Below are 72,089 nucleotides of genomic sequence, written 5' to 3'. Positions count from 1 at the left end.
CTGAAATAGGATAAAAAGACTATATAATATGTACGTATCACACTGGAGTCTCATATTTGGATCCGACATGGTTAGTTCGTGTCCCTGGTTTGGAATTCAAGGCTTACATCTTTCCGGAGAGATTGATGAGGCAAGTGGGCCTTAGGCAAAAAATTAAGAAGTTGGATACCGTTCCTCAAACTGCCTTGGCACATACTTCAGAGTCTTGTTGAGAGTGGATAATTCGGTGGGCCTAGAGGATTATGTGGTTCATACCAGTTCCTATTGGCTCCTTATGGGTATCTGACTCATATTTGTAGTGGAGGAAGGCTGGTACTCCTGAAGAACGTGAGAAGCTGAGGAAGCATGAGCCGGTGGATTATAAAATCCGCGAAGTAGCAAAGGAGAACCAAAAGTACTTGAATGGGGAGGAAGAAGAGGCCGGATTCCGAGTCGCTCATCCGTCGAAGAAACCGAAAACCGCTTCTGCCGTGGAGATGGTGATGGACCGAAATGGTAAGGCTAGACTGAGAGAACAACCATGGGTGATTAGGTCGTACACAACGCAAGAGCGCCCGACTCGGGGTCGAGATAAGAAATATGACAAAGGTGACAAAGGCAAAGGGAAAATGGAAGAATAGCCTTAGTCATTTATTATAGTATTGTTATTATTATTAATTTGAGTTGTAATAAATGGCGGGGTTTTTAGAATCCTAGCCTAGCATTTATTTTTCTGTATGATTATTTTATATGTATTTGGCATATTATTATTATTTATGGAACAATGAATAAAAGATTTATTAGTTAAGAAACTCTTGTGATTTTCTTTTATTATTCTTGTCGAATTTCAAATGCAAATACAAATGTCCTTCTATTTACATTTAAAAATAATGGGTTGTATCCTGTGAAGGATGGCCTACGTATTCATTAGAAAAAATAAAATCAAACCCTGTGCGTAGTTCGAGTAAATGTAAAAGAATAATTGTTCGAAGCAAGAGCTTATAATGAACTTTTTAGAAAAATAAGCATGTGCTTTACTTACTCTTAAGGGAAGTACAATTCAATTTATTTGATGATATGTGGATGTCAAGATGTCAAAATACAAGAGCATAGTGACATAAGCTTTCTTTCAGCGGACCAAGGGCAATTTTTATTTCGTGTCGCATGAGCGGCATGTGGGTTACGCGAGTCGCGTTTTCTTATCCTATGCTAAGGGTAGTATCGTTCAGCTGGTCTAGGTTAGTAGGATTATAAAATTCATTCCCATCTAGGTCTGTAATCCTAACCGCACCCCCCGAGAGTATGGACTTGACTAAGAAAGGTCTGGCCCAGTTAGGTTTAAACTTTCCTCATGGATCGACAGGTAGGAGAGCTCTGACTGATTTGAGCACTAAATCTCCTTCTTTGATGTTCCTGGGCTTAACCCGTTTGTTAAAGGCTCGTTTGATACGTGCCTGATATGTCTGCACATTATGTAATGCGCGCAACCTTCGTTCATCCAAGAGGATGAGTGCCTCATATCAATCCCTATTCCATTCAGCTTCTGAGATTTGACTTTTGAGCAAATTGCGTAGGGATGGAATTTCTAATTCAACTGGTTGTACAGCTTCCATACCGTAAGTCAGAAAGAAAAGAGTAGCCTCAGTGGGCATCCTAACTGATGTGCAATACCCCCATAGTGCAAAAGGTATCTTGCTAGGCCAATCTCGATAATTATCGATCCTTTTCTTGAGGATTATGACGACATTTTTGTTAGCTGGCTCCATCGCACCGTTAGTCTGAGGTCTAGAAGGTGAGGAATGGTGGTGCTTGATTTTGTATTTGGCTAGCAATTGTGCATCTTCGGCCTGGAAATTCGACCCATTGTCACTGATGATCTCATGTGGGCAACCGTATCGACAAATGATATCGGTTTTTATGAACTTGGCCACATGTTTAGCTGTAAGAGTAGTGTAGAATGCTGCCTCGACACGTTTGGTAAAATAGTCGATAGCTACCAAAATGAAATAGTGACCTTCTATTCCAGCTGGAGTGATTTTCCCAATGATGTCGATTCCCCAACCAGAAAATGGCCAGGGAGATGTCATGGTGTAAAGCATTGAGGGAGGGACGTGTTGTACATTCCCGAAGATCTGGCAATTATGGCAATGTCTGACGTATTTAATACAATCTAATTCCATTGTCGTCCAGTAATACCCTAGACGCGTTATTATCTTTGCCATCATGGGTCCACTCATGTGAGTACCGCACTCTCCATCGTGAACTTCTTCCATCACTTTTTGTGCCTGTGAGTGATCAAGGCAACGCAAGACGACAGTAAGAGGTGTTCTTTTGTACAACTCTCCTTGCATGAGGAGGTATTGAGAGGCTAGTAGGCGTATTGCGTGTTGTCCCCTCTTATCTATATCTGGTGGGTATGTACCATTTAGTTTGAAGTTTAGAATGGCTTGGAACCAAGGTTCCTATGGGCTTTCTTCTTCATCTGTAAGGAGGTGTACATAGGCTGGTTGTGACCGTCGTTCGATGTATAAAGGCATTTCAATCATGTTGTCTGGCATATTAATCAAAGATGCAAGTTTCGTAAGAGCGTCTACAAATTGATTCTCTTCATGTGGTAGGTGTAGATAAGTGACCTGATCGAAGAATTGGGCGACTTGATCTATCCTAGCCTGATAGGGCTATACTTTCACTTCGAATTTTCCAAGATCCTTTAACTTGGTTAATGATCAAGGATGAGTCTCCATGAACTCGAAGATTCTTAATGCTTAAGCTCACTGCTGCTTGTAGACCAATAAGGCAAGCTTCATATTCTGCAGCGTTATTTGTCACCTCGAAGTCGAGTTTGATAGAAAGTGGTGTATGCTCGCCTTCATGAGAAATGAGCAACACTCATATTCCAAATCCTCTTAAATTGGAAGCCCCATTAAAATAAAGATCCCAAGAGTCTGCACTGGTCTGTAGGATGTCCTCGTCTGGAAATGATCACATGTCTATTGCTTGGTTATCGTTGATAGGATTATCTGTGAAGAATTCGGCAACGGCGCGCCCTTTTATGACTTTCAGAGGTACGTATTTGAGATCGAAATCCGAGAGCATTAAGGTCACCTTACCAGACGTCCGTTGAGAATGGGTTTCTCGAAGAGGTATTTGACGGGATCCATTTTAGAATACAACTTGACCGAGTAGTTAAGCATGTAGTGGCGTAGCTTCTTTGTCGCCCACACAAGAGCGAGGCATGTCTTTCGAGAGGTGTGTACTTACACTCGTATTCTAAGAACTTCTTACTAAGATAGTAGATAACTCTTTCTTATTTTCCAACAGTCTGTGCGAGCATAGCCCCCATGGCTATTTCGGTGACTGTGAGATATAAACCAAGAGGTTGATCTCGTTGGGGAGGCATTAGTACTGGTGGCATAGCCAGTATCTCTTTAATCCTGTCAAACGCCTTTTGAAAGTTGTCGTCCCATATGGTATGATCTGTTTTCTTGAGATTTTTGAAAATAAGTTCGCAGATCATAGTGAGCTTTGATATGAATCGGCTTATATACTGTACTTTGCCTAGAAATCCTCTAACCTCCTTCTCTGTTTGGGGTTGTGGCATTTCAATTAACGCTTTGATCTTAGATGGATCAATTTCTATTCCTCTCTGGCTGACGACATATCCCAGAAGCTTCCCTGACGTTACTCTGAATGCACATTTCTGAGGATTGAGCCTCATGTTGTACTTGTGCAGTCTTAGGAAGAATTTGCGAAGGTTATCGATATGCCACTTACTATCTTTGGATTTGACAATCATATCATCCACGTACACTTCTACTTATTTATGGATCATGTCATGTAGCAATGTGGTCGCAGTGCGTTGATATGTAGCTCCCGCATTGATTAGTCCGAATAGCATAACTGTATAAAAATATGTTCCCCACTGAGTGACGAAGGTTGTTTTATGCATATCTTCTATGTCCATTTTGATCTGATTATACCCTGCATACCCGTCCATGAAGGATAACAACGCGTGATCTGCTGTATTATCTACCAATATGTCGATGTGTGGTAGATGGAAGTCGTCTTTGGGACTTGCTTTGTTCAAGTCTCTGAAATCAACACAAACCCGGATTCGCCCATCCTTTTTGGGTATAGGGACTATGTTAGCCACCCAGTTTGAATACTCGGAAACATTGATGAACCCGGATTTGAATTGCTTATCGACTTCTTCTTTGATCTTAAGAGCCCACTCGATCCTCATCCGATGAAGCTTCTGTTTTACGGGTTTGAAACCTGGTTTGATTGGAATGTGATGTTATGCAATATCTCTGTCGATCCCTGGCATGTCCTTGTAATACCAAGCAAAAACGTCCTTGAACTCGTGTAGGAGGTCGATGAAATTGGCCCTTTCAGTTGGGTTCAGGGTCATCCCTATCCTAAGTTCTTGGGGTTCTAATTCGGTTTCTACATTGATGGGTTCAGTGTTCTCTATAACTGGTGCCCCTTCCCCCTCTTGTAGTATCTCTTTAACTATATAGGGAGGTAATTCGACTGATTCTGGGTTAGGGTCATCCTCATTATCATCATAAATAGAATTGCAATCAGAAAAACACAAGGAGTAAGCAGAATCTGATTTATTCATATTAAATTTTGAAAAGAGCTGAAACAAAGAAGCCATATGTTCAGTAGTCAGTGGCGGTAAAGGGACAGCTGCTGGGACATTTCACAAGCTGTTGTTACTATGCGATGCTATGCTAGGAAGAACAAAGGGATGAGGAGTGACGATAGATGAAGACTCTCTAGCGACTTCTCTAGACTCGGACTCTGATTCCGACTCCGACTCCAACTCTGACTCGAATTCATTGTCTTCGGGTTCTCCTTTGAACATCTCCCTTCTCCAGTAGTGAATTTGAAGAGCTTTCCTTGGTTGTTAGTCCATTTAATCGACTTTCTCCATCCTTTCTGCTGATTCGAACTGATGTCGGTAATTAGCGTTGTTGGGTTGAAATGGTCATCTTGAAGTATCATGGTAATGATCTCATCCTGCACTCCCCTGAAAAATCGGTCTTCTCCAAACAGAAGGCTAACGACTTGTTCGTCTAAACAAGGTGTTTGACGAGTTTTGACGGTAGGAACCATTTCTGAAGGGATGAAGTAGCAATCGTGAAAGACCTCGATTCCAACTAGTCGTGTACCCTTATAATGCCAAGGTTCAGGAAACCCGTGAAAGTATTCATGACTCTCTTCTTTAACAAAGTATCCATTTAGGGTAGGGAGATAGGATCGCATCTGGATCCCTTTGTCTTTACGGTTTTGACACTGAGTAAGCATTTCTAAGGCTTCTGCTTTTGTGGGCTAGTATCCCAAACCTAATGGTATCCTTTGAGAATTTCCTTCCTTATAAGGTGCGAAGGTGTTCTTCTTAGCAGGGTTTAATGGCATTCCTGGGAAGTATCCCTGAAACTTGAGTATGTGGTTGACCATTAAATTGGAGTATGCGTTGAAGTATAGAGGCGCCAGTTCGCTCTCTACAAGATTTATGCTCTGAAACCCCCCAAGCTCATATACTGGGTTTGTGACTACTTGGTTGCTTGACATTTTCTCTATCACAGCCTTGATAGGTAACGAAGTGATCGTCACTACTTTGCTATCTAGAGGAATCTTGATCTTCTGGTGCAAGGTGGATGTTACCGCTTTGGAAGCGTGAATCCAAGGTCTTCCCAGAAGTATATTGAAGGATGCCTCGATGTCCACTATCTGAAAATTAACCTTTCGCTCGATTGGTCATGTGGCTATAGTAAGGTTAATTAGCCCTACTACTTTACGTCGTGTTCCATCGTATGCTCGAACACCTTGGTTGGTAAGAGTCCAATCTGATTCTTTCATGCCCAACTTATATGCTGTCTTTAGTGGTATGACGTTGAATGCGGAGCCATCATCCACCAAAATCATTGGTACGTTCTTCTTTAAGCATGTGACTGTAATGTATAGAGCGAGGTTATGACTGGCGCCGAAAGGAGGTAAATCCTCATCTGAAAAAGTAACTGGGTTACTTAGTTTAACTAAGTCTTGGAAGACTAGGTTGACTACATCATCAGGCGTAGAGTTTTACGCTACGTTCAACTTGGTCAATGCTTGCAGTAAAGCTTGACGATGGGGAAATGAACTCGCAACTAATTGCCAGACTAAAAGATCAGCCTTTGTCTTCTGTAGTTGTTTTAATAAATGGTCAGTAGATGTATCTTCGCCATCATTTGGGGTGATGACATTGGTGTTAGTAACCGGACCATTAACAGTAGGACCATTTTGAGAGACATTTTGGAATGGACGTCGTGAGCGAGTAAGGTGGTCTATATCTTGATCTTTGCTAGCTTCGATATATCCTCACTGACCATGACTAGATAGTGTTCTGTGAGTTATTCGTCTTCATCATCGTCTGCCCATATTCCGTTGATGGTACTGAGCCCTCTCAACCTGGTGATTTCAGCTTCTAGACTGACTATTTATTCGACTAGATTGTCAACTACTGCAACTACCTCTTGCATTGTAGATTCTTGAGATAGAATTGGAGCCAGTGGCACGTCTCCCATAGGTGTGGTGCCTTGATTGCGTAGGGACACCACTATTGCTTCCAGCTCTGAAACTTGCCTACTCACACTTTTTCCCATGCGATAAAATCGGCAATGGTAGGAGAAATGGTGGAATAACTCCCTTTATCTTCTAGTGCATGAATCTCATCCTCGACTGGAGAAATGAGGTGTGAACAATCCAAGGTGGATTCTTCATCTGTGATATCAGAACTTCAAGAGGATTCTGAGTATTGTTAGGCTTGCTTGTGGGAGGTATGGGTAGACGACCATCTTCAATCATATCTTGGATGACATGTTTCAATTTGAAGCACTTCTCTGTATCGTGTCCCTTGCCTCTATGATATTTGCAGTATGCATTCTCATCCCAGAATTTAGACTTCTTTTCTGGGTCAGGTGTAGGTCATATGGGTTGGAGCTTACCTTCTTTCATGAGCCTTTTCAGAGCAGTGGAATATGATTCACCAACATAGGTAAATTTTCTATGTGGTTTATTCTTCTTAGCAGATGATTCTACAAGGTTAACCTCATCGGTTTTGCTAGTGGAGCCATAAGAACGACTCGTTGAACCTTGATATTCGCGACCTACCGTTTTGGACAAGAGCCCCTTGCGGATGTCGTTTTCAATTCTCGTTCCCAGCACCGTGAAGTCTTTTAAAGACTTTATGTTTTGGTACCTCAAATGGTTTGCATAAATAGGTCTCAAATTATCCACGAACTTTTCCACAAGAGTGGCTTCGTTTGGGCGTTCAACAAGTTGTGTGCTAGTCTTTCTCCACCTACTTAGGAAGTCAGTGAAGCCTTCTTTCTTGTTTTGGGTAAGAACCTCTAGAGTGCGTATATTGACTTGAATTTCAGCGTTATCTGCGTACTGTTTGGTGTACTCAATTGCAGCATCATCCCAAGTGGTAATTTTCTTGTGCTCCAAAGAGTAAAACCATTACTTAGGAATAGTATCGAGAGATGAAGGAAAGATCCTTAGGAACATCTCGGGTTTGATGGCTTTGATAGACATATAATATTTGAAGGCACGAATATGGTTTAAAGGGTTTTCGTGCCCCTTGAACTTCGGGATGTCAGTCATGTTGAAGTTGGTGGGTAATTGAGCATTTACCGCCTCATACTTGCGATTTTTCTCCCTGTAGATGTCATCTCCCTTAAGGTACATTAGTTTCTCCTCCAAGTATTGGAGTCACTTTTCAGCTTCAGTAGGACCTAGTGGGGGGTTGAATTCTGGTTGTCCAACAAAGGGTGGAAGGTTATCATGCACGCTCATGTCGGGAACATCATTCTCTGCAGGAGGAAGTCTAGTTTCTACAGCAACAATTCGGCCTTCAATAGCATTGAGGCGAGCATAAGCTTGGTCTTGTCTTGTTTGGAGACGGACAAGCGCACCTAGGATTAGATCATTACCATTTTCGGGTTGTCCATTAACGCTTGCGTGACTAGTTCCAGGCATCTTGGAAACTAGGGATAAAAGATCGACGACGAATCAAAACACGATCGACCATTTTAGCACACTTACTCAAAAAGAAGAGTTGACTCGTGAAATGGGCGTGTGCCATTGCGTCAAGTGAGGTCCGAAAATGACAAGTTTCAAAATGTCTATCCCAGGCAACTGTAGTGTAGTTGTAGGAGTGCTGACTCGAAGTGAGGTTTTAAAATGGGTTTTTGAGGCCCGAATTTTGACTGGACATTTGGACAGAGTTTCGACTCATTTTGTGCTATTTTTAGGTCACTTTTGAAAATATTTACATTTTGAAAAGGATTTTATTTTACAAATTTTAATCATGGTTTTGTTTACAAAATGGTGATCACGTATATGATACAAACATTCATACAGGCATTATAACGGTATGCTGAGTGCATTTAAAGGGTTTTGGCTTAAAAGGTGGGTTGCCACACCAAGCAATCAAACCCTGGTCTGTGGAGAGGTCTGTGCCAAACATGAGTAAGGTCGGTTCCTAGTCCATTTCCTCGAGTAGTGAAAGCCCTTGATACAAACAAGAGTATGTACCACGGTATGGTTGACGTCAATTGCTATCTATCCTTAGGCCCAGATAAGAATTTGGACCCTCCAGACGGGGTGATTGGTTGAATGGGTTGGGTTGAGCCTAGGAATGCCGAATAAAATGACCTAAGAAGGTCGAGTAATGAAAACCGACAACTGTCTCATATAAACTATTCCCTAACCTTGTTCAAGTTTCACCCTGGGTAACACGTAAGTGTATCATCCCCAGCGGAGTCGCCATACTGTGGACATGAGCCACCCGCGCGTTGTGAATGTTTAAGGCGGCGGTACTTCTCCCACGGAACCTTGGATAGCCAAAGCACGTCATGGGCCGTTACCGATTTGTGAGGCAATTGAAACCGGTGAAAGGTTGAATAAGCCTGCATTTGTGGAGTCGCCACCAATTTTTATGGAAAATTGGAACCGTTCGAATACCTCGTGCCATGTCAAGACACAAAGTAGTGACATGAACACTAAGAACTCGTTACCCTTAGCAATCTATGTCTAGAATGACTCTCGTGGATGCCAATGAACACAGATGTTCACAGTGATCTGGAGTAAGGGGTGAGGGTACGTATTAGGAAGTCCTTTTACTGAACACCTAATCCCGCCCGCCTCGATAGCGGCCTCTACTAATGATTAGGGAAATTATTCATATTTGATATGTCGTCGATTATATGCATGCAATGCAACATCCACAGATTAATCCTAGCATATGAATTAAACTATATCGGTGAATAAATAATTTAGCAATTAATGACGTCTGAGATTTAGAATTGATTACATGTGAATACGAGTGAATAAACCATACAACAATAAAAACAATAAATAAACAACGATAATTAGAATTACAAATGAATTACAAAGGTTAATTGATTTACGTCAAGAGTACACTTATGACGGAATTTTGAAGATAAAAAGGAGAAAATAAAAGGGTTGAAAATTAAAGTAATAAAATAGGTCAGCTTAAGGGTGATATTATGATTATTAGTTAATTAAACACGTAATTAAAGGCTAGGTCAAAGCGAGAACGAAAGTTCAGGAAGATAAATCATCTCAGAACAGGCGCAGCATCTGCTGCGTCCCTTGGAAGAGGCGCAGCTATTCCTGCATCTGTTCTTGAGTTGAGCTCTGGCTGTGAAGTCAGAACCGCGGTCTGTTAATATTCATTGGTAATTTTAAGATCGATTATTGATATACGACTCAAGTGGAAGTGATTTAGCATATTAATAACATCTGGAACCGTCATAAAAACGATAAAAACGGATTAAAACGAGTTAGAACGAGTTAGATTTATTTACAATGTCGAAATTACAAAAAGGAATGAACTTGAAAGTCGGACAAAACTTGATAAACTGAAATCGAACAAGGAAATATGTATCAAAGAACGAATCCCAGAAACTTGATATGAACGAATCGAGTTTCTAAAATCCGGGTTTGATTTAATGACGAAAACCCGCAAATATCGAGTTATAAGGGATTTAAGTCGAGATAAAACGTTATAATTAAAAGGAATTATTAAAACATGGTTTATGTACTGAAGAAAGAAAGAAAGTAAGAAAATAAGACAAAAAGGAACGAAACAACAGAAACCCGAGGAAGAAGAAGAAGAGCAGGAGCAGCGGCAGCCTCTGGAAGAGGCGCAGCTTCTGGTGCGTTTCTTCTCGGCGTCTGGTTTCCACTGTTACGTAAAACAATTTTATAAAAGGGTTTTTCCAGTCGGTTTTAAATATACTTTTGACGTAAACCTTACAATAATTGGTACAAAAATCAAATACAATAAATTAAGAGATGGGATTTACACCCTCAGACTTACATGTTTGACGAAACGAGATTGACTAAGTTAACGTTAGTGATTGCTCGACTCGAATGTATGTTGAAAGTGCCCTCGTTGGAGGATTTTAGATTAATTGATTGATGTGTAGTAGTCAAATTAGTCAGTCATGCAACATGACCGGTACTCAGAATGATCTGAGCTTACGTGGTCGATTGATCAAGCATGTAGGCATCGAAAAGCTTAGAGCAAGGTCTAGAATGCAAAGGGAGAAGAGAAGGGCGGACACTCGCGTGAAAAATATGGAGACCGTAAAATATGATATATGGAAGATATTTTACCAAAAGATATAAAATTTAATTCAGGAATAAATATCTAGAACACTCTAGAACATTCTGACTCGGCATATTAAACGATTTCTTAGAAAATGAAGGGGTTTTTGACTCGGACTCCAAATGAACTCTAATTACTGTCAAAACGACCGTATCGGCGCGTAGATGACGACCAAGGGTTAGACATAAGTGTTTGAGCTATCAGTTGACGATAAACTTACGGACTGTCATAAATCGTTCCGCATACCAAACATGCGGCCCAATCATCACTGGGTGGTTGGCGGAAGGTGTAGAAATGAGGTATCTACAATTTGTCTTCTATTTCCTATATAAGCAAATGTCTTATTCTAAGGTAATCATCCATGAATATTGATTAAAATAAAATCTATTGTCATCACCTTCTTCCTTAATCAACTCTATTTCCTTTGTTATTTCCTATAATCCTAAGTGGTTTTCTCCACCCAACCCACCGCGGGTTACAGTCCGTCTTGCTTGTGACGGAGATACCCGTCGCAAGCTTGCGACGGGTCGGATAGTGTTGTTTTAATGTTTAGTGGGTCGACAATTTGTACTGTTCGTAAATAGTGTAGGCTGACTATTTACTGTGTGTGCATTTATTGTTGTACATTAAACAAATAATAAACCCCCCCTTCCCAATGTACCTAAATGACCACATAATTTATGTAAAACCTCATTACATCGTCCAGAATTCATTCTCACTTTCTTTTCATATTCTCTTTCTCTCTTATCTCAACTTTCCAGATTCTTCAACTACATACAAACTAACCTTAAACCCAAACATTAACATAAAAATTGGTAACATGGCAAAGAAAACAACACAAAAAAGGCACCACTTAAGAGGAATACTAGAGGGAAAAATGCAAGCAACAATGTCGGATGAGGTATTCTCATTTCCATAAATTTATATATTTTTCAGTTTATGTGATGATTGTTGATTTATATTTCTTTTTAGTTTGTGTTTTGTTGTTTTTGTTGTTGTTTTTAACTTGGTTTATTCATTATTTTGGATTTTTTGTTTTCAAATTGATTTATATTGTTCTTGGTTTATTTGATTTCATTATTTTGGATTTTTGGTTTTATTATTCTTGGTTTTTGTTTTTTTTTTAGAGTTTGTTGTTATTTATTTGATATGGTTTTTAAAATTTATGTTGCATGTTTTGAATCTATTTTATGTTTGGTTTTTTAAAATTTAAAATTGGTGTTTGATTTATATGTTTATTTATTTTTTAGGGTGTTGATTTTCGCAGTACGTATTTTACTCAATACAGTACACTTTTTCCCCTTTTACCCTTTGCATTTCCCCCACAATCCCACGTAATGTGACTCCAATTGAAAGGGAAAAGAAGAAAACTTCCACCACTTCACCACCAACCTACCACCTTTCCATCGGCAACCACAACCACCGCCACTCTGCCACCTGACTTCACCACCTTTTCCCCTCCTGGAGAACGACAGCCGTCGCCGGCAGCAAGCTTGTCCCTCTCCCCGACGAAACTACCCCTTTCTTTCTCCCCTCACAAGAGAACCCACGACCACCGCTTTCCGCCGGCCAATCCTCACATCACCTTACCCAGCGGCGCCTCCGCCTGTCGTACCCTAAGCCGCCTGTGCACCACCACCGCTGCCACCAATCTTCCTATAACAATAGCTCAACAAAAACTAACCCCAAATTCAACTATTTTTTTAAAAGAAAAAAGGTCAATTTGATTCATAAGTATGCAATTAACAAATTAAATGTATGATTTATATTCAAATTATTGTTAGTGGTTGAAGAATTTGATTATTTGAAAGGTTATTCAGTAAAACATCGAGAGGACTAGGTTTAGTCATAATTTTAGGTAGGGGCATGCAAATGGAAAGAATCGTGCAAAATGTACTGAAATGAGTAAAATTTGTACTGCGAAAATAAATTACGATTTTTTATTATATTGTTCTATATTTATCTTCATCTTCTCATCTCACATCGTCTTGTCTAATTTTGTGAAACATTTACCGATTTTCAAACATGTTTTAAAATGGCAACATTTTATCAATAATATGGTACCATATGTCTGCCTAATATTATAATATATGTGAACAAAATTGTAACATGATAATATGTTTATACAATGACAACATAGCAGGATACAAATGGTGACATTTCTGCAACATGCTACGAAATCATAATATATAATTGTCAAATGTGAGTTTGTGTATATAATGTTATCATCTTAGTTAGGATTGTATCTGTTTTAGTCAATATGTGTGTGGGTATTTGACCCCGGTGGAACTGATTGTCAGTTGGTTATTTTGACTTGGCTTATGAGGATGTCCATGAAACACTGATGTCGATCTCGCATAAGGCTACTCTTCTAAGCTCAGCTGAATCTCATTCGCATGTATTGATGACTGACGAGTTTGCTCTCATCCTTGAGGACAAGGATGATTTCAAGGAGTCGGAAATGATACACTCCGTTTTTAATAGGAAGTGTAGTTTAGTAGCTTTCTCTAATTATTGTATTTGTCTTTCATTTCCTATATAAGCAAATGTCTTATTCTAAGGTAATCATCCAAGAATATTGATTAAAATGAAATCTATTGTCATCACCTTCTTCCTTAATCAACTCTATTTCCTTTGTTATTTCCTATAATCCCAAGTGGTATTCTACTATTCTCCACCCAACCCAATGCAGGTTATACTCCCTCCATACCACACCAATGGTAACATTGATTTTTTCATACTTGTCGAGACACGTTTTGCAACTTGAATATCTTTAGTTACACATTATTAAAAATTATAAAAATTTGATATTCTTAACTATATTTTGTCTTATAGATTAAGAATAATTTTGAAGATTCCCTATGACCATAAATAGTGCCAAGATTCTCAATATTACCATTGATGTGGTATGGACTATGGAGGGAGTAGTATTTACGATCTATCGATTCCGAAAATCGAACAGTTGTAAGACTGATTTCATGCGATTGAAAGTCAACTCTCTATTTGATTCTCTCACTTCACACGCAGTATCGAGAGAAAAAAATGCAGAGCCAAATGGCATTTGCATACGAGATTTCTATCTCCTAAAACTGTCACATTTGTAATTTTATGTTTTTCCGTTTTTTAATATTTTTAACCAATAGATTTATTTATTTGTTAGCTTAAAAAGTCCAATATTGAATACTGTATGAAACAACTCTTGTATCATCTAAAAATTAGTATTTCAATCACGCAAATCTTTTCAGTTTTCCCATTATAATTTCACTAATCGGTGATGCTACGGAAGGTGGTGAACCGTGTACCATTTAGTTGCTAGAGTAATGGAGGGAGATCTTCTAACAGTAGGATTGACTGCAGAACCATAAAAGATTGGATTGGCTTGTATTTAGGATGGATTCAAGATGACGATATTGTGTTTCATGGAGGTACTGATTAGTAACAAGCTTGCAGCAGGATCTTGTTAGTGTTGTAGTTAAAGTGGAAGTCCTTACTGTTCCATTTTGTTTTCAAAGATTGAGGAATACCATATTTTACTTGTGGATGGGGATCGTTTTGACCTTTTTTGTGTTCCGAGGGCTATCATGTAACATGTTAGATGATCCTTTTTTAACCGTTTTTAATGGGTCGTTCTTATGTATCGCAAAGTTGGTAGCAGTGTTTACGGTTTTAAAGGATGATTCATGTCAGCCGACCCCAAATCATTTTGGGATTAAGGCTCTGATGTTGTTGTTGTTGTTGTTGCTGCTGTTGTTTGCGTCTTTCATTTCATTGTTTCATGTAAATCGGTGTGTATAATCAAATTACCCTCTTAATACTAGAAGCATTGTTGTGGTCATTTGATCTTCTTCTTGTTATTCAATGTGCATACTACTAACCGTGATCAAGAGTAGAGATTTGGAATCACAGTCCCTTGACCCTTCTGAGTTCGCTTGTTTATAATGAGGAATCCCTCACTATCATCAGTAGGGAAATAGTGCTCTTCACTCAAAGAAACGATTGTGACGAGCGACATCCTTAAATTTATGTAACGATGTCACTTTCTCTTCGCATGAATCTCCCCCACTATTTCCTGCTCTTTGTGAAGATCACCAGAGCGAAAAAGATCTTACATCGTTTGTACTCTAATATGATCTTACCTTCTTCATCCTCTGTCACCTGCTTTATCTTCTATGTTCCCGAATGATGTTTTTGAAAATAAAGGGTTCTCATTTTTCGTGATTCGATCCTGTGGTAAGCTTATTTGGGTAAAGAGCATTTGGAGCATTTCTTTTTTTTATGCTCGTGTATTATTTGTGTTTGATGTCTGCGTAATAGTGTGTGTTTACTGTTATACGATGTAATTCCCTTCCCGGATTAAGGTTTCTCATTATTTACATATTATTAACATAATACAACGTATCAAATATTCGGTGAATATTTGACTAACATTTACTGATTTGGTTTTCTAATTTGTTGTTCCTTGAAGATACATCTTGTTGTTCGTAAATTCTGTAGCAGCAAAGAATTACAAAAGGAATAAAAAATGCAGTGACGAAATAAATGCCAAAGATCAGAAATACCGACGGAGGAAAGGTAGTGACACGGTACGGAACCGCTGCCTTAAAAACTATTTCTCCGGTACGACCGTGGTGGCGATCAAGACGACCGGTAGTCCCAAGGTTTACACTACTGCCGCCTTACAAACTCGCCCACTCAAGAATGTAAGGCCTGGAACGACATTAATACTGAACCCAGAAATTGTTTTGAGATAGACGAGAGAGAAAGAAGAGAGTATTGTTTTTGTTGTGTTTTATTGTAGCAGTGGAGGCAGCTATTTATAATAGCAGAGGAGCCAGAAACCGACTCCAGCAAAACAGGAGTCAAGGCTGGTAGTGGGGAGAAAATATCTCACCCACTAACAGTCATTGACTGACTGATTCAACAGACAAATCTGGACAGAAACTGCACAAAACCAAAAACAAACTCACCCGGATCCAAAAAGATAGGCCAAGCCCGCCGCAGGCGATTCCCAATTCCCAAATCCCAAATCCCGAATCCGGGCACGGGCACGGGCACGCGCGCGCGCGCGTGTGCGAGCTGAATTAAGCACCTCGCAAAGTCTCTACAAAAGACTCCCCATGACCACTAGTGATAAGGTAAGGGAAGGGGTGTTATATAAACCCATAAAACACCCACTTCCTCACCAATGTGGGACAAATGGAAACTAAGAAAATGGTTCTCAAAGCCTCTATTTCCAATGATGCGGTCGTTTCTACACCAAAAATAAAATACCTAGATTACTACTAACAGAAGTCAGCGGTAAGTAGGGTCGATCTCCACAGGGAGGCTAAGTTGCTATCTATCTGTTTAATTCGGTCTGTCAGGGTGTCACAGTGTGGGGGTTTTGAATTGATATTCTAAACTAAAGACTAAAGCGAGGGAAATAAATAAGAGAAATTAACAAAGAAGAGAGAAGGGAGTATGCTAGAGTCGGTCCACCGTGGCGCCTATCGATCTTATACTATCGGGAATACTAAGGCGATTAGACTATTGATAAGAAGAGCTATGGTCGTCACCTTTCGGTCCTTAAACCGCCATAGAGCGTAAAATGACTTAACTTTCGCCCTCACCGCAATACCCTATTGTAATTAAGCAAGCCTTCCCTTCCAATCTTTCGATCTAGGTCGGGTTAACTAAATTTATGGTCTCCTGCATGCATTCATTCGACCGGATAATTAAATTGCCTAATACAATTCCTATCGCAAGGCTAATCTATTTAATACAATTAAAGCATTGCTACCACGGCTTCCTTAATCCTAACATACTAAGGGGAATTTAGCTAGACATGGAATTAATAAGAATAATAAATAAAGAGGGAGAGGGAATAATAACCATTAAATAAAAAGAGAGAAAGGAAGAAAGAATTATTGAATTAAAGAGATCCAGGAAATGAACAGAATAAAAGTAACAAAGTGTATAGAGAAAAGGGGAAGAGCAACGTGATCCTTGGATGATTACAAATGACAACCTTTACTCCTATTTATAAGAAAATAGGAATAGGATTAAACCTAATGACGGAATTAGAGCTTAAAAGCCAACCCGTCAAGATAGCCCACTCGATCGAGTAAAGAAATCACTCGATCGAGTAAACTCACCAAAAAAAATTTCGATGATCGGAAGGTAAAGTGCTCGATCGAGTGAGTGCATAAGAGAAACTGGTCGATCGACTACTAAGTCTTACTCGATCGACTGATTATTGACTCCTAAACCACTCGATCGACTAATAAATCACTCGATCGAGTGGGTCTTGACTTCAGCAGGGCTCATCATTCTCGTTAGTTGACTTTGATTTGTCCTTTTAGCTCCCGAAACACCTTCACGCATCCCAAAACAGCTATATTTCCGCTCCAAATCTACTCTTCCTCCAAATGCATGCAGAACGGACGGTAAATGACTTGATTTCGCTACTTTCGGTTCATTCTCGCAAATAAGACAAAATAACCCAAAGTAGCATATTCGGGGCATTTCGTAGCATAAAACCACGATAAAGGCATAGAAATACGTGCATAAAATAGGCTAAAAAGACTATATAAAATGCACGTATCAAATCTCCCAAACCAAACCTTTACTCGTCCTCGAGTAAACTAAAATGCAACTAATGGAACGGAAAAGATAACTCGTGAGCCAGCCTACAAATGCCCACTTAAGCCAATTTAATGCGAGCAAACTAACACTTATAGCTAAACAGTCAAATGCAAACGAGTTATAAGATGTTCATAATAAAGCTGAACCGTCGACCTTGCAAGACCTTTAACAATGGACTCTCACGGGTCACTCTTCTCTCATGAAGCAAAGGGTAAGCATATATATGTAAGAGAGAAAGAAAAATAGTCGCTCACCTAAACTACGACCCACATAAACATGCATGCAGCTAATATGATAGACAATTCTAACTACCAAACATACATTCCAACCAAACAAGGTCCTGTCACAGCCGAGGGCTTACAAAAATATGGTAAAGTGAGGCAATGGGTAAGAAAAGGCAAAACATTTATGGGAATGTGGAGGTATAGGTGATCAAGCTAGTACCTAAACAAAACCATATGAAACATATCCATTTCCAACTCAATTATGAATTTAAGCACATGCCCTTCATTTGGCACAAAACTCACCAAACCAAACTAGAAATACTCCTCAAATGATATAAGATAGAACATAAGAGTGAAACCGTCTCATCAAACATCAATCTTTTTCAAATCTTTTTCCTTTCTTTTTCTATTTTTTCTTTCTTTCGGTTTCTTCTTTTCTTTTTTTTCGATTTTTCTTTTTTTTTTTCAATTCTTTTTCACTTCTTTTTCACTTCTTTTTCACTTCTTTTTCTCATCAACCTCCTTTTCTTCATAAATTACCAACTCCAAATCAATATGATATGAGCCAAGATTTGATACAATAGACAATATACCGCAGAACAATCTAAACTAGCTTGACAAGGCTAAAGCAACTGGATGTAGTTAAGGGTCAACAGGCAAATTTGACTAATGTGGAGTTTATGGGTAAAAATGAAAGAAAAGGGAATTCGTAAGCACCTCCCTGCATGTGACACCAACCACTAACCCGAATGTATGACGGCAAAAAGTAATTGAATTTCATATACGTGCAAATTGATGATACATGTTATGCAAGGAGTAACTACTCACAATCCTACATGAAACTGGTCATAAATGACACCAGTTTATAAGGCTCTAATTCCTTAGAAATTATAAGTAGGTTGCCAAAATTTCAGGTCAAGTCTATTCGTTCAACTAAATTTTAACATTAACTCGTAGACATGCAATAAGACAAAGTTAGAAGATAACATTTTAATGCAAGGCTTAAGCAAAAAGACAATTGTAGTGCAATTTCATCATTGAAATCTACCGTTCCGACTCAACCTATATGCTAAAATAAACATGAAAATTTTTGAATTTTTAACAATTTTTCAAATTTTTATTGAATTTTTGAATTTTTTAACAAAAATAAACAACAATGCAAACATAAATTAAACGTGATAACTGAAATGCGGTAAAAACAAAATGCGAGACACGAGATATGGATGCATAACCTCCCCCAAACCAAACCGTACAATGCCCTCATTGTACCAAAACATGGAAAGGAAATGCAAATGAAAGAGGAAGAGAAAGTAAGTGCGGAAAAACTCACAAAATAGCGCGAATAAGGGGACCTCCCCAAACCGACCATGAAATGGGAGGTTGCTAAGGCCCGGAAAACCGTCTCGGGAAGCTAATCCAAGTCAATAACACTCGATCAAGAGGGATAGTAGCCGATCGAGTAACATGGGCGTCTAAAAGCGCTCGATCGATGGAATAGTGGTCGATCGAGTGGTTCTCTAATCTGCAGGTGGTCGATCGAGTAACATCTTCACTCGATCGAGTGGATTCATCGAAAAGGTGCTCGATCGAGTAGAGAAACTACTCGATCGAGTGGATCTCAGCGTGTACCGCAAAAAACACAATGGAAAACAGCCCGTAAACTAACTAGACAAGCAAACGATAAAGTCTCTATGGTGTAGAAACCATTTATTACAACTGAAATAAAATAAAGAATGCAAAATAAAGACGTCGGGTTGCCTCCCGGTTAGCGCTAGCTTGATCAGTCAGCTCGACCTTCTTTTCTTCGAGCCACTCAAACTAATCACAATCAAAACAGCTCAAAGCGCGCGCAAAGAACTTTGTCAAATAGGCTGCGCATGTGCTACACAACAAAGCATAAGTAGCACCAAAGTGGAATCAAGAAATAGGAAATGAAATTAAACAACCGTTTGAGTCTAACAAATTTCCTATGTGAGCTCCTAAATTTATCCACATAATAAAGGAGCGGAGCAATCACAATATATAAGGGTCCCGATTCAGATTAGCAAACTTGAAATGATAAGGAAGGTGAAAATTCGTTAAATTATGCGTCCACATATGAGAGGGTGTAGCATTAAAAGAAGGAGCACAAATTAAACGAGGCAATATACTGTTAAAATAAACAATAATGAAATTATCGCTTACTACCTCGGGTTGGTCGCTCTCAACGACGGAATCACTGACAAAGGAATGCATTACCTCATCCGTGCTAGGAGCAATTACCGTCTCAGCTGCTTCTTCATCAACCTCCTCAGTGGAATCCATCCCGTAAATCGCAGCTTCAAGTGTATCCGACTCGGCTGTGAATAAGGGAGGTTCACCGTAACCTTCATCATCGTCAAACTCGTCGTCCAATATGAACCCAAGTGACGAATTAAAGCTCCCAATGGCCAATTCAGTCGATCGAGCAGAATAATCACTCGATCGACCACTTTCCTCCCGCATCTCACTCGATCGAGTAACAAAATCGCTCGATCGAGCACTTTCCTCATGAATGTCACTCGATCGAGAAGAGATATTACTCGATCGAGGACTTTCTTCCTGTACAGCGCTGATATCCTTGCATACGTTCTGGAAATACGATAGAAAGTCGTCATCCGAAATATAGAAATCATTTTCAGCATTGGGCAACGCGGGTTCTTCATGGGAAAAACCGCTCTTGGTCAAGCACACCTCTTCTGGTTGCCGAGCATCCGACTCAGCTGTTAGCTGAGCTATTCCAGACCTTATCTCATCTACGCCCGCAAAAAATCGTCTATCATATTCTTGCATTAAAGATTTCAGCTCCGCAATTTCTTTTTGTATATCAGGAGGATCTTGTTGCGGTGGCCATTGATAGGGTGGATGTGGCGGCACAACTACAGCTGCATTGTGCTCAGCAGCACCACATCCCCAAGATTTCTTCCTTTCCCAACTAGCAGGTTTCTCAGCTTGGGCTTCAAACTGAGCAATTAGTCGGGAGACAGATGTCATCTTGGCAAGAGGGATCGAAGGTACTCAAGCCTTCCCTTCGGCAATCTCCCTCAGTAGCCTGTCTAATAAACCTATAAGCCTATCAAAACAGCACTAAAGAAAAAGATAAGAATGACCTCAAGGTACTTAGTCTTCCCTTGAGGCGAAATGACAAACAAAATAAAACAGATAAAAGCGTCCGCCTCCCCGCAACAACGGCGCCAAAATTTGATGCGGTCGTTTTACACCAAAAATAAAATACCTAGATTACTACTAACAGAAGTCAGCGGTAAGTAGGGTCGATCTCCACAGGGAGGCTAAGTTGCTATCTATCCGTTTAATTCGGTCTGTCAGGGGTGTCACGGTGTGGGGGTTTTGAATTGATATTCTAAACTAAAGACTAAAGCGAGGGAAATAAATAAGAGAAATTAACGGTAAGAAGAGAGAAGGGAGTATGCTAGAGTCGGTCCACCGTGGCAGCTATCGATCTTATACTATCGGGAATACTAAGGCGATTAGACTATTGATAAGAAGAGCTATGGTCGTCACCTTTCGGTCCTTAAACCGCCCTAGAGCGTAAACGGCTTAACTTTCGCCCTCACCGCAATACCCTATTGTAATTAAGCAAGCCTTCCCTTCCAATCTTTCGATCTAGGTCGGGGTTAACTAAATTTATGGTCTCCTGCATGCATTCATTCGACCGGATAACGATTAAATTGCCTAATACAATTCCTATCGCAAGGCTAATCTATTTAATACAATTAAAGCATTGCTACCACGGCTTCCTTAATTCTAACATACTAAGGGGAATTTAGCTAGACATGGAATTAATAAGAATAATAAATAAAGAGGGAGAGGGAATAATAACCATTAAATAAAAAGAGAGAAAGGAAGAAAGAATTATTGAATTAAAGAGATCAGGAAATGAACGGGAATAAAAGTAACAGTGTATAGAGAAAAGGGGAAGAGCAACGTGATCCTTGGATGATTACAAATGACAACCTTTACTCCTATTTATAAGAAAATAGGAATAGGATTAAACCTAATGACGGAATTAGAGCTTAAAAGCCCAACCCGTCAAGATAGCCCACTCGATCGAGTAAAGAAATCACTCGATCGAGTAAACTTAAAAAACAAATTTCGATCGGAAGGTAAAGTGCTCGATCGAGTGAGTGCATAAGAGAAACTGGTCGATCGACTACTAAGTCTTACTCGATCGACTGATTATTGACTCCTAAACCACTCGATCGACTAATAAATCACTCGATCGAGTGGGTCTTGACTTCAGCAGCTCATCATTCTCGTTAGTTGACTTTGATTTGTCCTTTTAGCTCCCGAAACACCTTCACGCATCCCAAAACAGCTATATTTCCGCTCCAAATCTACTCTTCCTCCAAATGCATGCAGAACGGACGGTAAATGACTTGATTTCGCTACTTTCTGGTTCATTCCTGCAAATAAGACAAAATAACCCAAAGTAGCATATTCGGGGCATTTCGTAGCATAAAACCACGATAAAGGCATAGAAATACGTGCATAAAATAGGCTAAAAAGACTATATAAAATGCACGTATCATCCAACAATCCCCCACTAGAGGCGCCAGAGCCAGAGAAAGAAGAATTCCTGGGTAAAGGAAGGGTGGATACTTAGGTATCAATATCTTTCGATTTGAATTGACACTTTAGTGAAATGAGGAAACAACTTACTTACAACTAGAGAATATCTTGCGATTTGAATTCCTAGCTGAACTTCGGTCGATAACCCCCACTACACATATCATACCTTCAAATTAAGATCGTCCCGCGATTTCAGAGTGCAACGCGCTCTTTTAGAGTTTATGCGTTACCTTGGTACTGATAGGTGTGACCACAAGACTTCTCATAGTCTTAGGATCATTACACCTACGTAGGTGGCTCAAGTGCTTCTCATCAGCACTTCTCACACGAGCCATTAAGGACATAAGTCCAACCTAGAGTATAATTCATCAAGTGCGTCTCAAAAGCACCACCATAAAGGCTATGAATCATACTACGCCATAGGAATGGAAACTTTGGACCTAGTCAATCTCAACCTTGACTCAAGGACCTAAGCTCCATTCCCCTCGACGTATTAACGACTAATCTCTTAGTCAACCCTTAGTAAAGGGATCAGCAAGATTACTTTCGGACTTCACATAGTCCACAGTAATCACTCAATTCTCAAGGAGTTGTTTAACTGCAGCGTGCCTTATTCGCATGTGTCTCTTTTTCGAATTGTAGACACTATTCTTTGCAACGCCAATAGCGACTTTCGAGTCACACAAAGATGGAGACCGGTGTCACCATCCTCCCCATCGGTACATCACCCAATAGGTTTTTCACCCAATCAGCTTCTTGTCCTGCCAACTCAAGAGTTATGAACTCCGACTCCATGGTAGAGCGTGCAATACAAGTCTGTTTAGAAGACTTCCACGATATCGCACCTCCACCCATGGTGAAGACATAACCACTAGTAGAACAAATATCATCGTTACCTGCAACCCAATTTGCATCACAATATCCTTCTAACACAGCAGGAAATTTACCATAATGCAAACACAGATCAACTGTTCCTCTTAGGTATTTTAGCAAACGACGAAGAGCATTCCAATGTTCATTACTAAGGTTATGTGTATAACGACTCAGTCTACTAACCGCATATGCAATATCTGGTCGAGTACAGTTCATAAGAAACATCACACTCCCTAGGATTTTAGCATACTCTTCCTGGGAAACACTGTTACCCAAGTTTTTACTCAAATGTATACTAGAATCATAGGGTGTTCTAGCAGGCACAACATCAAAGCAGTTAAACTTTTTCAACACCTTTTCAACATAATGAGATTGACTCAAAGAAATTCCATTGGAGTTTCGGATAACCTTAACCCCTAGGATAACATCAGCTTCTCCTAAGTCCTTCATCTCAAAATGTGATGACAAAAATTCTTTGGTTCTAATTATCACCTCTAAATAATTACCAAGTATTAACATGTCATCAACATAAAGGCATATAAGTACACAATCAGATTCTATTACTTTTGAATAAACACATGAATCAGAATTGTTAACCACATAGCCATTACTTATCAAAGTGTTGTTAAATTTCTCATACCACTGTTTAGGTGCTTGTTTCAGTCCATAAAGAGACTTGTTCAGTTTACACACTTTACTCTCTTGACCCTCAATCACAAAACCTTCAGGTTGAGACATATAGATCTCTTCCCTTAGTTCACCATTCAAAAAGGCAGTTTTAACATCCATCTGATGTATAATAAGGTTATGAATAGCAGCTAAGGCGACAAGAGTCCTAATAGTCGAAATTTTGGTCACAGGAGAGTAAGTATCAAAATAATCAATACCCTTCTTTTGTGTAAAGCCTCTAACTACAAGTCTAGCTTTGAACCTCTCTATTGTACCGTCAGGTCTCATTTTCTTTTTAAAGATCCATTTACTCGTAATGGGTTTACTACCTTTAGGTAAATCAGTCAACTCCCAAGTCTGATTAGAAACAATAGAATCAAGTTCACTTTTAATAGCATCTTTCCAAAAATTAGCATCAATGGATTTCATTGCCTCACTATAGGTTTTTGGGTCATCCTCTATTAAAAAAGCTGAAACAAACTCATCACTTGCACAAACAGAGTATCCATATTCAGATAAATGTGTTGTAACATAATCACTATAATCCTTTGGACATCTAGGTCTTTTACTCCTCCTAGGTTCAACAGCATGATCAATAGGAGTGCTACTACAACTAGCATGTGAAGACATATCAGTAGATGCAACAGGTAATGAAGTAGATGAAACAACTTTTTTCTGAAAAGGAAAAACATGCTCAAAAAATTCGGCATCTCTAGCCTCAGATATAAAACGGTCACTAAAAGACATAAATCTATAAGCAGAGCTATTTTGAGCATAACCTATAAAAACACAGTCATAGGTCTTAGGTCCAACGGTAGGTCTCCTAAAGTCAGGTAAACCCACTTTAGCCAAACACCCCCACACTCTAAGATAACTCAGGTTAGAAGGATAGCCCTTCCAAATATCGTAGGGTGTCTTGTCAATTTTCTTATGAGGTACACGGTTAAGAATGTGACAAGCAGAAAGTATTGCTTCCCCCCACATATCGTCAGACAGGCCAGAACTTAAAAGCATAGCATTCATCATCTCTTTTAAAGTTCTATTTTTACGTTCAGCTACACCATTGGATTGGGGTAAGTAAGGTGGACTAGTCTCATGTATTAAACCGTTTGCAGCACAAAAGTCCGCTAAATAACTGGATTTATACTCACCACCTCTATCAGACCTTACCCTTTTAATCTTCCTGTCGAGTTGATTTTCGACCTCATTTTTAAAGTTTATAAACGATTGTTCTGCTTCATCTTTAGTCTTAAGCAAATAAACTCGGGTGTACCTCGAACAGTCGTCTATAAAAGTCACATAATAATTCTTGCCACCTCTACTTGCAACATTTTTAAAGTCAGCTAGGTCGGTGTGAATTAACTCAAGAAGACTCGTAGTCCTAGTTGTCACAGGTTTACTAGGTTTCTTTGTGAATTTAGCCTCAACATGACTACCACATTTAGAGAATTCTTGACTCGACAAACTTGGAATTAAACTCATGGTTCTAAGTTTTTTAATGTAGTCGATATTCACATGACCTAATCTACCATGCCAAACATCAATAGACTCAGCGATATAAGCAGAAGTAGATGCAATATTATTAAAAGCAGAATCAGTGTTCAATACAAAGAGACCCCCAGAAAGATAACCCTTGCCCACAAATTCCCCATTACGCGACATTACAACCTTGTCGGCCTCAAAAACAAATTTCAAACCACTTTGTTCAATAAGGCACAGACACGAGGTTTCGACGCAATGTGGGTACAAATAAAACATTATTGAGAGCAAGTGTTTTCTCCGAGGTGAGTTTGAGAAAGATCTTGCCTTTGCTCGTGATCTTTGCGGTGAAGAATTACCCATGTAGACGCATTCCCCATCAACTATCTCCTCGAACTCAAGCAAATAACCCTTTATCGACAGAGGTGTCTGGAAGCGCCAGTATTCAAGACCCATTCAGAAGATTACCCACAGATTAGCTTCAACGACCACAAGAAGCAATGACATCATCGTCCACAAAGATTGGCTTCACTTCAGCAGTCTTCTTATCATTGCACCTTTGGTAGGCTTTGTGACCCGGTTTCCCACAAACATAGCAAACCAAAGGACCCTTAGCTTCTGAATCTTTGCAACCGGCTTGGTGTACTTCCCTGGGTCAGTCTTCTTTCCTTTACCCTTACCCTGACCAACCTTGGCCTTACCCTTACCCTTGAACTTTTCAGCAGCATTTGACGGACCACGGACTCAACCAAATTAGCTTTGACAACAAAGAACAGATGCATTCACAGATCGGTAAAAATAGGGGTTGTCTTTGAGGCGATTTGCCTCTTCGGTCCTCATATGACTGATAAGTTCCATAAGGGACATGTCTTTCTTTTTGTGTTTTAGCTGATTTCTATACTCAGACCAGGAGGGAGGGAATTTTTCCAACAGCACATTAGCAACAAAAAGGTCGTCTAATTTCATGCCCTCACTAACAATATCAGCACACAAATTTTCATAGACATGGACCTGTTCCATAATAGACTTCTCATCCACTATCTTAAATTGCAGCCACTTACCCACAACATATTTCTTTTTCCCAGCGTCATCACCCCATATTTTTGAAGGACTCCCAAATGACTTTAGCCGATTTATTATCAAAGCAAATAAATCAAACAAATGGGTTAATCATGTTATTAAGTATGTGACACCTAGCGTTTTGTTGTCCTTAACAAATTTAGCAATTTCATCTTCATTTGACTTAATCGCCTTAGCGCGGGAGGGGTAGTCTCAAAGATCGACGGAACAATAGGTTTTGGCGGGTCATTAAATAAAACATATTCAATTTCAATTTGCTCAAAAAACATCAACAGTTTAGGACCAACGCTTATAATTCGACCATCTAATTGCTCAATTTTGAAATATCGGTACAATTTTGAAATATGTATATGGCAATCGCACTAATTAAATAGTTTTTAAATTGTTGTTCGTAAATTTCAGAAAGCAAAGAATTACGAAAGGAATAAAACATGCAAATGTGAAATAAATGCCAAAGATCGTAAATACCGACGGAGTAAAGGTAGTGACACGGCACGGAACCGCCGCCTTAAAAACTATTTCTCCGGTGACGACCGTGGTGGCGATCAGCACTGACCGGTAGTCCCCAAGGTTTACACTACTGCCGCCTTACAAACTCGCCCACTCAAGAATGTAAGGCCTGGAACGACATTAATACTGAACCCAGAAATTGTTTTGAGATAGACGAGAGAGAAAGAAGAGAGTATTGTTTTTGTTGTGTTTTATTGTGGCAGTGGAGGCAGCTATTTATAATAGCAGAGGTTTTAAACCGACTCAAAGAAAAAAAGAGTCAAGGTCGGTAGTGGGAGAAAATATCTCACCCACTAACAATCATTGATCGATCGATTCAAGACGAACGGACAGAAACCGCACACAACCAAAAACAAACTCACCGGATCCAAAAAGATAGGCCAAGCCCGCAGCGAGCATTGCAAAACCGAATCCCGGTCGGATCCGGCCGGCTCTCGCACGCGCGCGTGTGAGAAATTTGAATTAAGCACCTCGCAAAGTCTCTACAAAAGACTCCCCATGACCACTAGTGATAAGGTAAGGGAATGGGTGTTATATAAACCCATAAAACACCCACTTCCTCACCAATGTGGGACAAATGGAAACTAAGAAAATGGCTCTCAAAGCCTCTATTTCCAACACATCTTAGCATCCGCAAAGGTGGGGAGGTGCCTCCCCATATGTCCTCTCTCTCCTTATATGGGGCTCCTCATTGTTGCACAAAGCTCTCCAACATTTGGGGTTCCACTGTTTTTATAGGAGCTTCCCAAAAAAAAAGTAAGGCAATTTGTGTTAATTTTGGGGAGGTTCCCAAATTTTTGTGTGTGAATTGGGGAACCCCATTGTTGCATAGATGTAATTATGAAATGGGAAGGGTAAATGAAAAAGTTAGTGGAAAATGAGGTGGACGAATAAGAAAAGGAAAGAGAAAATATAGGGAGTCTCACCTTTGTGGATGCTCTTAGGACACTTGAGTTCGGGGACTGCAATTCTTCTCTACAAAGTCGGAGCGATTGGTATAACCCTGATTAAATCTTCAAAAGGGATTTCACATTGGAAGTAAGGTCATTAAACATGAATTCTCTTGTAATGGAACAGATTAGTGGGAAATCAGTTGTCCAGCTTTCCCAGATTTTTCAGTTTTGTATTTTTGTTGAAATTTTTTGGGTAGAAATTTAATTTCATCTAAATTTATGGTACTGGAGTACCGGACCGGTGTGTGTTCTATAAACTAATATACAGTGTACTTGTATATGTTTCAACCAAAACTATATTTCTTGTTTAAGCTACGGCGATTTGCTAAGAGTGGTTTCGGTATGTAAAAGTTGCAATACTTGCAAACATATGACTATATGAGTGTGAAATAGAACACGAGAACTTGTACAAGTCGGAATATGTATTTGTAAATTATACGAACTTGGGAGTAATTTTGGGTGGGTTATGCACTTCGCTTGGGTTGGTTTTGGTCATTTTGAGCAAGGTGATTACGACACTTATCGGAGTTGACAATCATTGCTTCATCCGAAGACGCAACTCGAAGCAAACATAAAATTAGCAGGTTAGGATTTAGACGTTACAACTTACTACCCATTTATATAACTAAGTTTTAAACATACCCATTTATATAAAACTAAGTTTTAAACATACGACACAAAATTTTATATGAGCCAAACCAAGATAAATATGAGTAGGTTATAATTGGTTTGGGTTTGCTCGGTAACCCATTTATTCATCAGGACTTGGGTTAATTGGTTGTACGAGTTAGTTTGACAAATGCGTTTCACGGTTTATACGGATTAAGTGAGTTGGAAATGGTTTGCTTAGAAAGAAAGGTTACACAGTTCGAGCCTGAATTAGGTTTGAAACAATTGACACATTTACCTAACTAGGCATGTTTTTTCTGGCTTAATTACCGCTCATTTTAGTTCAGTTCAACTTAGTCCAAACGTTCAGTTCTGTTCTTTCGGCCGAAACGAACAGAACCTAAGTTGATTTTATGTTGAGAAAAACTCCTAATAACCCGACACGACACCATCTATCTACAAGGTTTGATTACATCGTAACGGTCTAGCCTCCAACAAACTTTACAGTCGCAACAACCACTATCTTGCATTACCTGTTTACCACATATCCAATATTACTCTATCACTCAATTTTCAACAACACAATAAATCAAATTCTACAAAACAAAATCCTTTCAATGTAATGTGGGTATTTCAATCTCCCCAAATCATTCAATCTTCAATATTTTTTCCATCAATTATACCTCAATTCAACCTGAAAATTTGCAGTTTTTCACAGCAAAAGAACAGCATTTCTGTACGTTCTTCAATCAGCACTGTAAATGATAGCAGTAAAAACCTGGAAATTCATTCGCTTTGTCAAAAGGGTAATCTTAAAGAAGCCCTTAATGTTCTTTCTTTAGAATTATACCCGACACAGCGAAGTTACGAGCTTTTAATCCGTTGTTGTTCGCTCCGAAAAGCTGTTTCTGAGGCTGTTGTTGTTCATCGTCATCTTGTCGATAATGGGTTTGGTGAAGATTCGTTTTTGGGGACTAAATTGATTGATATATATTCGGAATTAGGGTGTATTGAGTATGCGCGCCAAGTGTTTGATGGAATGACTAGGAGAAGTATTTATGTTTGGAACGCTGTTCTACGAGCTTTGGTGCTCGCCGGGTATGGGATTGAGGCGTTGAGTATTTATAGGGAGATGAATAGGATTAGAGTGCCTTGTGATAGGTTTACTTATACGTATGCGCTTAAGGCTTGTGTGGTTTCGGAATCAGTTAGTTTGTTGTTGGAGAAAGGGAAGGAGATTCATGGGCGGATTTTGCGTGATGGGTATGAAACACATGTTCATATTATGACGACTTTGCTTGATATGTATGCTAGGTATGGGGACGTAACGTATGCTAGCCGTGTGTTTAATGCAATGCCGGAGAAAAATGTTGTTTCGTGGAGTGCTATGATTGCTTGTTATGCTAAGAATGGGATGCCATTTGAGGCTTTGAACCTTCTCCATGAGATGGTTGATGGCATTAAGGAGTTCTCTCCGAATTCAGTCACCATGGTTAATGTGGTTCAAGCGTGTTCTGCACTTGCTGCTCTAAACCTAGGCAAGATGTTGCATTGTTATATATTGAGACATAATCTGAATTCAGTATTGCCAGTTAGCAGCGCGCTTGTGACAGCGTATGCAAGATGTGGGAAACTCGATTTAGCTCAAAAGGTGTTTGATCAGATGGATAAAAGGGATGTTGTTTCATGGAATTCGTTGATTTCGAGCTATGGGATTAATGGTCTTGGACATCAAGCTGTTCAGGTTTTTGAACAAATGATTAGTCAGGGCATTAAACCCACTCCTATATCTTTTGTAAGCGTATTAGGTGCTTGCAGCCATGCTGGACTTGTCGACGAAGGTAAAAAGTTGTTTGACTCTATGGCGAAACAACATGGGATTTCTCCTGGTGTCGAACACTATGCATGTATGGTGGATCTTCTAGGCCGAGCCAATAAATTGGATGAAGCTGCTAAAATCGTATACGATATGCGAGATGAACCTGGGCCTCAGGTATGGGGTTCTCTCCTTGGCTCGTGTAGGATCCATTGTAATGTTGAGCTTGCAGAGAGAGCGAGTTCTCAACTTTTTGATCTGGAACCTACAAATGCTGGGAATTATGCTTTGTTGGCTTATATTTACTCAGAAGCGAGGATGTGGCAGCGGCGGATTTGGGGAGGGGAAAGTGAGGGCACGTGCCCTCACGTGACGGAAAAAAAAAAGAAAAAAAAAAACTGAAAATTTATGTTTACATATTTAGAGCGCCTATTTTTAGCATGATCATGCTCTTGGTCTGGTGGTAAGAGGCTTATAAACTTCCCTGATGGTCTCGTGTTCGAATCTCACTATGGTTAGGTTTGGCTTATTTTTTTTTGTAGATTCAAAGTTAGATTTAATTAATTGAATTTCAAAATGATGTTACAAGGGTTCGAACCTGGGACGTTAGGCTAGTTTATTCAATGATTGTCCAACACACCAATTGCATACTAATATTGTTTGTTAAACATATATATTTTTATATCTATAGAATTATACACTTTTAGAAGTAGTTCCATGTAAAATTTCTCACTGTCTTATAAATAAAGATTATGGTACTCTTTGGTTAATTTTTTTACTATTTTCATGACGATAATATATGAAATTGAAGGGGTCTCTCGAATTTTTTTTACACAGGACCCCCAATTCTACCGCCGAAAATGGATATTCCCTCTAAAATAATGCACTTGGGCTTGTTGGTATTTGGTTTAGCCGTTTAGGGTTGGTTGATATATTTTTTCTTTACGATTATATTATTATGTATGTATTGACGATGAAAAAATTTTAATGTATAAAAGTTGTCCGCAAATTTTTTTTTTTTGGGGTGTGCCCCCCCTTAGTCAAATCCTGCATCCGCCACTGGGATGTGGGACCAGGTAAAAAGGGTGAAGAAGCTTTTAGAAGCACGAGGACTTCAGAAAGTCTCCGGCCAGAGTTGGATTGAAGTCAGAAGAAAGATTTACGCTTTCATGTCAGTGGATGAGCTTAACCCTAATATTGAGCAACTTCATGCTTTATTGGTTGAGCTGTCTGGGGAAGTGAAGCAACTCGGCTATATCCCACAGACGAAAGTCGTTCTCTACGACCTTGAGGAGGAGGAAAAGGAGAGGATTCTCTTGGGACATAGCCAAAAACTTGTAGTTGCCTTTGGTCTCATAAATACGAAAAAGGGTGAGACTATAAGGATCACTAATTACAATCCCAGCTCTACTCTCCTTAATTAGCGTACTTGTTAAAAAAAAAAAAAAAAAAAAAAAAAAAAAAAAAAACGAGAGAGAAAAAAAAATCCCCAAATCAAAGAACCCTAACTAAACTCTTTTGCTCCGCCGCCTCCATCATCCGCACTTGCCCTCCTTCTGCTTCCCCTACCTAATCGCCGGAGATAGGTTGGTCCCTTAGCCTATCTCCGGCGATTCGTCACATCTCCTACCCCCAAAACCCCCATTTTTTCAGGTTTATCTTCCCGTTTCTCCCTTTCCTTTTGCTGTTCTTCGGCCTTTGCTATGTCGCCGGAGACAGGCCCACTATTCTCTCTACGTTGACGGCCTGCTCTTCATTCTCTTTTGTTTATTACCGGATTTTCTGGCCTTCCGCTTTTCTGTTTTGAAGTTTTGATCCGTCTTATGCGGGTTGATTTGTTGACCCGTCTCTTGTGGGTCATTGTTTGGTTCAATCCGTTGGTCCTTCGATAACCACCGCTTCTTTTGCGTTTTATGAAGCGTCTTCATCACCATGTTGTTCCTCCGACGGTCTTGTTTACTGTTCTTTAGGCGGCAGATTTGCCTTGTTTACGATTGCGACTTGTCTCGAGTTCCTTTTTGATTGAAGTTTTTAACCTCCTTGTTGGTAGGTCTGTTATGGGTTTTGTCGGATTCTTTAATCGGTTTTTGAGCGGTTGGGTTGTGGAGTTGATGAAGTCTACGTTTGTTCTTGTCTCTGCATTTAAAGTATTGGGACTTTTTAAGTGAGAGTCTTCGTGTGGTATCCATCTTTAAAGATGTTTTTGCCATGTTTCTGTTTAAAGTTTAAGTGTGTTTTGTCCGTTTCTTGGGGTACCTTGTCCGTCACCGCCACTTTTCGTTCTCATTCGGGGTGATCCCCCATTTCCCCCATCCCCTGGTTTGTCATCCTGTTGATGAAGTTTTCTCTTATGTTGGTTCTCTTTGGTCTCCCAAGCGGATGTTTTTGGGTCCGATAAGGTGATCCCCCATTCCCCCACCTTTCGTTCCTCTTCTCTTTCCCTTGTGTTGACCGTGTCGTCCGTCCGTTTGGTCGTTTTGTTTGGTTTGGCGGTGGTCCTGGGAGGTGTCCTCCGGTGATTCGGTGATTCAGGTGATTGGGTGTCCCTGTGGTGTCTTGGTACACCTTGTTGTCTTGTTGATGGGTCTTCATCGCTTGCTCCTTCTCCTGCTGCTTCCATGTGGGTCCTTGTTGTTTCTGTGTCTTTTGAGTTTCGAGACTCGGGTGTTTGACCGTTTTGATGTGTGTGTTTGTTGATGGTGCTTTGGATTGGTTTCTCTGCTGGTTGTCATGGTGGTCGTCGGGTCCTTCCTCCTTCTTGTCGGATTGGCTAGTCTGGGAGTAGTGGCTCTTTTGTTCAAGAGTGGTCTTGCTTGGGTGCCTCGGTTGGGTTGGATGGCTTGAGGATGGTGTTCCTGCTTGAGTCAGTTTACGGGAGTTTACGGGTGATTTCGGGTGTCGGGGTTTATGTATGAGATGTGCTTGGTAGGGTGAAGTCGGGTGTGGCAATGTTGTTGGGTGGCAAGGGCGCGGTGGTCTCAACCTCATTGTTCCCCATGAAAGGTTTGTCTTGGAATTGCAGGGGTCTTAAGGACCCGTTTGCCCCTGCTATTCCTAAAATTAGAGCAATTTGTAGGTCTTTTCATAATAATTTAGATTTCGTCTTCCTTTCGGAAACTAAGTGTGATGTACTTTCAGTTGATGTTCTTCTGCGACCTATGGGTTTCCTTCAGTCTGTTGGATGTGATGCTGATGGCTTAAAAGGGGGGCTTTGGGTCGGTTGGAAAAGTAGTTGTAAATTAGAATGTGTATTTATCAGTTGTAATCTTATTATCCTCTTGGTGAATCAGTGTAAGGGTAGCATGTGGTATCTGTGTTGTGTTTATGGTGAACCCGATCATTCTAAGAGGGGTGCTGTGTGGGATAATTTTACCCATCATCTTAATTCGCTCGACAAACCCTTTTTGCTTATAGGTGATTTCAACCAAGTTGAGTTCTCTTCTGATAAGCTAGGTGGCAGTGATAAATTGATTCGAGGAGCAAACTTGTTCACTTATTGGAAGAATTTTCATTGTCTAATGGATATCCCCTTTAAGGGACCTAGGTTCACTTGGTGCAATAATAGGGATAGTCCACATCGAATTTATGAAAGACTTGATAAGGGGTTTGCTTCCAATGATTGGCTTTCTCTTTTCCCAAATACTTTTATCAAACACCTACCTATTCAAATATCGGATCACGCGCCTATAATCCTTGATACAAATATGGTTCTGAACACTAAGAAGAAAGTGTACAGGCTAGAGACTTGGTGTTTTGATCATGAATCAATGCAAAAATTTGGTTAAAGAAATTTGGGAAAGAAATGTTAAGGGTGATGCTTCTCATGTTCTTTTGGAAAAACTTTGTCGTATAAATACCGCTTTTAGAATTTGGGCTTGTAACAAAAAGGACGAATGGGGACTAAAGTGGAGTGAATTTGATCAGAATCTTGAGTCCTATCTTTTAGATATTGAGAATGGTGGTGATTCTGTTAATTACGAATCATGCCACAAAAAACTTTTGGAATTCTCTCTTCTTCTTTGGCACTTATCAAGCGCCAACGTACCAAGTTGAAATGGAATTGTGAGGGTGACACGTGCACAAAGTACTTCTTCAATTGGGTTAAAGGACGATCCAGTGCTAATCTTATCTTAGGTATTAAGAAGGAATCTAATGAATGGACTTTTGATATGAAAGAGATTGGTGGTTTGTTTCATAAACATTTCTCCACTATCTTTAATTCTGATTCTGAGCCTGAGTGTTTTGAAGATTACTTAAATAAGTATGGTTACTTATTTGATAATCTTAAGCGCAAAGTGGGTACGGAGGAGAGGGCCAAATTGGGTCGTGCTTATTCGAATAATGAAGTTCAAATGGTACGTGTTCCAATTGGGTCCTCTAAAATCTCCGGTCCTGACGGTATTTAAAGACTTTTTACCAAAAGTATTGGGCTATTGTTAAGAATGATGTTATTAAAGGAGCTCTCAATATCCTAAATTTCGTATTGTGCTTAAGGATTTCAATAAAACCTTTATTGTTCTTATTAGAAAAATGACTTGCTTAGGAGAGAGTTGGGGATTTTCGGCCGATTAGCCTCGCAATGTTATTATGAAAGTTGTCACAAAGTGTATTGCTAATAGATTAAAAGGGGTTATGGATGATCTTGTCGGTCCTTTTCGAGTGCTTTTGTCCCTAATAGAAGCATTATTGAGATAATATTGTTATTGCCCAAGAAATTCTTCACGTCATAAATCATAGGAGTTATGGCAAGATGGGTATGATGGCTCTAAAGGCTGATATGAGTAAAGCCTATGATAGGTTAAACTGGAATTTCATAAGAGGGGTGCTCTCCTACTTAAATTTACCGGACTCTATGGTTCAGCTTATTATGAGTACTATTGAATCTGTGTCTTACGAAATTCTGATAAATGGTGCTCCTATGGATAGAGTTGAGCCCGGCTGTGGGATTAGGCAAGGTGATCCTTTATCCCCTTATATTTTCGCGCTTTGTACGGAAGTCCTATCTCAAATGATTCTCTATGCCCAAAATAGCTATCTCATTAAGGGTATCAAAATTTGCAAGCACGGGCCGGAGATCTCCCATTTATTGTTTGCGGATGATTCACTCTTCTTTATCCGTGGTGACTATGAGAACTTGGATTTTCTCATGAATGTTATCGATGAATACTGTGCTGCATCTGGGCAATGTCTTAATAAAGATAAGTCATCTATTCTTTTTAGTCCAAATTGCTCCCTTATGACGGTTAAGAAGTGTTTGACTGAGTTTAAATTTGCTTCTAAGCATGATCTTGGCAATTATCTTGGCCTACCTACGAGTATTGGGTCTTCTAAAAGGGATTTATTTAAATTTCTTGTTGACAAGACTAAGCGAAGGCTATCCTCCTGGAATAACATTCTTCTCTCTTCGGCTGGTAAATTGACTCTTATTCGTTCTGTTCTGTCTTCACTATCTCTTTTCTCTCTATCGGTATTTCGTATACCGGTAAGTGTAACATCAAAACTTCAGTCTTTGATGGTGCATTTTTGGTGGAGTGGAACTAGAAATAATAAGTCTATTCATTGGTGTAGTAAAGATTTCCTTAGTAGGCCTGTGGGAGAAGGGGGCCTTGGACTTCGTAATGTTGGTTGCTTTAACCAAGCTCTTCTTGCCAAATCTGCTTGGAGAATCTTATGTGTTCCGGGAAGCCTTATCAGTAAAGTTATTGGTCCCAAGCTTGGTGTTCAAGATGATATTTTATTCCGCACGTTGGAAGGCTCCCCAAGCGTCGTCTTGGGCTCTCAAAAGCCTTGTTTGGGGATCCGATCTTATCTACAATAATATTGCTTGGACTATTGGATCTTCTTCTCGTCTTAATGCTTGGAAGAGCAAATGGATTGAGGGTGATAGTCTTCATGATCTTTGTGGGGAGCTTTGTGATGCTCCTATTGATCCTGCGTTGTTGGTTGGTGACCTTCATGATAGTCATAGGAGATGGGATCTCTCTTCTCTTGGTTTCGATCCGGGTGAGGGAGTTACAAAGAAAATCCTCGCAACTTATATCCCGTGTCAACCCTCGGATGACTCCTTCTATTGGAAATTCTCTAAACATGGTGCCTTCACTGTCAAGTCGGGATACTATGTCGCTGCTATGGCCTTATCCAATGGACCTACCTCGACTGCTGATCTTTCTAGAATGTCTGCAACAATTGTGGCCTTTTGCAGATCTAAACTCTGGAAGTTGCCTATCTCTAACAAACTAAAGGTGTTCTTATGGAAATTTATGGCTAATGCCCTTCCAGTGGGTTCTGAATTCCTTAGACGAAAAATGAATTGGCGCTCCTCCTGTACTCTTTGTGATAGCTCATCTCCTTGTGTGGAATCTATTTCTCACTTGTTTAGAGATTGTAGCTTTGCAAAGGCTCTATGGTTCGGATGCCCTTTAGGTCTTAAAATCACGGGAGGAGTGGACATTGATGCTAGGGTTTGGGTCATTAATCGGGTTACTTATTTCCTAAGTGGCCCAGATCCTAACTCCCTTATTTTCCCCCTTATCGCTACCCTATGGAGAATTTGGTGTTGCAGGAATGATATGGTCTTCAAGAATCGTCGCCCTTGGCCTATGAGTGCTCTTCTCTCTATTCTTGGTGACATTCAGTGTATGAAGGAGGTAGTGGGCGAAGGATGTTAGCCTCCTTCGAGCGTCCTTCTTTGGACTCCTCCCGATTTTGGGTTAGCTAAGAGGATTAGAAACTCCTTCCCCTATTGGATTGTTGGTGGACCTGGGTGCGGAAATGTTTATACCGTCAAGTGTGATGCTGCTTGGAAGGATGATAGAAGTGCTGGCATGGGGTGGTGTTTATTGGATGCTAATGGGATCTTAAGGAATACTGCTCACGCTCGTTCGTTTGCCTCTTCTGCCCTGCATGCCGAAGGACATGCAGCTATCATGGCGCTTAAATGGGCCTTGGACGAGGGGTACCTTCATGTTAGACTTGTTACGGATTGTCTTAACTTGGTTTTGCGAGGCTGGGGCGGAGAAGCCAATTGCATCTCTCAAATTGTATTATCCATGATATTAAGTCTATTGCGTCTCATTTTCATTGTTGCTCTCTTAGTTTCTGTCCTAGGGGAGTGAATAGGATAGCTCATAATCTTGCTCAGGGAGCTCTTGTGTAAGCTATACTATTTGTTGCTGTCAAAAAAAAAAAAAAAAAAAAAAAAAAAAAAAAAACAACTTGAGGTTATGTGAAGATTGTCATACAATGACCAAATTTATCACCAAATTTGCCGGGAGAGACATTATGGTTCGTGATGTTAATCGTATACACCATTTTCATGATGGTGTTTGTTCTTGTAAAGATTACTGGTAACTTCTGCAAAATTGTCTTCATTTGTTATACCTTGAAAGTCCTAACAACATAAAGACTTACCTTAACCAAGAGAAGTTTTACATGTAAGATGACCACACAATCTACTGCATTACTCTTTGCATTGAAGAGAAAGGAATGATCAAAAGAATGGAAAAATGACAACTTAAAACAGAATAAGGCCCTGTTCTTTCTGGCTTTTTAGAGTCGAATCGAATCGAATGGATTTAAGCCCGAACTAAACGAAATGAATCGAACTAAATGGAGCCGAATCGAATCAATCGAATCGAATGGAGTGAGTGATCGAATCGAATCAATAGAAAATAATGAATCGAATAAAGTGAATTGAAATTTGAATCGAATCGAAATAATCATATTAATATTAATAATATTAATAATAATAATATTTAATATTATTGTTATTATCAACTATAATAATACTAATATTCATAGTATAATACTATTTATACTAATACTAAAATTTTTAAGAAAAAAATTATAATATTATATATGAATAATCATAAATTATAATAATGAAAAAATAGTAATTTTTTACTAATAATATTCTTAATAACAATAATAAATAATAATGTCAATATTAATAATGATATTAGTAAAAATAGTTGTTTCGAATAAAAACACTCAAGTAAGAGTTGCTCGAATCCGGGTCGGGTCAACGCGCTCCTCTCAGACGATGACACCTCGAACCTATGCTTGCTCTCTCCGGATGGATCTTTTACGTGTAACAAATAGGGCCTCGAAGGGTTTGCAACAGGTCCTTCTCTGATGCCTTATGGTACTGGTGGATAGTTGAGACCTTGCTTGAAGCTAAGGTTTCCGTGCCTCTCATAGTAGCTCGAGTAGTCTTACTTCTAGAGAGAGGAAGTTGTTGGTGAGAAGTATTTTACCATTGATTGGTCAATAATGAGGTATTTATAGGTTTCTATGTGTATCTCGAATGATGGCTTGGAAAGCATGGTTACCATATTCGCTATGAATACGCCTTACCGATTCGCGATTCGCTTATAGAAAATGTGTTATATGTATTTTCAGTAATCAATTTGATAGAATTCGCTTTTAACGATTCGTGATTCGTAGGGTATCAAGCGAATCTGTAACCATGTTTGCAAGCGTGTTGACTTGTATGACCCCGTACTGGCTAGTGGGTCAAGTCGGTTGAGCGTGCCCCATCAATAATATTAATAACAAATGTTATTAATTTTAATAATAATTCCAATAATAATAATAATAATAATAATAATAATAATAATAATAATAATAATAATAATAACATTAATAACATTAATAACATTATTATTCACAACAACAACAACAACAACAACAACATTAACATTAATAACATTATTATTCATTTTAATAATAATATTCATAATAATAATAGTAATTATAATAAATAAATTATTAATAACATTATTATTAACAATATTATTAAATATAATAATAATAATAATAATATTAAAGAATAATAATATTAAAAAAATAGTATTATTGATAACAAAATTAATAATAACTATTAAATTTAAGATGAGTAAAGCGAAATGAAAGTGAACTTAATGGAGTGAATCGAATCGAATCAATGAATGAGTGAGTGAATTGAATCGAATGGAGCCGAATCGAATCGAATCAATCGAATCGAATGGAGTGAATCGAATCGAATCGAAATGAATGAATAATAGAGCCGAATGAATCGAAAATGGGTGAAAATAAGCCAGAAAGAACAGGGCCTAAGTAGACTAGCAAATTGTCCATATCGAGTACAAGTCGTGTTGAGTCCTTCGCAACGGATTTGTAGAGGTTGATGCAGGAGACCTACCCACAAGCAAGAGTCTATTCTAAAATGAATTGGTGATAAAAGTAGTAGTCCACTAAGCTTATAAACTAGTCTCCTAACTCTAAATCTCAATTGATTCGGTTCATTTTGAAAGTAGTCATTTTTCTGGGATTAGTCTATTGACATGTAAAGTTCGGCTTATATACTCGAGTAATGAGTTCCTTGAAGATAAGTTTGATATATAGGAGTAATGATTAATGAGTAAATGTTTTACTCCCTTAATCATTACTCGGGGGAGGGTGACTAATGTATTACCCCTCCATGTAGGTAATAGATTTGGAAGGTGAATAATTACTCTCATACCAAATATGGAAAACACACCTTACATATCACTCCCCTATTCATTCCCCACTTTTACCCTCAATTCAAGCAAGCCCTAAGAACGAAGAATGATTTAGCGGGGAGCCTGGCAATTTTATTAGTAGTAATATCATTCCCTTATTTCCCTCTAATATTCTCGTAGATAAGTTATTTCTAAGGGCCTGCCTGGGATGGGGTAATAGGCCTGAACAAGTCCAACGAAATTAGTATGGGCCGTTTGTGGAAGTTGGTGTGAGAGTAATAAGTACTGCCCATTAACTATTACCTCCTCATAAGAGAGGTAATCCATTACCCACACCACACACCATCAGTAACAATTACGACTGATAAAAATCACCCACAAATCTCTTTTCATTTCTTATGTATCTCGTCTTCTCCGTCCTCTCCAACCATCAAGTATTCCTTTTCCTCCATTTTTATTGCACCGTTTTTATTGCTTGAACATCATATTTTTGTGATGATTGTTATCAATTTGTGGGTGAAATATGATAATTATCATTTCAAAATTGATGATTATTATCATTAGGGTTTATGCTAATTTATTCAAAAATGATTTGGGTTATGGTAGTTTATGAAATTATGATCTATTTATGGGTTTGATAATAATTTTCTGTCAGTTGAGATTTTTTTTTGTGGATATGAATTTTGGTGAGGAGGAGCCAATGTTGAGAATGAGGGCCCTTGAGGTCAATCACTGTTCTAATTTTCTGTCAATTTAAGTTCATTGTACTAACCATCCTAGATCATTCTCATGTAAGTTTAGTAATCTGATTGATTTGATTATCTTGATCTATTTTTGCTTGGAAGTTTAGTAATCTTATAATATCGTATAGTTAATTTGGAATAGTTTTCGGATGTCATTATTTGATTGAGTAGTATGATGGTTGGTTTCATATGTGTTGTCTTCTGGTTTGATTGTCTACTTATCTCTATTGATTAGTTTACATGTTTTTTTTATGACCTTGTATGCAGTTATGGCGCGTAGGTTATTGTCACGGAAACAAAAAACCATAGTTGGTCTTATTTGGTTTATTAGAATGAGATCTATGATCTTGATATCCTTTTGTTATTTCATGATAGCAATATTAGAAACTATGAAAATACCTCGCAAGAAAACCTCTCACACAGTTAAACGAACCATGAGTTAAGGATTAAAAAATATACATGAGTTTTTACATTCTGATCTAAGTTGCTTAGATCAACTTAGAATGGACAAGTTTACATTCGATGTGTTGTGTGGGTTAATTCGAACTTATTTTTTTTTAGGTAAAATGTGAGTATATAAATTATATCAAAAAACAGCCATTACAAGGACAATGTTCGAATCCCGGCTAAGGCATTCTAACACATAAATCCTATGCTTGTCTGCCAGTCAATGGCACCATTGTTTTTAGAAGAAATGGTGGCTATATTTTTAAATTTATTAGCACATGACCAGAAACAACGAATGCTTGTGCATCGTTTGAAAAGGTCAAAAGAAATCGTGAGTCGGAACTTCCGTCAAATTTTAAGAGCTATTTTACGCTTGTATAAGCATTTGAAGAAGACTCCACAACCTATTGAAGAGGATTGCGGTGATTCAAGATGGAAATGGTTTAAAGTAAAGTTAGTCATCTTAATAAGGCCCTTGTCCATAGGTTACGTTTTTTTTTATTCACTTTCTATTGAATTTTCAATGGTATGTAGAATTGCCTTGGAGCTTTAGATGGCCACACATAAAGTTAACGATTCCTATCACTGACAAACCTAAATATCGTACAAGAAAAGGAGAAATAGCTACAAATGTTTTAGCGGCTTGTACTAAGGATATGCAATTTACCTATGTTTTGCCCGGCTGGGAAGGTTGGCGGGCGATGGTAGAGTCCTCCAATATGCTGTTAGTAGACGACATCCTCTTATAGTTTCTCTTGGCGAAGAATGTCTCCCACTGTTTTTCGGTTAAAAAGATGATGGAAGTAAATAAAATTATTTAAACTTGTTAACTTTTAACTTGATAGGTAGTTATTACCTAGTTGATGCTGGCTTTACAAACGGTGTAGGCTTTCTTGCTCTTTATCGAGGGACAAGATATCATCTCAATGAATGGAAAGATGGTCGGCAACCGGTTAACCACATGGAATTCTATAATATGAAACACTCATCAACACGAAATGTCATTGAAAGGTGTTTTGGGTTGTTAAAAATGCGTTGGGCAATACTTAGAAACTATAGTTTTTATAACCCGGATACTCATACTGACATTATAAGTGCTTGTTGTCTTATTCATAATTTGATCCGTCCAGAAATGAGTTTCGATCAAATGGAAGCTTTGTTAGATACAGAATATGGTAGACAGTTTATCGATGGTAATGAAGATCGTATAGCTGCAATTGATACGTCTGAGTCTTGGACAGAATGGAGAGACACTTTAGCTAAAGAGATGTATGATAGTTGGCGATTTCGTAGGCTATTTAAGTTTATAGATTATGTTTGATTGTTTTTCTAGATGTTTCAATTATTTGTCTGTGAACGAGTTAGATATTATATTGTAAACTTTCAACTGTTTTTCAATGAAGTACAATTTTTAACGTGTGTGTTTACTCTTTAAAAACATTATACATAGTCTTTATGACGACCGAAATTGAAGCTAGTACTGAAAAGATCGGTCCGAGAAGGTGGACTATGTAGGAAGATACTATAATACCCCGCATTTTTAGCCAAGTCAGAGGTAATCAAAGGTCAAACCCGAGTAAAAAAAACGAGTAGTGATAATAATCTAATTTGTAAGTAGTAGTAATAATAATAATAATAATAATAATAATAATAATAATAATAATAATAATAATAATAATAATAATAATAATAATAATAATAATAATAATAATAATAATAATAATAATAATAATAATAATAATAATAATAATAGAAATAATAAATAATAATAACAAAAAAAAAGGAAAAAAAAAACAAAACAAAAAGGGCTGGTTTATATAGAAGTGAAGAACTGGGTAAATAAACCCCCAAATTTCCTTTTGGTCTTAACCTAGTATATATATACCAAATTGTATCCAATTGCATACCTTTATTCACACAAAACACCATATAAAGAAAGGAAAGGCAGAGGGAGTTTGACGATAAACACAGAGCACGAAAGGGGCGACGAAGATTAAGGAGACGTGTTATGTGAGACAAGTACCGAACTTTATTCATTCCGCTTTATCGTGACGGATTCGTAGAAGAGTCATTTTAAGCATTGCTTGCTGAGACGGAATATTTGCTGAAAAGAGTAATTTACAGGTTGGTTGATTGTTGCTTGAGAAGCGTGATGGGTCGGACGGATCAATTGCAGGGCTAGGCGTCATTCACATAATTCTTTATTTTAATTTGCGAATAAACGGTAGTTATCAGTTGTACTTTACATTTATTATTTTATTTTAAAGACGGTTTTATTTGTATAATAGACTTAAACAGTTAATTCTTTTAATAAAGTACTTCAGTTGTTGCCTTTTGATATGTACTACCTCGGGCAACCGAGACGGTAACAACCTTATTTATTTGGAAAGGTCTAGTTAAGACTCTTAAATAAATGGGGGTGTTACAAAGTGGTATCAGAGCAACGATCTGGGGATGAAACAAATGAATATAATGAACATAGGAGAGTCTAATAAAATGAACCCGGGTAGAAACTTTTAGGAGCCCCTTATAATTGGTTTTGGGTGAGAAGGGCCCCTCATTCCTCAACCCAGGCCCTCTCAGTTTTGAACCGATCATCGCGGGCGAGGAAGAGTATGGGTAAGTAGAATTATGGGTGTATTGCTTGTTATATTTCTTTGTTTATTGTGAAGGTAGTAAAAAAATATGTGGTTATATTGTGGTGGAAGAATAGTAAGTACTGGGTGAATATGGTTAAGAATTTGAATTTTTGTAATGAAGTATAATATGTGATAAGGTGTGAACTGCAATGAGAAATTTCATAATGATTACATATATGAATTTTATTTGGTAATTGGAATGTGTTAAATATCTGTGCTCTGAATTTGTGAACCACAGAACTAGGATAGAAGCCAATTTAGTAGCAAAGTATTTGTAACTAGCCTCTGGCCGTGAGCTAAAGGAGGACAAATGGTTGGCATATAGCCTTTATTAGTTGTGATTGCAGGATCTCTTAACTAGTATTTATGAATTGTTTATTCATTTTGAAGACATAATGGCTAAGAAGAATGTTGTTGCTACTGAAGAGACTCAAATGACCACAGAGGAGATTGCTAAGATGAGGGAAGAGAATGAGCTATTGAGGGAGGCTTTGAGAGCAGCTAGTAGAGGTACCGAAAGAGTTGTTGATGCTCATGCCACCAACACAGCAATTGCTCGTCACCGTCCTGCAAAGTTTGAAGGAACTGGAGCACCAAATTTGATGGATGAGTGGGTAAGGGAGATGGAGAATATTTTTGATGTTGTGGGATGACCTGAGGATACGAAGATGGATCAGGCAGCCTTCTATCTGCGGAGTAAGGCTGGAGTGTGGTGGTCGAATAACAAAACAAAAATGAGGGAGTTTTATGTGGAGTCTGAAGGTAGATTGCTTAACTAGGAGGATTTCAAAGGAGAGTTGAGGATCGAGTATCTTCCAGAACACGTACGCAGTCAACTAAGGTCTGAATTTGACATGTTTGCTATGACAGACGGTATGATAGTAGCTGCGTATCCTAATAAGTTCTGGGAGCTATCTACTCATGTGGCTGACCTGAACATGAGTGAAGAGATGTTGGCAGCACGGTTCGAGAAGGGACTGTCACTAGAAATCATGCAGAAGATGCCAGCTGGAGTACCTTCTATTGTGAATAGTGTGTATGAGAGACCAGGCAACGCTGAGAGGCTGATTGCAATGGCTAAGGAGAAGGAACTGAACCAGAAGGAGAAGAGAAAAGCAGAAAGTGATATAGGAAGTTAAAGCAATAAAAAGGGGAATTATGGGCAGTCAAGGAACCAATCATTTGGAGGGTTCGGTGGTGGTAGTTACGGGTCTGGTGCTAGTTGGAGTCGTGGGTCAGGAGTGAGAACTCATCATTGTAAAGGGTGTGGTAAAAATCACCCCGACAAAGATTGTAACGGTCAAACAGTTCTATGCTATAAGTGTGGGAAGCCAGGACACCGAGCCTATGAGTGTTGGCATAATTCAACTCAAGGCCCAGGAGGTGGAAGTCAAGGAAGCTCTTATAGATCATTTACACCAAGTGTGGGGAGTAATCGTAATGGGGGAAGATGGAATAATGCAAGAAGCTTTGGTAACTCTAACCAGAGCAACGGAGGAGGAGGCTATCAGAGGTACAATAATGGAGGTTACCAGAACTCAGCAGCAAAACAGCCAGGTTTGGCCAGTACAGTCCAGGGCGCTGAAAAGAGCAGCGGCAAATTGTTTATCATGGACTAGAAGACAGCCGAAAAGGATGCACACGTGGTTACGGGTACATTTCTTGTAAACTCTATACCATTTTTTGTCTTGTTTGATTCGGGAGCTAGTAATTCATTTATAGCTAGTACCCATGCTAAGAAGTTAGAACTTAAAGTATTTGATGTAATAGATAAGAATGTAGTAATACCATCAGGAGAGATTGTCAAATGTAACAAACTATATAGGGATGTGTCCATAATTATAGGGGGAGTGGAATTATTTGTAAATCTCATAGACTTCCCGTTAGATGGATTTGAAATATTCTTGGGGATGAATTGTTTGAGTAAATACAAGGCTAAGATAGATTGCTATCAAAGGAGAGTGACATTAAGGGGACCTAAGAGAGTGAGAGTGTCTTATAGGGGGTTTCTAGTTAAGCCTAGGGTGAAGCTCATCTCAACAGCTATCCTAAAGTCTTATTTGAGGAAGGGAGATCATTTGACTTTGTGCCACGTTCGAGAGGAAAATTTGGCAGCAGCAGAGATACCAGTGGTACGTGAATTTGAAGATGTATTCCCAGAAGAATTGCCTGGACTGCCGCCGAAAAGAACAATTGACTTCAGTGTAAAGCTTAAGCCAGGTAAGGGACCTATTTCTAAGGCTTCTACCGGATGGGGCCGAAACAATTAGAAGAATTGAAGAAGCAACTAGAGGAATTGTTAGACAAAGGCTATATCGGTCCTAGTGTATCACCCTGGGGAGCACCTGTGCTTTTTGTTAAAAATAAAGACGGAAGCTTTAGGCTTTGTATTGATTACACAGAGCTAAATAATGTGACTGTCAAGAATAGATACCCTCTACCTCAGATTGATGACCTTTTTGATCAGCTGAGTGGAGCTGGTGTCTTTTCCAAGATAGATTTGAGATTGGGGTAACATCAACTGAGAATAAAGGATGCAGATATACCAAAGACCACTTTTAGGACACGATATTGACACTACGAATTCGTTGTTATGCCATTTGGGTTACCTAATGCACCGACAGCGTTTATGGACCTGATGAACCTGTTGGAGTATGTGTCCTCAACAATAGTGCGATCACATGTTTAAATCTCATATTAAGAATACGTAAGGGATGATTTATTATATAGTCAACTGATCATCATTAATCGGTAATGATTGGCTAACTAGAATTTGACATTACCGTCATTTGACGGTACTGGTCAGTTGATCCCTTAAGGTCACACCTAAAGGACAATTCCCTTAATGGACAAATTGATTAATTGTATGATGATACAAGTTAATCAATTCCTTAAAATTGAACAATTTACTTGTGAGAGAGAATATTAATATCTTATTGTAATGAGATTAAATAAGATTTATTTTAGTAATAAAAATACTTTATTACTAAAATTGTTTATTGTTTGTGAAACAATTGAGATAAGAATGAATGGTTGATTATAATTACAAGATATTGTGAATTATAATTAAATGACCCATTTTATTTATGTGATCAAGTATCACTAGTCAATTTGTTGTATGTAATTTAATTAATTTATAAAATGATATTTATGTGATAAATATGCATTAAATTAATTAATAACATGTAACATACTACATGTGACATATTGTGTGACAAATGACAAATTGATAAAATAAAATGGTAGTCCATTTTATTTGATATGGACTGAATGGAGGGAGTAGTAGTGGTGTGAGGATGATATTATTTTATGAGATAAAATGCACATCATCATAGCTATTTGCTTACTAGCCTTACACCTACTCTAAATTGTCTTACACATCTATGTCTTGTGAAGACAAAAAGCAAAAGGGAAGATGCTCCTCTTGGCCTCTTTCTACCCGGCTCCATGCTCCTCTATATGAGCATTTTGATTCTCATTTTTATTTATTCACATCTACATGCAAAAGCTTTGCTCCTTATTCTCTCTAGTTTTCTCTAAACAAATTTTTAGAAATACAAGTAATTGTTCATCAATTCTAATATCAAAATAAGGTTACTAGTGTATTAATAATAACAATATTAGAATACATTTTAAGGAATAATAATACACTAATCTAGTTAATTAGTTTATTATTTTTAAGGGATAAGTCTTGGGTGCAATCAATGGAGAATCTCTACATTGGGATTTTTGGAGAATCATCCAACATTTTAAGCTCAAGAACAAATAAGGAAGGTGACCTTATTTGTGCCCATAATTTCGAACCTATATACAATGTAAGGGACATTGTTTTTCTTATAAATCTCTTATTTTGTTATGCATGCACTAGATGTAAAGAACAAATAATTAAGAAGTTAATTAGTTCACTATTAGAAGAGTCTAATAATAGGTATATGAACCTAACGAGTGGTATCAGAGCATAGGATGTTGCATGCATAATCGGTTATTATTTTTCCGAGTTAAAAGGTTAACATATAAAATTAAAAATTTGTGATTTATAAGAGTAAGTTACGAAACCATGATGCGTGTTATATATTCTGGTCCTAAAATGTTTTTAGGTTATTTTTTTGATTTATGGTAATTTATTGTTCATTTTTATGCTTTTTAGTGAAATAATTACATTTTTATGAGTAAAATAAACTTTTATTCACTAAAATAAGTTAACCTTCACTAATGGCCGTGATTTTTTAGTATGACCTCACATGAATATTTTAGGTATTGTATGTAAAATTTTATATTAATGTGATTAACATTTCATGATTTATGATTTTTATGTGATAAAAATGGCATAAATGAAGGTTAAATGACTAAAAATGGTTAAACTTACTCTCTGACCTTGAAAATTTTATATTACCTCACATGCATAGTTTACAAGTTGTGTGTAAAATATCGTATTAATTTGATTAATATTGCATGTTTTATGATTTTTATGAGATACAAATGGATTAAAAGAGGTAAAATGGTTAAAAATAGTTAAACTTCGAACCAGGCCATGAATCTTTAATATGTTATCACATGCATGATTTACACAGTGTATGTAATTTTTGAGATGAATTTATTTCATTTTGCATGATTTATGAATTTTATGTTTCATAAATATCCCACTTATCAGATCTAAATTTGTAAAATTGATTGGATTAGTTTTTAGATACTTTAGATGTTTTATAAGATAAAACCGATAAATTGCAATTATATTTTCTCAAAAATAATCCGAAAACTTTAACAATGATTTTTGACATTATGAGTATCATAGAATTATTCCAGAATGTTCAAAAATTTAAAATTCAAATTTTGAAATTATTGTAATTTAATTTGGATTTATTTCATAAATGTTATGATTTTAAGGTAAAAAATGAGCATAAGATTAAATCAAGTTGAATTATTGTCAAAAATTGAGCGATGACTAATTTTTGAGTCCTAAGAGTGTTAGAATAATTAACTTGAGCTTAAATATGATTTAAGTGTTAATTTGTGATTTTAAGAAGTTATGATCACGCATTTCCATAAAACCGGGTTATATAAACAATACAAGTTAAATAGGGCGATTTAGCAGATAATTTGGCATGATAGACACATATTATAATGCTGCATATTTCAATTGTTGAATGTTTTTATTTATATAATTTTGAATTATGTAATTTTATCTTAGTATGGCCTTAGTTTTAATCGATATTACCCGTAATGAAAGGGAATATTGATTCGGTTGTAATTTAATGTGATCTCGTATCACTTTTATTTTTACTAGTTTTTCCATTTTACAAATGCATTATAGGAATAGCTTTGTATTTTTATTATTATTTGTAATCATGGAGTTTCTTCAAGACGGTGCCATTCGGAAAGATGTTCCGACGAAGACGGTGTTCTTGGAAGGCGTGCCATTTGAAGATTCAAGGGACCAAAGGAGTTGGTTTCTGAATATGTAATAGATTATTTGATTTTCTATTTTAGGAAGGCCATACTAGGAAATTTATTATTGCTTTGCATTTCTTTTAATATGTTGCATGCATTGCCAAATCGCCATAACAACACATGCATATCATATCGAGTCATCGACCGTGTCAATTAAAATTATCGTAGTTCACTGCTTTAGTTCACTAAAAACGTGATAGATAATTAATTGACAAGACCTCTCACTAAATAAAAATTGAGAATTAGCCTTACCAAATAGTAGAAACCATGAGTTCCAATTTCATGAGGAAGTAGGCTCAGCTCATCGGGGTACTAAACTTGTTACGTTGGGTAATAAAATGTTATTACATCAAAATTTGGATTGAGCTCAACGGAAGTATTCGTGACCGTAGTCACATGTATTCCGGGCTAAAGATAAATATTAGAGTAATTTTTATCGACCGAGAGTTCTAGAAGTAGAATCGATTAAGAGTTAATCCACCGAGTTATATTGATAAGGGATGAATCGGCTCACCGAGCCCGAATTAATATGAATTTGGATCTCGAAATCATTTATAATAGTTCGGTAGAGGTCACTATATAAATGCAATACTTGTTTACAAGTATTATTAAAACGATAGATGTTAATTATTTCCTTCATTTCCGTTTTTGTAGTTATTTATTTGCAATGGATTCATCTAATAATCCTACACCGATCACAATTAATTCATGGCTCCAATCATTCAAAGAAAAATGCTCCTTGTATGACAATGACCCGATTAGAGAACTACACATTGGCATTGGTGAAGATGGAAATCTTTGCTATTTTACCACTTCTACACCTCCGACTCCCATACTCATGCCCACCACATCCTTGGTAAGGGAATCATATGAGGATAATCTCACAAATTCCAAGGTATCCTTGTTTGATGAAGCAAGGAGAAACATCAAATTGAGTGGGAGTTCTAGCAAGAGTGTCCTTGCAACCGAAAGAGGTAATAGTATTAATAAAGGAAAGGCAAAGAAGGGTAAGAAACCCAAATCCAATTGTGAATTGGAAGTTGATAAGTGAGACTACCACAACCAAAACCAAGAAGGGTGCCCAATCCTACCATGAATGTCATTATTGTAATGTCATGGGTCATTGGAAGCGTAATTGCCCCAAGTATTTGGAAAATATCAATGTTGGACTTATCACTCCAAGTGAGACTTGGAAATATGGAAAAGCTAAAAGAAAATGGAGCTAGGGTAGCCGCCACTTCAAGAGGGACTTATGTACTTGTTTTAGCTAACAGCTTTGAGTTGTAATCTACATAATTGTTATTATGTACCCATTTTGTCTAAAAAAATTATTACCATTTCTATGTTAGACATAGAAGGATTGTTCTTTAGCAATAAAAAACAATTGTTGTAATTTTGTTGAATATGACTTGGCTGTGAGCCAAGCCACTTCTATCAATGGTATTCATGTTTTAGACACTTCCAACTCAACTAAAGATATCCATAACATACAATCCAAAAGACTCATATCAAGTGATTCAAATGATTTGTACATTTGGCCTTTTTACGATTAGGTTACATAAATGAGAAACGCATTTAAAGGCTAGTGTTGACTAGATTTATTGAACCATTTGATTTTTCAATCATATGGAATATGCAAATCTTGTCTCCTTCGCAAAATGATTCGTACTCCCTTTAGTGGTAAAGGAACACGAGCAAGTGATTTGTTAGGACAAATACATGCCGATGTATGTGGTCCAATGAACATCACCGCAAGGGAAAATTATGACTACTTCGTCACTTTTACCGATGATTTAAGTAGATATGGGTATATTTACTTGATCAAATATTAAGTGACGCTTTTGAGAAATTTAAAGAATTTCTAAAATGAAGTAGAGAACCAATTGTATAAAAAGAATTAAAGCATTACGATCCGATCGTGGTGGCAAAGATCTAAGTAATGAATTTGATTTATTATATATGGATTATGACCTTGTGTCACTACCCATAAGATCAAACTAACATGAGTCAATTTGAGTTGTTGAACTCACTTTTGGGGATTTTTATTTTAATCTGGAGGGTCAACCAGAAAATACCTTAAATAGAGAGTCTATTTAACAGATGACATGGATAAGACTCGTATAATGTCTGCTGTAAAAGAGCTGGTCTTTTATGAGCTAATGCGTTAGTCTAGAAAAACTTCTTATACTCCACCACATGAATATTTGTAACTCACAAAGCTATCTCTTAAGAAGATAGAGGTATTTCTAAGAGATAGAGTGGGAGTATATTAGATCGTCACAAACATGTTTTATAGTTAATGTGTTACTTTGTGAAAGTAATGGAACTATAATCTATAAAGATAGAGTGGGAGTATAGTTCAGTGGGAGTTTTGCACACATATCTTGTTGTTAACATATTGCTCTGTGAAAGTAATGGTATTGTCCTAAATCGACTTTATTACATACGAGCCATAAAATTCCAATCCAAAGATTGTTACTCAAAGAGTATATTTACTTAAAGGCGAGGGTCTCCTTAAAGTGAACAGAGCTTTAGAGTAAATATGAGCATAGATCGACATGAAGATGTTGATCAAAATAAATTATGTTTGAAATTGCCATATTTCATTTGATGATGAATGGCAAATGATAATTAAAATACGCTTTTCTAAAATGGGAATTTAGAAAAGGAATGTGTTTGGAACACAAAACCTTAGATAACGATCTAAGAATCCTAACATATTATGCGTAGCTTTCTTAAGTGATCCTAGAATGGTCTAAAGCAATCATTAAAGGATTATACTTTTCGTTCATGTGATAATTGAGAATGGTATCATTCACATGATTGAAGAATCATGATTGTACATGAAGTTGAGTGGGAGTAAGAATTATTTTTCCATGTCTTATATGTGTATAACATATTACTTATTGAGAATAATGTACCAATGCTCTCTTCTGTGAAAGAGTGATTGAGAGACTAGGAAAAGGTGTGATATATTCTAAGATTTCTGAATCTATGTGAGAGAATATTGGCATAGAGTTAAGTGTCTTATGATGATAAGATCTTTCAAATCTGTTTAAAATCAACAAGGTTGAATAGGTTATTCATGGTGAGGAAAGTGGAATTACTATGATGGAGTCATAGTCGTTCACTGAACCTATTGAGTTGTTGATTACATGAAATCGTTTGCTAATGTTTCCGCCATTAGAATGATGATGTACGCCAACAGACGCACATGCCGTGATGAAGTATATGCTAGGAGCATATTAAGTCAATAACAAATTAATTCATAAGATGGTCTTGTGAAAGCCTTAAAGAACAATTGAGGATTTGTTCAATTGTTTGGATGATGAACTAAGTTATGTGTTGAAGGGTTGCACAAACTTTAGTTTCCAAATCGAGAAGGATTTGCCGAAATCCTAGGCTGATTTTATTGACTAAGGAGTAAGAAACTAGATAAGTGTTTTAGTTTCGACCATTGCAAATTCTATAAACAGAATCTAAGTAAATTGTGATAAGTTGGTCAAGATAGGGATTAAAGGTGAATTCCTCTACCAATGACTTCATCACAAGTTATGTGATAATAGTGGGAGCATCTTTCAAGTTAAAGAGCTTTAGTCTAGTAAGAAGACTAGACATAAACTTAGATAAATTCATGTCATTTGAGATGGCATTGAATATAAGGAAATGTCAATAATAAAGTTGGAATACATGGATATCTGGTATATACACTTGCCAAGCTTTTATTGCATTTCAATTAGTGTAAAAGGTACACTAAAGATTATAAGTTATGAAGTAGCAATAGTGTATTGACTATTCATATATGGTAATTGCATTTATCGTTTGAGTTTCTTTAAACTCAACCTTTACTTGGTTATATCCAAATGGGTTGTAGAGACAAACTGAACCTCATTAAAGTGAACTGGATTGACATAGTATCCGCCCCTAGTTACTTATATGAGGTGACGTCTCGAAGTGACTAGAGTGTGATGCGATTGATGGAAAGTTCAAGTGCCATAGAGTCATAAGGGATGACTAGTCGATCACATAGGCAGACTGTATGGGACACTCTGTCGGGCATTGGCCGCTTATAGAGTTCCGGTAATTCATAGAGCCTGGTCGTGGCAAGAGCTACTATAGTATTCTTATGAGTCAATTCTTTTGACTAGAGACTATTCGCCCAAGTTGGCACAATTTCTGATTGGCTTTGATTTATGCTCTACGACTGTCGTAAATGAGGTCAAATGGGTATATTTTGGGCTATATTGAACTGTGGCGAAACGAAGGGAATAGTGCGATAGGAATTGTCCACCCCCTTGTCAGGGTTGTTTGAAATCTCAAGGCCACTCGAGGAGTAGTGAACTGGAAATGCGTGGCCACGTTCGGAAGGTATCTATGGTAGATAATTCCGGTCAGACAGTTACTCTCCAGATCGAGGAAACCACTCAAGATATGATCAAATGCAAGTACGACCTGCGAGACACCTTGCATTGAGTGGGAGATCGTAATAGGACAAGAGAATTGGTGACGCACACTTATCTCGGACAAGTGGGTGATTGTTGGAATATGTGTCCTCGATCAACAATAGTGCGATCACATGTTTAAATCTCATATTAAGAATACGTAAGGGATGATTTATTATATAGTCAACTGATCATCACTAATCGGTAATGATTGGCTAACTAGAGTTTGACATTACTGTCGTTTGACGGTGGTGGTCAGTTGATCCCTTAAGGTCACACCTAAAGGACAATTCCCTTAATGGACAAATTGATTAATTGTATGATGATACAAGTTAATCAATTCCTTAAAATTGAACAATTTACTTGTGAGAGAGAATATTAATATCTTATTGTAATGAGATTAAATAAGATTTATTTTAGTAATAAAAATACTTTATTACTAAAATTGTTTATTGTTTGTGAAACAATTGAGATAAGAATGAATGGTTGATTATAATTACAAGATATTGTGAATTATAATTAAATGACCCATTTTATTTATGTGATCAAGTATCACTAGTCAATTTGTTGTATGTAATTTAATTAATTTATAAAATGATATTTATGTGATAAATATGCATTAAATTAATTAATAACATGTAACATACTACATGTGACATATTGTGTGACAAATGACAAATTGATAAAATAAAATGGTAGTCCATTTTATTTGATATGGACGGAATGGAGGGAGTAGTAGTGGTGTGAGGATGATATTATTTTATGAGATAAAATGCACATCATCATATCTATTTGCTTACTAGCCTTACATCTACTCTAAATTGTCTTACACATCTATGTCTTGTGAAGACAAAAAGCAAAAGGGAAGATGCTCCTCTTGGCCTCTTTCTACCCGGCTCCATGCTCCTCTATATGAGCATTTTGATTCTCATTTTTATTTATTCACATCTACATGCAAAAGCTTTGCTCCTTATTCTCTCTAGTTTTCTCTAAACAAATTTTTAGAAATACAAGTAATTGTTCATCAATTCTAATATCAAAATAAGGTTACTAGTGTATTAAGAATATCAATATTAGAATACATTTTAAGGAATAATAATACACTAATCTAGTTAATTAGTTTATTATTTTTAAGGGATAAGTCTTGGTTTCAATCAATGGAGAATCTCTACATTGGGATTTTTGGAGGATCATCCAACATTTTAAGCTCAAGAACAAATAAGGAAGGTGACCTTATTTGTGCCCATAATTTCGAACCCATATACAATGTAAGGGACATTGTTTTTCTTATAAATCTCTTATTTTGTTATGCATGCACTAGATGTAAAGAACAAATAATTAAGAAGTTAATTAGTTCACTATTAGAAGAGTCTAATAATAGGTATATGAACCTAACCAGTGGTATCAGAGCATAGGATGTTGCATGCATAATCGGTTATTATTTTTCCGAGTTAAAAGGTTAACATATAAAACTACAAATTTGTGATTTACAAGAGTAAGTTACGAAACCATGATGCATGTTATATATTCTGGTCCTAAAATGTTTTTAGCTAATTTTTATGATTTATGGTAATTTATTGTTCATTTTTATGCTTTTTAGTGAAATAATTACATTTTTATGAGTAAAATAAACTTTTATTCACTAAAATAAGTTAACCTTCACTAATGGCCGTGATTTTTTAGTATGACCTCACATGAATATTTTATGTATTGTATGTAAAATTTTATATTAATGTGATTAATATTTCATGATTTATGATTTTTATGTGATAAAAATGGCATAAATGAAGGTTAAATGACTAAAAATGGTTAAACTTACTCTCTGACATTGAAAATTTATATGACCTCACATGCATAGTTTATAAGTTGTGTGTAAAATCTCGTATTAATTTGATTAATATTGCATGTTTTATGATTTTTATGAGATACAAATGGATTAAAAGAGGTAAAATGGTTAATAATACACTAATCTAGTTAATTAGTTTATTATTTTTAAGGGATAAGTCTTGGGTGCAATTAAAGGAGAATCTATACATTGGGATTTTTGGAGGATCATCCAACATTTTAAGCTCAAGAACAAATAAGGAAGGTGACCTTATTTGTGCCCATAATTTCGAACTCATATACAATGTAAGGGACATTGTTTTTCTTATAAATCTCTTATTTTGTTATGCATGCACTAGATCTAAAGGACAAATAATTAAGAAGTTAATTAGTTCACTATTAGAGGAGTCTAATAATAAGTATATGAACCTAACAGAACCGGGTATTTAGTCCCTACTTGGATCGGTTCGTGGTTGTCTTTATCGATGACATTCTGGTATATTCTAAAAATAAAGAAGAGCATGAAGAGCACCTGAGACTTGTCCTGCAAACTCTGTGAGATAACAAGTTGTATGCTAAGCTGAGCAAATGTGAGTTTTGGTTGGAGAAAGTAGCATTCTTGGGTCACGTAATATTAAAGGAAGGAGTGTCCGTGGACCCTAGCAAGATTGAGGCAGTGTCTAGTTGGAAGGCACCGAAAAATGTGGCAGAGATACGAAGTTTTCTGGGTCTGACAGGTTACTATCGAAGATTTATTAAAGACTTCTCTAAAATTGCAAGACCTATCACGGCCCTGATGAGGATCGGAATGAAAATCGTTTCAAGTGGGATGAGAGTTGTGAGGCAGCATTCCAAACTTTAAAAGATCGCCTTACTACCGCTCCTGTGTTAGCTTTGCCAGACGGAAGTGAAGGATTTGAAGTTTATAATGATGCTTCAAAGAATGGACTAGGTTGTGTGCTGATGCAGAAAGGCAAGGTGATAGCATATGCCTCAAGACAGTTGAAGCCATATGAAGAGAATTACCCAACTCATGACTTAGAATTGGGAGCAGTTGTGTTTCCATTAAAGATTTAGAGGCACTACTTGTATGGGGCAACATTTAAAGTATTTTGAGATCACAAGAGTCTGAAATATATCTACACTCAGAAGAAGCTGAATATGAGACAGCGAAGGTGGATCGAGCTGATTGGAGACTACGACATGGATATTGTGTACCACGAAGGAAAGGCAAACGTAGTAGCAGATGCATTGAGTCGGAAATCTGTGCACTCTTTGTGTACTATTTTGTCACGACTGAAGCTGAGGGATGAAGTAGAAAAGATGGGAATCCATGTGATCAGAAAGGGAGATGTCTTTGGAGATTACACTATGGAACCTGAGATATATGAAGAGATTCGGGTGATGTAGGCTGTAGATCATAGACTGGCCGAATGGAAGAAGGCCGTGGAAGCATGAGAAACAACAAGATTTTCGGTGCATACTAATGGCAGTTTGAGGTTTGAAGAGAGATGGTGTGTGCCAGCAAATGAGGATTTGAAGAGAAAGATAATGACAGAAGCACATGCTACTCCATATTCGGTGCACCTAGGAGGAGATAAACTGTATAAGGATCTGAAAAAGACATTTTAGTGTGTCAGGAGGTGAAAGGTGAGCACAAGAGGCCTCAAGGGAAGGTGAAATCTTTAAGTGTACCTTAATGAAAATGGGAGTCTATATCCATGGATTTCATTGTAGGACTATCAAGGACTCATTAGGGGAACAATATGATATGGGTAATTGTAGATCGTCTGATAAAGACAACACATTTTATTTCAATGAAAGACACTTGGAGCAAGGCAGATTTAGCAAAGGCTTACACGAAGCATGTCCTTAAGTTACACGGTGTACCCAAGAATATAGTGTCTGATAGGGATTCAAGATTTATATCTAAGTTTTGGCAAGAGCTGCAGGAATCCTTAGTAACAGAGCTAAAAATGAGTACTGCATTTCATCCGGCAACAGATGGTTAGACATAGTGCACTATCCAAACATTAGAGTATATGTTGCGAGCATGTGTAATGGAGTTTGGGGGATCTTGGGAAAACCGACTAGATTTGATAGAGTTCTCTTATAATAATAGCTATCATGCTAGTATAGGAATGGCACCGTTTGAAGTATTATATGGGATAAAGTGTAGGAGCCCAGTTTGTTGGGACGATTCGACCGAAGCAGTAGTATTGGGACCTCAGATGATTCAGGACATGATAGAGCAGATACAAGTTATTAGGGAGAAGATAAAAGCAGCGCAGGACAGACAAAATAACTATGCAGATTTGCGCAGAAGTGATATTGAGTTTGAGGTGGGAGACAAAGTTCTTTTAAAAGTATCTCCAATGCGTGGTGTTTTGAGATTTGGGCAGCGCGGGAAGCTCAGCCCAAAACTAATTGGACCGTATGAGATCATGAGTCGGGTGGGAGAAGTAGCTTATCGGTTAGCACTACCTCCAGCACTTGACAGGGTCCATAGCGTGTTCCATGTTTCTCAGCTAAGGAAGTATGTAAGTGATCCATCTCACGTGATCGAGCCAGAAACTCTTCAATTAGATGATTCGCTGACATATGAAGAGGTCCCTAAAGAGATTCTGGATAATAAAGTAAGAAGCACGGGGAATGGGGAAACAAGATTAGTAAAGGTATTTGTTGGAGTAATTGTCCCCGACAATAATGCGATCACAACTGTCGATCATGATGATCACATGTTTAAATCTCATATTTAAGAATGCAGAAGGGAAAAGTAATATTTTACAGTCAACTGGTCCACACATATCGGTAATAATTGGCTAATTAGAGTTTGACATTACTGTCATGCGACGGTGGTGATCAGTTGATACCCTGAGGTCATACCTATAGGGTAATACTCTTAATTGATTATTTAATTAATCGTATACCGATACGAGTTAATTAAATTGCTTAAAATTGACGGATGATTTTGTGAGTAAAATTAACGTGTCTCATTGTAATTCGATTAAATTAGATACGGTCTAAGTAATCGAATTGTTTTATTACTTAGATTAAATTATTGTTTACGAAACAATTGAAACAGGTTGAATTATTTATTATAAATACAAGTCGTTGTAATTTATAATTCGATAAACCACTTTGGTATAAGTAATCAAGAATTACTAATTAAATTTTGTATGTGACATATTTTATTAATATGTTGATTTTTAATATGTTAAAAATACACTATAATGTAACAAGTCATGTAACATGTGACACATGACAAAATTGACAAATGACAAAATAAAATGGACCTTCCATTTTATGTTAAGTGTACCGAAAATGGGGAGGGTTAGGGTTTAAAATTGTGTTGATTATTTTAAATAAGAAAACACAATGATTACTCTAGCTTATAGCCATGCATACCTAGTTTGCCTTGGGTAGAATGTGAAACTCATGCATTGGCTCTCTTCCCTCCCCCCAACCGGTTTTATGCATAGAAAAGCCAAGGGCTTTTCTCTTTTGAATTCACATTTTTCACTACATAATTTTTCTAGTGTTAGAAATATTATTACTCTCTACAATTTGTGAAATAAAACTTAGAAAAATAAAACTCACAAATACTCTTCTCTTGACCGAAATACAAGAGAACAAAACACCATTTTGTGTCAAATTTTAAGCTTGTTTTAATTAATACTAGTCTTAGATTAATTAAAATAATTAAGGGGTTACCTTGGGTATAATTCCTTAGGAGAGATTCTCAACTTGAATCTTATTCTTCCATTTTGGAAAGCTCAAGAACTACTAAGTAGGTGAACTTACTAGTGCCCATTTATCCGAAATTATCAATGTAAGAATTGGTTTTTTTCTCCTTATACTTTGTAATAGTTTTGCATGCATAAGATCCGTTTTAATTTTATGACTAAATTAAACTATCATACTATGAATATGCAAACATATGAGGTTAATGAATCCCAACAAGTGGTATCAGAGCACATGGTTGTTGCATGCAAAATCGGGTTTGTTTTTCCGAGTTAATTAGTTAACATATAAAACTTGTTATTTAGGATTTATGAAGATAAATCATGAAATAATTTTGCATGTTAAAATTTTCTGGTCCTAAATGGATTTTAGGTCATATGGGATGATTTATGAATTTTATTGTTCATTTTATATATTATTGGCATTAAAATGTGATTTTTATGAGGAAAATGTCATTTTTTGACGAAAATAGCTTGTTTTTTTGGGTCCATAATGAACAATATTAAGAAATCAAGTTGAATTATTGTCAAAATGTTAGTGAAGACTAAGTTTTGAGTCCTAATATGGTTAGGGTAATTAAATTGAACATAAATATGAATTATGTTCATTGGCTCTTAAAACCGATAAAATATACGATATTGGCTCTTAAAAGGCGATTTAGCATAAAATTAAGCATGTTCATTCATATTATATTGCTGCATTTTATTTATGATTGTCATATTTTGATTTATATAATTTTGAATTATGTAATTTTACTTAGTATGGCCTTAGTTTTTAATTGGTATTACCCGAAATGAATGGGAATATCGATTCCGTTGTAATTATTGTGATCTTGTATCACCGTTTTGTAATTTAATAGATTTTAATTTTTATTACAAATGTATAATAGGAAATCATGTAATTCTATTTATTATTTTGTAATTTCTCGGAGTTTCAATGAAGACGGTGTTACCTCGACATGCGTGCCAAGACCGTAGTTCAAGGGACCAAAGGAGTTGGTTTCCGAATTTGTAATAGTTTATTAGATTTACTAGTTTAGGAAGGCCATACTAGGACTTTATATTTATGCTTTGCATTTTATTTATATGTTTGCATGTATCGCTAAATCGCCATAACTAAACATACATTTTTTTTAATCGAGTCATCGACCGTGTCAATTATAATTATCGTAGTTCACCGCTTTAGTTCACTTAAAATGTGATAGATAATAAATTGACATGACCTCTCACTAAATTAATAATTTAGAAATAGCCTTACCAAATAGTAGAACCCATGAAGTACAAATTTCATATGGGAGTTGAGCCGGCTTTGCCGTAATACAAACCTTGTTACATTGGCGAAGTGGGGTAGTAAAATGTTATTACATCGAAATTTGGATTGAGCTCAACGGAAGTATTCGTGACCGTAGTCGCATGTGTACCGGGCTAAAGATAAATATTAGGGTAATTTTATCGACCGAGAGTTCTAAAAGTAGAATCGATTAAAGAGTTAATCCACCGAGTTATATTAATAAGGGATGAATCGGCTCACCATGCCCGAGTTAATATGAATTTGGATCTCGGGATCATTTATTCTAGTTGGGTAGAGGTCACTAGATAAATGCAATAAAACTTGTTTAAATAATCTACAAGTATTATTATTAAAACGATAAATGTTTTATTATTCTTTCTATTTTGTTTTGTAGACCGCTTTTATTTCTCAATAACAATGGCCGCACCAAACACCAACGCAAACACTCTCACTAATGTTTCATGGCTCCGATCCTTTATGGATCGATGTAAACTTGAAAAGAATGGGTCAAATTTCTCCGATTGGGATGCCCAACTCAAATTAGCCGCTCAAGGTGACGAAAAGCTTCGTTACCTCATTGAGGCCTCTCCACCCGAACCTAATGCTAGGTCAAGTGCCGCCACTAAGGAAGCATATGAAGCTTACCACAAAGAGTCAGCCGCTATAAAAAATGTGTTGCTTTTTTCTATGGAGGCGGATGTCCAAAGGAGAGCCTTTAAGATGGGCACCACCTATGAAATGTACTCTAAGCTTGTGACAATGTTTTCACAAACACCGAGGATCGTCCAATATTAGGCGGCCTCGGCATTCTTTGATCTCGACTTCAAAGAGGGCCAAAAGGTTAGCCCTCATGTGCTCAAATTGTTGTAGCATGTCGAGACATGGAAGATTCAAAAGGTTCAAATTCCCAAAGAACTCATCATTGATAGAATTCTTCACTCCTTAAGCAAAGTCAAAGCATATGTGCAATTGCGGGTGAATTTCAACATGCAAGACAAGGATGTGTCCCTTGAAGAGTTTCACAAATTACTGTGCAAGCCGAAAGGGACATGGGGCTAAATGCTAGCTCCCCTAAGGATGTGCTCAATATAAACAATAAGAGCAAGGGAACCTTCAAGAAGAGTGGCAAAAAGGGCAAGAGGCAAGCTCCCATGAAAACCAAGGCTAGAAATTTTGAAGCTAGCACTTCCAAACCCAAGAAGGGTCCTCTTGACAAGTGCCATTATTGTAATGGCACTGGACATTGGAAGAGGAATTGTTCCAAGTATCTTGGTGACATCAAATCTGGAAAGATCACTCCAGTGGGTAAATGACTATCCCTTCTTTTATGTTTCTAATTCAAGTTTAGTATTTTGATGCAAGTTGTGATAATGTATCCCCTTTTTATTGTAATTAGGGCATCCTCCAAGCAACAACAAGGGCAAGGAAAAACAAGCTTGAGAGATCATGAGGGAGCTAGGAGTAGCCACCCATGAAGCTTGGCTTTGTTTGTTGTCTTTATTATCATGTTGTATTTTGAATTTCCAGAACTATTTTAATTTCCTTGTTTGACATGGAAATTTGTTTTAATCCTTTGAACAATGGTTGTAATTTTGGATTAATAGTGATTTGGTTTGCAACCCAAGTCACTACGTTTATCGTATTTCTAATTGTTCTAAAATTCATCTTTATATGCTTGACATAGAAACATATGAATATCTACTTAAAATTGATCCAATAGACAATTATAATGATAGATTCATTATGTGTACATAAACTTGAAGTTTGTGAATGATCGATTATAAAGTGATATTGAGTTAATGAACTCACTTAGGGGAAACTTAATAACCTACATACACCCATTAAATCTTTATAAATAAGTCTATTAATCTATGTGATATCTCCTTTTCTTCACCAAAACATCATTTGTGTCACGAAAGCTATCTTTTGAATATTTAGGGTATTTATTCTAAAGATAGAGTGGGAGTAATATTAAGACACAAAGAATGCTTTGAGTCTAGTATACCTATGATTTGTATGCCTTGAGTAAATGAGATCTATGTATACCTATTATTTGTATGCCTTGAGTAGATGAGATCTATGTAAGAGACAAGATTTATTATACATTTCTAATCATAGTAACTACGTGAGGAAACCAAAAGAAGATGTTCTTAAGGTAACTACGTGAGGACACCAAAAGAAGATGTTCTTAAGTTAACTACGTGAGGAAATCAAAAGAAGTTGTTCTACTACGTGAGGAGGCCAAAAGAAGATGTTCTTAAGAAAACTACGTGAGGAGACCAAAAGAAAGTACTTAAAGGAACATGACTAATGAAAAAAACTTAACATAAAGATTCAACGTTAATGTTTACTTAAGAGCCTAATAAAACAAAAATGCATCCTTGAATATAAATGAGATTTATGATTAAGAGTTGCATAGAAAGACATATCGATGTCTATAAATAGCTAAGTTAATGGTTAACCATGCTAGAGTCATTGCTAAATTTCATGAAAATGGACAAGTTATACCTTCTTCCCAAATGAGTATTTTGAAAGGGACATATGAACTCCATGTTGAATTTTACTTTTGAGTAATGACATTGCTTCGCTTCATTTTAAGGATTAATAAGTTAGAGATTAAAGTCTCTTTCCATTGTTAGAGATCGAAACCTCTTTCCAAATAGGTATTTGAAAGGATATGTTGATAACATATGTGGTTTTGTCAGAACAACATAGCAAAGCAAAAATGATTTCAATTCATGAAATGTTTCGATTGAGTGGTCAATCGTGAAACATGTGGAATTGAGTGGGAGTTTGAAAATTTCATTTGCAGACATGAGATTTAGTGGGAGTAATCATCCTCCATGAATTTTACAACTTATTTACTCATTCAGAATGACGAGCATATACTATCTTTGATAAAGAAAGCACTTCAGTTTTCAATTCTGGATGAATATGGACTAAGATGAATCCAATTAAAACATGGGATGTTGGATTAGCACTAAGATGCACACATCAAATCAACAAGATATGTAGGTTATTCATATCGATGAAGATGGAATTACCATGAGAAGGTCATGTTCATTCATTGAACCTAAGAACTGTTGACTACATGATTGAGATCACTAATGTTTCCGCCATTAGAATGATCATGCACATGTCCTAAATAAGTCACATGCTTAGAGCATGATGAGTCATTGGTAAGCCATATAAGAATCGTCATGAATTCTCGAGGAGAACTAATGAGCTATTCTGGAGTTTGGAAGAACACTCAGTCATGTGATAAGAAGTTACAGATGCTGGAGTTTCTAAACACATAAGGATTTATGAAGATCCTAAGTCAATTACGATAAGAGAGAAATAAGAATTTGGAAGGATACTTAGTTGTGGTAAGAAGTTACACAAAACTAGTATTTTTCCTAAAAGGGAAGGATTTGTGAGAAGTCACAGACCTGTCATCTTTACAATTGTTGCAGGATCCTATAAAACATATACCCAGTACATTGTGAGTTGGTGGAACACTTGACTAATGCAAGTTGTATCATCCACCATAATCCAAATTGCTGGTTATGTGATAACAACAAAAGGGTTTGTTACAAGTTTAAAGACCCAAGGTGATACAAAATAAAGGTTTTCCATAAATTATTAGGACTAGTTTATTTCCTAATTAGATTAGTATTAGTTTATTTTATTTCCTAGTTAACAGAATAAGGCAAGACGGTTTTAGGTAAGTTTCAGATTGTGTTTTAGGTTAGCTAGGTTGGTTTCTAACTCCTATATAAGGAGGTCTAATGTATTGTTTATCAGATAGATTATGATATTGAATTAAAATTAAAGCTGTTGCTTTGTTTGTGTTTGCAAGTTCTGTAAACATAGGATCGACGCGTTTCGTTCCAAAACGGTTTCTGTCTGACGCGTTTTCAGGCTTAAACTAGATCGACTAGCGCTCGCTTTGCTACATCGGTCACCATTGTTCGATCTATAGGTCTAGATCGCGCAAATATCCCATTGTTTCAAGATCTTGACAGGATTTCGAAGCAAATATCCTTTTTAATTATTGTTCGTTATTCTCTTTAAACCGCTTCTGCGCAATTTTCGTATCATAAGTGGTATCAGAGCTCCGGCTCTTGATTTTCCTAAATCTAGACGGTCCTAGGGCGTGTCAAAGCCAAGTTCTTAGTTGAATTTCTGATTGCGATTGGGGTTCAAGGGTTAAACTCAAGCAGGTAGTTTGAGGGTTAATCGGTTTTGATCCAAGGTGCACGTTTCTAGTAACTTGTTATTCAAGGCGTGACGGTTACAAAAAAAAAAGTTACTGTTCACCGAGCGTGGTACTGTTCATCCGCAAAAAAAAAAAAAGAAACTGAAAAAGTGGGCAAAAGGAAGAAGACATGTCGGGAGTATTCTCAAGTCAAAGCACCTACCAGGAGAAAGTTAAGTTTGATCCGACATCACCTCCTATATTTGATGAATATGATCATGAGGAGGCGTGGTACTTTATTGAGATCAAGGACTTGTTGAATTTTAGGATGGTTGATTTTAAAATAGAGGAGCATGATAGAAGTGTTGAGTAGTTCTTCTTTCAAGTTGAATCTGTTATCAAAACGATTCATAACAAACAGGCTGATAGAGAATTGTCAAGACTTGTGCATGGAGGGAGGAGGGGTGGTAGGCACGAGCACATATGGGAAAATATGGATAAGCTTGAAGGCTGCGTTGAAGATGACGAGCTGAAAAGGAGAGAAATGATTTTCAAGAATAACTTCATGTTCTTAGTCAATTTTGCATCTGAATTTGCTAGGATTGTATTCGATCCTGGTGGATTCCATGGTTCTAAGAATCAGGACGATTCTTTTGAAGAAAGGGAGTATGATACAAAATAAAGGTTTTCCATAAATTATTAGGACTAGTTTATTTCCTAATTAGATTATTATTAGTTTATTTTATTTCCTAGTTAACAGAATAAGGCAAGACGGTTTTAGGTAAGTTTCAGATTGTGTTTTAGGTTAGCTAGGTTGGTTTCTAACTCCTATATAAGGAGGTCTAATGTATTGTTTATCAGATAGATTATGATATTGAATTAAAATTAAAGCTGTTGCTTTGTTTGTGTTTGCAAGTTCTGTAAACATAGGATCGACGCATTTCGTTCCAAAACGGTTTCTGTCTGACGCGTTTTCAGGCTTAAACTAGATCGACTAGCGCGCGCTTTGCTACATCGGTCACCATTGTTCGATCTATAGGTCTAGATCACGCAAATATCCCATTGTTTCAAGATCTTGACAGGATTTCGAAGCAAATATCCTTTTTAATTATTGTTCGTTATTCTCTTTAAACCTCTTCTGCGCAATTTTCGTATCATATGATACAAAATAAAGGTTTTCCATAAATTATTAGGACTAGTTTATTTCCTAATTAGATTATTATTAGTTTATTTTATTTCCTAGTTAACAGAATAAAGCAAGATGGTTGTAGGTAAGTTTCAGATTGTGTTTTAGGTTAGCTAGGTTGGTTTCTAACTCCTATATAAGGAGGTCTAATGTATTGTTTATCAGATAGATTATGATATTGAATTAAAATTAAAGATGTTACTTTGTTTGTGTTTGCAAGTTCTATAAACATAGGATCGACGCGTTTCGTTCCAAAACGGTTTCTGTCTAACGCGTTTTCAGGCTTAAACTAGATCGACTAGCGCGCGCTTTGCTACATTCGGTCACCAATGTTCGATCTATAGGTCTAGATCGCACAAATATCCCATTGTTTCAGGATCTTGACAAGATTTCGAAGTAAATATCTTTTTTAATTATTGTTCGTTATTCTCTTTAAACCGCTCTGATACCACTTATGATACGAAAATTGCGCAGAAGCGGTTTAAAGAGAATAACGAATAATAATTAAAAACGATATTTGCTTCGAAATCCTGTGAAGATCTTGAAACAATGGGATATTTGCGCGATCTAGACCTATAGATCGAACAATGGTGACCGATGTACCAAAGTGCGCGCTAGTCGATCTAGTTTAAGCCTGAAAACGCGTCAGACAGAAACCGTTTTGGAACGAAACGCGTCGATCCTATGTTTACAGAACTTGCAAACACAAACAAAGCAACAGCTTTAGTTTTAATTCAATATCATAATCTATCTGATAAACAATACATTGGATCTCCTTATATAGGAGTTAGAAACCAACCTAGCTAACCTAAAACACAATCTGAAACTTACCTAAAACCGTCTTGCCTTATTCTGTTAACTAGGAAATAAAATAAACTAATAATAATCTAATTAGGAAATAAACTAGTCCTAATAATTTATGGAAAACCTTTATTTTGTATCACAAGGTCTAGTTTGAAGACTAGACATGTGCTTGGTAGAGTTCATGCTATGAGAGATAGCATGAAAATAAGGGAAATCGCAATTCGAAAGGTTGAGCACGTGGACACATAGTGTGCGAAACTTTTATTTCATCAACAAGTGTTAACACACTTGTAAGACATATAGTAGTAATATGGTATTGACTACTCAAATGAAATGTCTACATTTATCGTTTGAGTTATCATTAACTCATCTTGTACTTTGTTACATCCAAACGGGTTATAGAGACAATATTGAACCCCGTTAAAGTGAACCCGGATTAACATGGTATTCGCCCATAGTCACTTGTATTAGGTGATGTCTCGTAGTGACTAGAGTGTGATGCGATTGATGGCAAGTTCAAGTGCCATAGAGTTATATGAGATGACTAGTCGATCACATAGGCAGACTATTATGAACACTTTGTCGGGCCTAATGACCGCTTATAGAGTTCTGGCAAATTTATATAGCCTGGTCGTGGCAAGAGCTACTATAGTATTCTAATGAATCGATTCTTTTGAATAAAGACTGTTCGTCCAAGGTGGCACAGTTTCAGAGTAACTTTGATTTATGATCCTACGACCTTCGTAAATGGGGTTAAAGGGCTTATTTTGGGTTACAATGAGCTGTGGCTAGTCGAAGGGAATAGTGAGATAGGAATTGTCCACCCCTTTGTCAGGGTTAAAACAATATCTCAGGGCCACTCGAGGAGTAATGAACTGGAAATGCGTGGGCAGGCTCGGAAGGTATCTATGGTAGATAATTCCGGTCAATCATTTATTCTCCAGATCAAGGAAACCACTCTCGATATGATCAATTGCAAGTACGACCCGAAAGACACCTTGTATTGAGTGAGAGATAATAATAGGACAAAAGAATTGGTGACGCACACTTGTCGAGGACAAGCGGGAGATTGTTGGAGTAAGTGTCGCCGACAATAATGCGATCACAATTGTAGATCATAATGATCACATGTTTAAATCTCATATTTAAGAATGCATGAGGGAAAGTAATATTTTACAGTCAACTAGTCCACACATATCGGTAATGATTGGCTGACTAGAGTTTGACATTACTGTCGTGCGACGGTGGTGATCAGTTGATACCGTGAGGTCATACCTATAGGGTAATATTCTTAATTGATTATTTAATTAATCGTATACCGATACGAGTTAATTAAATTGCTTAAAATTGACGGATGATTTGTGAGTAAAATTAACGTGTCTCATTGTAATTCGATTAAATTAGATACGGTCTAAGTAATCGAATTGTTTTATTACTTAGATTAAATTATTGTTTACGAAACAATTGAAACAGGTTGAATTATTTATTATAAATACAAGTCGTTGTAATTTATAATTCGATAAACCACTTTGGTATAAGTAATCAAGAATTACTAATTAAATTTTGTATGTGACATATTTTATTAATATGTTGATTTTTAATATGTTAAAAATACACTATAATGTAACAAGTCATGTAACATGTGACACATGACAAAATTGACAAATGACAAAATAAAATGGACCTTCCATTTTATGTTAAGTGTACCGAAAATGGGGAGGGTTAGGGTTTAAAATTGTGTTGATTATTTTAAATAAGAAAACACAATGATTACTCTAGCTTATAGCCATGCATACCTAGTTTGCCTTGGGTAGAATGTGAAACTCATGCATTGACTCTCTTCCCTCCCCCCAACCGGTTTTATGCATAGAAAAGCCAAGGGCTTTTCTCTTTTTAATTCACATTTTTCACTACATAATTTTTCTAGTGTTAGATATATTATTACTCTCTACAATTTGTGAAATAAAACTTAGAGAAATAAACCTCACAAATACTCCTCTCTTGACCGAAATACAAGAGAACAAAACACCATTTTGTGTCAAATTTTATGCTTGTTTTAATTAATAATAGTCTTATATTAATTAAAATAATTAAGGGGTTACCTTGGGTATAATTCCTTAGGAGAGATTCTTAACTTGAATCTTATTCTTCCATTTTGGAAAGCTCAAGAACTAGTAAGTAGGTGAACTTACTAGTGCCCATTTATCCGAAATTATCAATTTAAGAATTGATTTTTTTTCTCCTTATACTTTGTAATAGTTTTGCGTGCATAAGATCCGTTTTAATTTTATGACTAAATTAAACTGTCATACTATGAATATGCAAACATATGAGGTTAATGAATCCCAACAGTATGAAGCAACTTGGGAGGCTGAGGCAGCTATGAGAGAACGATACCCTCAACTATTTTTTTTAGTACCCCGTGGAATATTTTATGACTTGTTGCTAATACTTGTTCCTAGAATGGTGTGAACTTCGGGAGTACTTGTTCCTAGAATGGTTTGAAATTCGGGACGAAGTTCTTTTTAAGGGGGGAAGATTGTAATACCCCGCACTTTTGGCCAAGTCAGAGGTAATCAAAGGTCAAACCGGAGTAAAAAAACGAGTAGTAATAGTAATAGTAATAGTAATAGTAATAGTAATAGTAATAGTAATAGTAATAGTAATAGTAATAGTAATAGTAATAATAATAATAATAATAATAATAATAATAATAATAATAATAATAATAATAATAATAATAATAATAATAATAATAATAATAGTAGTAATAATAGTAATAATAATAATAACAAAACAAAAAGGAAAAACAAAAACAAAACAAAAAGGGCTGGTTTATATAGAAGTGAAGAACCGGATAAATAAACCCCCAAATTTCCTTTTGGTCTTAACCTAGCATATATATACCAAATTGTATCCAATTGCATACCTATATTCACACAAAACACCATACAAAGAAAGGAAAGGCAGAGGGAGTTTGACGATAAACACAGAGCACGAAAGGGGCGACGAAGATTAAGGAGATGTGTTTTGTGAGACAAGTACCAAACTTTATTCATTTCGCTTCATCGTGACGGATTCGTAGAAGAGTCATTTTAAGCATTGCTTGCTGAGACGGAATATTTGCTGAAAAGATTAATTTACAGGTTGGTTGATTGTTGCTTGAGAAGCATGATGGGGTCGGACGGATCACTTGGAGGGCTAGGCGTCATTCACATAATTATTTATTTATTTTAGTTTGCGAATAAACGGTAGTTATCATTTGTACTTTACATTTATTATTTTATTTGAAAGACGGTTTCATTTGTATAATAGACTTAAACAGTTAATTCTTTTAATAAAGTACTTCAATTGTTGCCTTATGATATGTACTACCTCGGACAACCGGGACGGTAACAACCTTATTTATTTTGGAAGGTCTAGTTAAGACTCTTAAATAAATGGGGGTGTTACAGATACTTTGTTGGTTAGTTTGTTGTCATCCTTGCATTTGGACGGAAGATGGAAGGCTGAGGGTGGGTTCAAGTCTGGGTATTTGGTTCATTTGGAGAAGTTAATTTTAGAAAAATTGCCAGATTCTGAACTTAAAGCAACTAACATCGAATCAAGGTTTGGTTATCTCAGAAAACGGTTTAACGCATCGCTTGATAAGAAACAGAAGGGCAACGGATTTGGATGGGATGATGATCTAAAGATGGTAACTGGTGACCGCAAATTGTATGACGGATGGTGTAAGGTGCTCATCTTTAATATTACCTTTTTTTATTGTAGTTCATTAATATATATATATATATATATATATATATGATGTGTTAAACTTGATTCATTTGCTGCACTGCACTGGCTGCATAGTTTATATACAAACATTGTGATTGTAATGTGACGACTTGACTGTGTGCTGCATTATCATTACATTTTCTCATACAAAATGTCCACAGCTTGCCCTTTATTATAGTATTAGACGCATCTCGTCCATATTATATTAGCTTGTTGCCGACATTCATATTTTGTTTGAATTGATCTAAAGCTCCTTCTTTAAAAAGATGATTACAAAAGCTTGTTTCTGAATAGAATGCATCCAGTATTGCTTTTGTGTTGCTTTGTGTTTTACATGTATAAATTTAGTATTACAGATTGCAACTTGTTTATTACTCGCTCCATTTCATTTTCATTTATATCGTCTCTATTTTTGAGATAACATGGGACAACAAAAATACGATGAAGAGGGTAATCAAGTTTTTTTTAGGGTGAAGTCGGAATGGAAAAGGTGTCCGAAAGAAAAAAAAATAATTCAGTAGTTTGGTGTGTTACTGTGTGAGTACTTAATGTCGTGTCCCCATAACTTGTTTTTTCTTATGCTACTTTATTATCTGTCTCTCTGATCTAGCAGTACTTTTGCTGATATAGCTGCTAGTTTGCTATATATAGCCGAGGTTGACGTGTTATATGGTTTTGAGTTTATTAGAGTCACAAAGATGCTAAAAGGATATTTCAGAAACCATTTTCGCTCTTTAATGCAATGGAGGAAATCGATTCTAAAGACAGGACAATGGGTGCTAAGGGTAATATGCCTCTTTATAGAGATGACCAATACGGAATTGATGAGACAAGTGGAAATGCACAACAAGAGGTTCAAATTGGCGAACTCACTGAAGGTTGCGGAACTAGTAAAAGATGTGGAGATGAAAGTTTGAAGCGACCAAGTAAGAAAAGGCTTCATAAAAACAAGGAGATCTTGAATGTTTATAAAAGTTTTGAAAATCTAATGGGAACAATGCTTGAAAACAGTAATGCTCAGATTGCTCAACTCACTACTATGTTAGAAGCACCGAAAAATTATAAGACTGGTTTACGTGAAGAGTTGGGGAAGGTTCAAAGTATTCCAAGGACGAACATTCTTACTTTGTGCTCAATTATGACGGAGAGTGACGTTACTATATTTCGTGACTTGATGGACGAAGATGAGAAATACGACTTTTTGGCCATGATTTTACAGGCCTTAGATTGTGATGATGATTATGAACAATTTAGTTTTTGTTTTTATTTTTGGTTTCTAAAATTAGGCCACTTTTTTGGCAATGTAATAAAGTGAAAAGTTTGATAATGTTGGATAAATGGTATAATTAAAAGTATGGCAGCTTTGTAGATGGTTATATTGTTTGGTCCCTTTGTCATGTAATGCAGCTGGAAAATTTAACCTCATACCAGACTTGGGGAAGTATTAAGCCATGACTATTTCCCAAAAATGCAAAACCTTGCCTTTCCCTTTCTTCCCGACTCCTGAATAGCGGTCCTCGCTCCATTTGGTATACTTACATGACAAAATAAGGAAAGAAAAAGTGGTTGTTGAATTCATTTGAAATGGGTGAAGAGCAGGGGTAAAGTCAATGCGAATCCGAATCGGGTACGGGCATCATTGGCAAAAAGAGGAGAGTATTTAAGCTACCCACTCCTCTTCTTTCAAACTCGCATCATAACCTTCCCCATGTTTACTCCTAAAGTAACAACGCTCAACCTACTAAGCTTTCAAATCCCAAATACGATTAATAAAGTCAAGTTCCATAATCTTAGTAACATAGGCAACTCACACTTAACACACAGAATGCCACCAATCAATTATACTCACTTTATATCAAGAAACTAGGTATAAGAATCACCAAGGTACGTCTCACCACACTACCTAAGCCTTTTTAACAGCACAGCTCTCAAAACCAGGGTTATCGGTCAACCACAAACAATCTCCTCAAAA

At 37.0% G+C, this 72,089-nt stretch overlaps 5 protein-coding genes across 5 annotated transcripts; all 5 read left to right on the top strand.

The window, feature by feature from the left end:
* The first annotated feature begins 28,438 nt into the window (after positions 1 to 28,438).
* LOC141634461 (pentatricopeptide repeat-containing protein CRR2, chloroplastic-like) lies at positions 28,439 to 31,120 on the top strand. Its single transcript, XM_074446628.1, has one exon. The coding sequence runs from the start codon at positions 28,918 to 28,920 to the stop codon at positions 30,511 to 30,513; it is 1,596 nt and encodes a 531-aa protein (XP_074302729.1). The 5' UTR covers positions 28,439 to 28,917; the 3' UTR covers positions 30,514 to 31,120.
* A 55-nt stretch (positions 31,121 to 31,175) lies between these two features.
* On the top strand, positions 31,176 to 31,535 carry LOC141632125 (pentatricopeptide repeat-containing protein CRR2, chloroplastic-like). Its single transcript, XM_074444702.1, has one exon. It carries the CDS (start codon positions 31,176 to 31,178, stop codon positions 31,533 to 31,535), a length of 360 nt encoding a protein of 119 aa, XP_074300803.1.
* Positions 31,536 to 33,059: 1,524 nt separating this feature from the next.
* On the top strand, positions 33,060 to 33,896 carry LOC141632124 (uncharacterized). The gene has a single exon (XM_074444701.1). It carries the CDS (start codon positions 33,060 to 33,062, stop codon positions 33,894 to 33,896), a length of 837 nt encoding a protein of 278 aa, XP_074300802.1.
* Positions 33,897 to 44,769: 10,873 nt separating this feature from the next.
* LOC141632123 (uncharacterized) lies at positions 44,770 to 56,213 on the top strand. The gene is made up of 5 exons (XM_074444700.1): positions 44,770 to 45,025; positions 45,145 to 45,642; positions 45,693 to 45,933; positions 46,047 to 46,074; positions 55,917 to 56,213. Exons 1-5 carry the CDS (start codon positions 44,770 to 44,772, stop codon positions 56,211 to 56,213), a joined length of 1,320 nt encoding a protein of 439 aa, XP_074300801.1.
* An 84-nt stretch (positions 56,214 to 56,297) lies between these two features.
* Positions 56,298 to 56,768, top strand: LOC141632122 (uncharacterized). Its single transcript, XM_074444699.1, has 2 exons — positions 56,298 to 56,542; positions 56,630 to 56,768. Exons 1-2 carry the CDS (start codon positions 56,298 to 56,300, stop codon positions 56,766 to 56,768), a joined length of 384 nt encoding a protein of 127 aa, XP_074300800.1.
* The last annotated feature ends 15,321 nt before the right edge of the window (positions 56,769 to 72,089 follow it).

Source organism: Silene latifolia, chromosome Y, assembly GCF_048544455.1.
Source record: "Silene latifolia isolate original U9 population chromosome Y, ASM4854445v1, whole genome shotgun sequence".
NCBI classification, from domain to species: Eukaryota; Viridiplantae; Streptophyta; class Magnoliopsida; order Caryophyllales; family Caryophyllaceae; genus Silene; species Silene latifolia.
Note: the sequence above shows the minus strand (reverse complement) of the source record. Positions and strands in the feature narration are given on the sequence as shown.

Excerpts from the sequence above, each read along its gene's own strand:
- LOC141634461 (XM_074446628.1), top strand. The coding sequence starts at position 28,918 with ATGTGGGTATTTCAATCTCCCCAAATCATTCAATCTTCAATATTTTTT.
- LOC141632125 (XM_074444702.1), top strand. The coding sequence starts at position 31,176 with ATGTGGGACCAGGTAAAAAGGGTGAAGAAGCTTTTAGAAGCACGAGGA.
- LOC141632124 (XM_074444701.1), top strand. The coding sequence starts at position 33,060 with ATGTTGTTGGGTGGCAAGGGCGCGGTGGTCTCAACCTCATTGTTCCCC.
- LOC141632123 (XM_074444700.1), top strand. The coding sequence starts at position 44,770 with ATGAGTGTTGGCATAATTCAACTCAAGGCCCAGGAGGTGGAAGTCAAG. Across the intron at positions 45,026-45,144 it reads GAAAAGAGCAGCGGCAAATT|CTAGTACCCATGCTAAGAAG; the intron begins GTTTATCATGGA and ends ATTCATTTATAG. Across the intron at positions 45,934-46,046 it reads AAGATAGATTTGAGATTGGG|CGTTTATGGACCTGATGAAC; the intron begins GTAACATCAACT and ends ATGCACCGACAG.
- LOC141632122 (XM_074444699.1), top strand. The coding sequence starts at position 56,298 with ATGAGACAGCGAAGGTGGATCGAGCTGATTGGAGACTACGACATGGAT. Across the intron at positions 56,543-56,629 it reads TATGAAGAGATTCGGGTGAT|TTTGAGGTTTGAAGAGAGAT; the intron begins GTAGGCTGTAGA and ends TACTAATGGCAG.